The 72089-nt window shown below is 33.6% G+C and overlaps 2 protein-coding genes across 2 annotated transcripts; both read right to left on the bottom strand.

The window, feature by feature from the left end:
* Positions 1 to 26497: 26497 nt before the first annotated feature.
* Positions 26498 to 29100, bottom strand: LOC108479239 (scarecrow-like protein 6). Its single transcript, XM_017781712.2, has one exon. The coding sequence runs from the start codon at positions 28681 to 28683 to the stop codon at positions 26752 to 26754; it is 1932 nt and encodes a 643-aa protein (XP_017637201.1). The 5' UTR covers positions 28684 to 29100; the 3' UTR covers positions 26498 to 26751.
* A 9823-nt stretch (positions 29101 to 38923) lies between these two features.
* LOC108479238 (scarecrow-like protein 6) lies at positions 38924 to 41551 on the bottom strand. The gene has a single exon (XM_017781711.2). The coding sequence runs from the start codon at positions 41192 to 41194 to the stop codon at positions 39095 to 39097; it is 2100 nt and encodes a 699-aa protein (XP_017637200.1). The 5' UTR covers positions 41195 to 41551; the 3' UTR covers positions 38924 to 39094.
* Positions 41552 to 72089: the final 30538 nt, after the last annotated feature.

The following is a 72089-nucleotide window of genomic DNA, read 5'->3' as shown; positions in this document are numbered from 1 at the left end:
GGTATAGAGTGATTTTGTGCAGGTTATGTAAGTAAGGGTGGCAAAGAGGCTTGGTAAATAGCCTTATTCTGTCTACACAGGTAAGTACACGGGCGTGTGTCTAGGCCGTGTGTGACACACGGCTACCCCATGAGCGTGTTGTCCGGCCGTGTGTCCCCTGCACGTAAATTTTGTAAGACTGCGCATGATACTAAACACACGGGCAAAGACACGACCATGTGTCTCAGCCGTGTGAAGGGCACGGCCTAGCACACGGGCGTGTGCCTTGGCCGTGTGACCCTTAAAGATTGCTAACGTTAGAAACAGAATGTCCAGGTTTTTACACACGGGCTAGGACATGGGCGTGTCATGGCTGTGTACACGCCCGTGTGAAGGACACGGGCCAGGGACACGGGCGCGTGTCAAGCCGTGTGAAAACCCCTGTAAGTGCGAATTTAGAATTAATTCCACACGGGTAGAGGACAGGGGTGTGTCCCTATATTACTTACGCCGTGTGAGCCACACGGGCCAACAGCACAACCATGTTGAATTGGTCACACAGGCTTGTGCCCCTGTGGCTAGTAACATTTTTCAAGGTCTGTGGTAAGACCCGAATTATTATCGAAGGTTTAAAATGAACGTTTAGAGCCTATTAGGCCTTAATTATGGAGTTTTTGTTTTAGAATGGAAAAGTTGTAAATTTGACCAGATTTTGGTGACTCTGAAACATGTGAATGTGTGCGTTCAAGTTGGGTAACGCCTCGTATTTCGTCCTAGCATGGGATACGGGTGTGAGGTGTTACATTTTATGGTATCAGAGTTATGGTTTAATCAGTTCTAGGACTAACTTAGTATGAGTCCAAATCTAGCTATACATGCCATAATTATGTATTGATAGTGTGACGACTCCTAACAATTATAAATTGTATTTTCATATAGTAAATGGATCCTAATAGAGCTACGGTGGATGACGTAGAGAGTAACGCGCCGGCTCCCGCTGAAGGGACCGCGCCAGTTGAGAGTGAGCCCGTGACTATGGGCCAAGACGGAGGGGCTAGAGAAGCCTACCTCCGAATGATGTATGTTTGGTACACAGACTTTGTTCGTGCGAATCCGAACACTCCACCTCCCCCACCTCGTCAGATTCCTCAGTATGCTCCCGTAGTTCCGCAATGAGCGAACGTGTTTAGGAGGGGGAAACTTCAGTAAACAAGATACAGAAGCATGGGGCAGAGGAATTTTGGGCTAACATAGATGACGACCCGGAGAGAGCAGAGTTTTGGTTGGAGAATACCATCAGGGTATTTGATGAACTATCGTGCAGGCATGAAGAGTGCGTAAAGTGTGTGGTGTCACTCCTACGAGACTCGGCCTACCAATGGTAGAATAGTCCCGTGCCCGTTGTACTGAGAGAAAGAGTAACTTGGGAATTCTTCTAGGAAGAGTTTCGAAAGAAGTATATTAGCCAGAGGTTCATAGACCAAAAGAGGAAATAATTTTGTAAAGTTGAAGTAATGCTGTAAGACAGTGACGGAATATGAACATGATTTTGTAAAACTCAACAAGTATACGCGGGAGTGCGTGTCCTCAGAAGCCACCATGTGTAAGAGGTTTGAGGATGGTCTTAATGAAGATATCTCAGTATTTGTGGGCATTTTAGAGTTAAGGGAATTCATGGTACTCGTTGAGAGAGCATGTAAAGCGGAAGAGTTTGTTAAAGAAAGGAGAACGGCAGCTATTGAGTCACGCAATTCAAGGAAAAGACAGATGGGGAAATCACATCAATCATCATCTAAAAAATCTAAAAAATTCACTACCTGATCGAATGCTTCGGTGGGGTTCTCGAATAGAAACAAGAACCAGCAGAGCACGGCTTCTAGGGCCCAAACCACCTCCATCGCGAGTGTCGGTAGTGCTCGACCAAATAGACCAGAATGTTCGCAATGTGGTAAGCACTATTTTGGTGAGTGTTGAGGTAAATAAAGAGGGTGCTTCAAATGTGGGTCATTGGACCACTTCATCCCAGACTATCCCGAGTTAGATGGCAAAGAGAAAAAGCATGATGTGAGAGCAAGTAGTGCTCCTTTGAGGGGTAGACCACAAAAGAATCCTAGAAGTAGGGCTACCAGCAGAGGTGCACCAAGAGATGTTGTAATGAGGTCCGATGGTAGAGCGCCTGCAAGGACCTACGCTATTCGTGCTCGTGAAGAGGCAGAGTCTCCCAACGTAATCACGGGTACCTTCTCAATTCATGATATGTCTGTTACTGCTTTAATTGACCCAGGGTCTACCCATTCTTATATTTTCATGGAATTGATATCCCGTACGAGCATGCTAGTAGACTCCACTGGATATGTGATAAAAGTTTCCAGCCTTTTAGGCAGACATGTTCTAGTGGACCAAGTGTGTAAGAATTGTCCTTTGACAATTAGAGGTAATTGTTTTCCGGCTAACTTGATGTTATTGCCATTTAATGAATTCAATGTGATCCTTGGGATGGATTGGTTAACTTCTCACGGTATTGTAGTAGACTATGGGAGAAAAGTTATTGAGTTTAAATGTGAAGACAGGAATATTTTTCAGGTTGGGCCAGATGAGTTAAAAAACTTACCTATGATAATATCATCTTTGACTGCTAAGAAGTATTTGAGGAAATGATATTTGCCTTATCTCGCTTTCGTGCTGAATACTTAAGTGTCTAAGTTGAAGATCGAATCTGTACCAGTGTTTTGTGAGTTTATAGATGTGTTTCTGGAAGAGTTGCCCGAATTACCTCCAATTAGGGAAGTTGAATTTGGTATCGAGTTGGTCCCTGGTACAGCACCTATCTCGATCACTCTGTATAGGATGGCTCCGATGGAATTGAAAGAGTTGAAGGTACAGTTGTAAGAGTTAATGAATAAGGGCTTTGCGAGACTGAGCTATTCACCGTGGAGTGCCCCGATACTTTTTGTGAAAAAAAAAGATGGGTCAATGAGGTTATGTATCAACTATAAACAGCTCAACAAGGTAACTGTGAAGAACAAGTATGCCAAGAATCGATGATTTTTTCGATCAGTTGAAGGGAACCACCGTTTTTTTCAAGATTGATTTGAGGTCTGGCTATTATTAGCTAAGGGTTAAATAGCAAGATGTACCGAAGACTGCGTGTCGGATGAGGTACGAGCATTATGAGTTTCTCGTTATGTCCTTTGGCTTAACTAATGCCCGACGATGTTTATGGATTTGATGAACCGTATTTTTTTATCGTATTTGGATAAGTTCGTAGTGGTTTTTATTGACGATATATTGATTTACTCACGTGATGAGGGTGAATACGTGGAGCATCTGAGGATGGTTTTACAAACTTTGAGAGATAATCAGTTATATGCCAAGTTCGGCAAGAGTGAATTTTGGCTTAAAAAGGTAAGATTTTTAGGACACATTGTGTCGGGTGATGGGATCAGAGTTGACCCAAGCAAGATCTCGGCTATTGTTAAGTGGAAACTACTGAGGAATGTGTCAAAGGTTCGAAGCTTTTTGGGTTTGGCTGGATACTATAGACGGTTTGTAAACAGGTTCTCCATGATAGCTACTCCAATTACAAGGATGCTACAAAAAGATGTTAAGTTTGAATGGACAGAAAAATGCCAACAGAGTTTCGAAAAATTAAAGGTTTTGTTGACCGAAGCACCATTATTAGTGCAACGGGAGTCGGGCAAGGAATTTGTGATATATAGCGACGCCTCCTTGAATAGTTTAGGGTGTGTGCTTATGCAAGAAGGTAAGGTCATAGCTTACGCTTCGAGACAGCTGAAGCCTCGTGAGAAAAATTACCCGACGCATGATTTAGAGTTGGCCACCATCATGTTCACGTTGAAAATTTGGAGACACCATCTGTACGGCGAGAAATGCCAAGTATTTACCGATAATAAAAGTCTCAAGTATTTGATGACTCAGAAGGAGTTGAATCTACGGAAACGAAGATGGCTAGAGCTAATAAAGGATTATGAGCTGATAATTAACTATCACCCGGGAAAGGCGAATGTAGTCGTCGACGCTTTGAGTAGAAAGTCATTGTTTACCTTGAAGGTCATGATTACTCAGTTGACTGTGTCTAACGATGGTTCGATTCTAGCAGAGTTGAAAGCTAGGCCGATATTTCTATGAGAGATTCGTAAAGCTTAAAAAGGTGATAAAGAGTTGCAAGCTAAGATGGCTCAATGTGAGACGGAGAATGAATCCAAATTTTGTATTGATACCGATGGATGTATAATATTCAAAGATAGAGTTTGTGTACCCAAGGAAAATGAGCTTATACAGAAGATTCTACGAGAGGCACATAATGGTTGTTTGTCCATCCATCCGGATAGTATAAAAATATACAATGACTTAAAGAAAATATACTGGTGGTCGGGAATGAAAAGAGACATTTTCGAGTTCGTTTCCAAGTGTCTTGTGTGTCAGCAAATAAAGGCTGAACACCAAGTACCTTCGGGTCTACTTCAGCCTATCATGGTCCCCAAGTGGAAGTGGGATCAGATTACTGTGGATTTCGTAACGGGTTTGCCATTAACCCCGAAGAAAAGGATGTTGTTTGGGTTATTGTGGTTAGGCTAACAAAGTCGGCATATTTTATACTAGTGCGTGCCGACTACTCCCTTGAGAGATTGGCTGACTTGTACTTTTATGAGATTGTGAGATTATACGAGGTACCCTTATTGATTATTTCAGATAGGGACCAGAGATTTACCTCGAGGTTTTGGAAAAAGTTACAAGAGGCTTTGGCTACAAAGTTGTGTTTTAGCACGGTATTTCACCCGAAATTGACGGCCAGACGAAAAGAGTGATTTAGATTTTAGAAGACATGTTGCGGTGCTATGTCCTCGAGTTTCAAGGTAGTTGAGAAAGGTACTTACCATTGGTTGAATTCGCCTATAACAATAGTTATCAGTCAAGCTTGAAGATGGCGCCTTATGAGGCTTTATATGGGCGAAAGTGTCGAACGCCCTTATATTGGACCGAACTCAGAAAGAGTCAGATTCACGGAGTCGATTTAGTCAAGGAGACTGAAGAGAAGGTTAAAGTGATTCCCGATTGTTTGAAGGCTGCCTCGAATAGACAAAAATCCTATGCGGGTTTAAAACGTAAAGAAATCGAATTTCAAGTCGGTGATCGAGTGTTTTTGAAAGTATCCCCGTGGAGGAAAGTTCTTAGATTTGGTAGAAGAGGCAAGTTGAATCCTCGTTTCATAGGACCTTATGAGATTACCGAGAGAGTAGGGCCAGATGCCTATCGATTGGCTTTGCCACTAGAATTGGAAAAGATTCACGATGTGTTTCATGTAACACCCTATACTCGTAACCCATGCCGGGGAGGAGTACAAGGTATTACCTAACTTGATCTCATGCATACAAAAAATTTCAAGTCACTAAGACTCGATCCAAACTTTAAACTTTTTCAATAACTACTTTAAAGTTCTTATTATGAACCTACAAGCCCCAAATTAATCATTGAAAACTATTTGAAACCATTCCAGGTCCTTAAACCAACATTAAGAAATTTGCTTTTAAAACAGGGCACACGCCCGTGTGGAAGAGTAACACGCCCGTATGACCATTTCGACATGGTCGTGCTAATGGCCTGTGTGGCTCACATGACCTAAGCACCCTGGGACACGCACGTGTCCTACACCCATGTAGAATTAATTTCTAATTCACACCTATAGGGGTTTTTACAAGACCATGACACTCCCGTGTCTTAGCCCGTGTGCAAAAACATGGACATTTTGTTTCTGACGTCAGCATGCTCATGATGTCACATAGCTAAGGCACATTCCCGTGTGCTAGACCGTGTCCTCCACACGGCTGAGACACACGACCGTGTCTCTATTCGTGTGTTTATTATCATGCATACTGACTTGAAATTTTTACGTGTAGGGGACACATAGACGGACCACACACCCATGGGACTGACCATGTGTCACACACAGCCTAGACACACGCCCGTGTGCTTACCCGTGTGGACAGTTTAAGGCTATTTACCAAGCCTCATTGTCACCCTTACATATATAGTTCTATACAAATACCAACCAATATCAAGACAAGTACAATCCCTATAACTAAATTAGCCATAATAGACATTTATTCAACTATGAGAATGCATCTTTCATAAACTCAAAATGAATATTAACTATCATTCAAAGCTTAATACAAATTAAAGGGTTTCCAACCTAAGCCAACACATTTGACCAATTCTCAAAGACACAAAATAATAAAGTCTAAGTCCTATACATGCCATATTCAAAAATATAAATCCAACTATACCGAATGTTTCGGTTAATAGTGTGATCGATATCTCTGACTTTTGGAATCCTTGAGCTAGCTAGGCGGCACTGTAAGGAAATGGAAAGGAAAGGGAGTAAGCATAAAAGCTTAGTAAGTTGCATATAAGTAGGTACACAATAACAACATTTTATCAATGATCCACATGCTCATGATACCAAGGTAGGCATAGGCATAACTTAATCATTACCATCCATACTAGTCAAATATTGTTCAATGAGCTCATATCTCATATGTACCAATTAGGTACATGTACCACTCACAACACGGTTATACTTTCCTCATTAGTTTAAGAACATAACATTCACCGTTGAACCATTTAGAACACTACTGGATATTCATTAAGCCTCAAACATGGGTAAAGTGCCGATGCCATGTCCCAGACATGGTCTTACTCTGGCTCACATCTCAAGTAGATGTCATGTCCCAGACATGTCTTACACTAGCTCTCGTCTCAATGCCGATGCTATATCCCAGGCATGGTCTTACACTGGCTCTCATAATGTAGCCGATTCATGTCTCAGACATGTCTTACACTAGCTTACACACAAAAGACCCAAACGTCACAGCATGAATATCCGATTTATTTCCTAGGTTCGAACAAGAACTCTACTATCTCTATTATCATCATACCATCTCAATTCCACAATCAAGCAATTCATGCTATATTAATTCAAATACAATTCAACACATACATTAGTAATGTAGTTATATTATTTACATTCAACTTACCTTAGATTACAAAAAAGTATACGACTAGTCTATTTAGTCAATTAGCTTGGTGTTCCCCTAGTCTAAGTTTGGATTTGGAAATTCTTGATCTAAAATAGAAAAATGCACTCATTTAATCACTCAATAAAATTAAGCAATTAAAAAATTTACATCTTCTATAAAATGACCATTTTACCCCTAAACCTTACCCATATGCTCGAAAATCGATTTTTTATCAAATCTCTTTGCATCGTAAGCCTAGCTGAATTCTTTTTACTCTTATAACAACTCCAAAATCTCTATATTTCACACATTTATCAATCATTTTACAACTTGTGCAAAATAGTCCCTTTAGGTGTTTTTATGGTAACACCTTTCACAAAAGTTGGCTATTACACAACTAAGACTCATATTCCCCCATAAAATTTTAGAAAATAATATAAATGCTCTCATGGAAAAACCCTAGACCTTTAATCATTTTGCAAGATATACCCCTCATTTGAAAGCTCATGCTACAAGGGTCTCAAAAATGCAAAAATTATCAATAAAGGGTATGGAAATCACTTACTTGTGAGTGCTTCAAGTTGCTGAAAATTTTAAGCTCTCAAACCCCATTTTAATGGCCAATTTTCGGTGGATAAAAGAGATGAGAAAGGGATGATATCATCCTTCTTTTATTTATTTCTATTTTAGTCAAAATAAGTCACCTAACTCATCAAATTTTAAAATTTTGACTCCTCTTTGACTCTATGGCAGGCTATGCTGCTTAAAAAAGGTCTAATTATCCTTTAAAATCCCCCAATTTTACTTCTCTAATAAAATAACACCTTTAGCTATCAAAATAGAACATTTGCACTTTATGCGATTTAGTCCTTTTTTGCAATTGGGCTCACAAACGTCAAAATTAACTCACCAAATTTTTCATTTATTAGTATAAACATGCTATGACTCCAAAATAATAATAATAATAATAAAATAATTTCTCCGACTCTGGATTTGTGGTCCCGAGACCACTATTCTGACTAGCTCCAAAATTGGGCTGTTATATTTCATGTGTCCATGCTATGCTGATATAGATCAGACCCTTCGCATGTGATTGTACCAACAGAGGTTAAGATTCATCCAGGCATAACTTATGGCGAAGATCAGATCAAGATTTTGGCTCGAAAAGTCAAGCAGTTAAGGAATAAGAGTATAGCACTAGTGAAAGTTTTATGGCATAGACATGGAATCGAGGAAGTGACATGGGAACCCGAGGAGACTATGAGAGATCAATACCTAAACTTATTTACCGGTAAGATTTTAGGGGACGAAAATCCCTAGAGGGTGAATTGTAACAACCCGATTTTGGGCATAGTCGGAACAGTGGTTTCTGGACCATAAATTCAAAGTTGGTAAAATTATTTTATTAATTTTTTTGGGATTATAGCATGATTATGATGGTATATGAAAATCTTGGTGTAGTAATTTTAGCGTTTGAGGGCTTAATTTAGAAAAAGGACTAAATCGCATAAAGTGCAAAAGTCCTATTTTAATAGATAAAGGTGTCAAATAGCTAACCTAAATTGGAGGTCTTTGGAATAAAATTAGACCCTAAGATAGTGCACGACCGGCCATAGGAAGCAATTTGGTCAAAAAGTCCAAGTTTGGTGGGTTTAGTGGCTAAATTGACTAAAATAGAAATAAAATAAGAAAAATATGATATCACATTCTCATATTCTTCACTACCATCGATTTTTCAGCCATTTTTAAGGGTTTTGAGCTTCAAAAATTTTAGCAACTTGTTCCTCTTGCAAGTAAGTGATTTACATACTTTTGTTGATGATTTTTACATTTTGAACCCTGAAGCATAAGCTTTCTATTAAAGGGACTATTTTGCAAAATGGTGGAGAGTTTAGGGTTTTTTCATGAAATCATGTGTATTTTTCTAAAATTTATGGAAGAATATGAGTATTAGATGTGTAATGAACAACTGTTGTGAAAGGTTTCCTTATGAAAACCCTAATAGGGACTATTTGGCATAAGTTGGAAATTTGTTGATAAATGGGTGAGATAGTAGAAATTTTGGATTGCTATAAGAGTATTAGGGTTTGGCTAGGCTTTTTATAGGAGGAAACTCGATAAAAATCGATTTTCAGACCTTGGGGTAAAATGGTCATTTTGTAAAAGTTTAGGGGCAAAATAGTCATTTTGCCCAAGTATAGATTATTGAGTGCCTAGATTGGTAAAGTGATTAAATTTTTGAATTTTTTTATTATAGATCAAGAAATTCAAACTCCACACTTAAACCGGGGGAAAGCCAAGCAAATTGATTAGACCGACTTGACACCATATTTTGTAATCGAGGTAAGTTGTATGTAAATAATACAATTACATTGTTATTATATGTGTTTGAATTGATATAGCATAAATTGCTTGTTGTGGAAATGATTATGAATGGTGAATTTTGAGATAGTAGAACTCCCGTAAGAACCTTAAGAACAAATCGGATATTCACGCCATGACATTTAGGTCATTTGTACGCTAGTGTAAGACATGTTTGTGACATGCATCGGTCACATTATGAGAGCCATTGTAAGACCATGTCTGGGACATAGCATTGGCATTGAAACGAGAGCTAGTGTAAGACATGTCTAGGACATGCATTAGCCTCGTGACGTAAGCCAGCGTAAGACATGTCGAGGACATGCATCGGCTACGAGATGTGTCAGTGTAAGACCATGTCTGGGACATGGCATCCGCACGGAGAGATAAGAGCGACTGTAAGATCATGGCTGGGACATGGCGTCGGCCTCGATCTTGATAGTTAGTGTAAGACCATGTCTGGGACATGGCATCGGTATTACACCTTATGTTTGAGGCTTAATGAATATCTGATAGCATACCAAATGGTTCAACAGTGAGAGTTACAATTTCAGTTAAATGAGAAAAGTATAACTAGGTTGTGAGTGGTACAGGTACCTATTTGAAGTGTATGAGACGTGAGCTCAATATATATATGCTAAGTGAATTGCATTAGTTATTGATGAGTAAGTTGTGCTTTTGCCTACTTTAGTACTATGAGCATGATGATGAATGGTAAAGTTGTTGTTATATTTATTGCATGCAACTTACTAAGCTTTATGCTTACTCCCTCTCTTTTCCATTTTCTTACAGTGTCGCCTAAATAGCTCAATGACCATCAGACGTCAGAGGCTACGATCACGCTATCATTAAAAGCACTCGGTATAGTCAGATTATTTGTTTTTAAGTATGACATGTATAGGGCTTAGACTTTAATATTTTGTGTCATTGAGAAATTAGCTAAATGTGTTGGCTTGGGATAAATCCCTTTTATTTTGTATAAGGCCATGGAAAATAGTTAATACTCACTTTGATTTATAAATAGAAGATGATATTTTCATGGATGAGTAAATTGTACAAATGAAATGTTGTTCATTGTGACTATTTTGGCTATGTAATGTGCCTATGTCTTGGTATAGCGTGACTTTGTGCAGGTTATGTAAGTAAGGGCGGCAAAGAGGCTTGGTAAATAGCCTTATTTTGTCCACACGGCCAACCCCATGGACGTGTTGTCTGGCCGTGTGTCCCCTGCACGTAAATTTTGTAAGTCAGTATGCATGGGCAGAGACACGACCATGTGTCTCAGTCGTGTGAAGGGCACGGCCTAGCACACGGGCATGTGTCTTGACCGTGTGACCCTTAAGGATTACTGACATCAGAAACAGAATGTCCAGGTTTTTACACACAGGCTAGGACAGAGGCGTGTCATGGCCGTGTGAAGGACATGGGCTTGTGCTAAGCCGTGTGAAAACCCTTGTAGGTGCAAATTTAGAATTAATTCCACACGGGTAGAGGACACGGGCGTGTCCCTGTATTGCTTAGGTCGTGTGAGCCTTACGGGCCCAAGAGCACTACCGTGTTGAATTGGTCACACGGGTGTGTATCCCTGTGGCTAGTAACATTTTTCAGGGTTCATGGTAAGACCCGAATCATTCTCAAATGGTTTAAAATGAATGTTTAGAGCCTAGTAGGCCTTAATTATGGAGTTTTTGTTTTAGAATAGAAAAGTTTTAAATTTGACCAGACTTTGGTGACTCGGAAACATGTGAATGTGTGCGTTCAAGTTGGGTAACACCTCGTATTTCGTCCTGGCGTGGGGTACGGGTGTGGGGTGTTACAGTATTGGTTGAAAAATGGATGAACATTTGGTGTGCATTTGGTGCTTAATTGTTGCTTGTAGGGAGGACCCTTAATGGGTGGCATTTTGGGTTTGTAAATGGCCTATTTTTTCCCACACGGGCATGTGTCTTAGTCGTGTTTGTCGAAGGTCATTTCGAAATGAGCCTGAGCAGACCACACGGTCGCACACACGGGCGTGTGCTAGGCTGTGTGGCTAAGTCAATTTCGACCATAGGCTAGACACACGAGCGTGTGGTCAGCCGTGTGGCCAAGTCAGTACCCTCCCTAATTTTCACATGGCTTGGCACACGAGCTTGTCTTGTGGCTGTGTGGACAAGTTAGTATGTATGCCCTGTTTTGACACGGCCTAGACACATGGGCGTGTCTAAAGTCGTGTAAGGCACATGGCCTGTTCACACGAGCGTGTGACCTGTACAACTTTGAAAAATGTTTAAGTTTTGAAAAATTTTGTATGAGCTCGGATTAGTCCCGACCCCTTTTTAATGCATGTTTAAGGTCTTAATGACCTATTTTACGGACTCTATGGTAGTGTTTGAATATGATTGTTGATGAAGTATATGAATTGTTCGTAAAATATTCTGATTTGTCTAGTAATGCCTTTAACCCTAGTCCGACGACGGATACGGGTTTAGGGTGACACACCGGCGTGTCTAAAGTCGTGTGAGGCACACGGCCTATTTACACGGGTGTGTGACCTGTACAACTTTGAAAAGTGTTTAAGCTTTGAAAAATTTTGTATGAACATGGTTTAGTCCTAACCCATTTTTAATACATGTTTAAGGTCTTAATGACCTATTTTAGGGACTCTATGGTAATGTTTGAATATGATTGTTGATGAAGTATATGAATTGTTCGTAAAATGTTCTGATTTGTCTGGTAACACCTTTAACCCTAGTCCGCCGATGGATACTAGTTAGGGGTGTTACATCCCTCCCTTTAATAAATATACTCTTGGTCCCCAAAATTTCCCCACCAAATCTAGCGGTAAGTAAAAGAAAATTCAGTGAAGATCTACTATATTGTTGGTCAGTCATGGGGAGGTTCAATTCAATCCAATTGACTCCCAACTAATCCCATTACAAGAACCAACTTAAACAGTGCTTATGCAAACTAAGCGTACTATACTTTAGCGATGATTGGCGTGGTCTTAAAGACAATTAAATCTCCTACAACTTTCTTATACACTTGGTAGGCTCTTAGTGCTCAGCCAAAACTCTGAGGCGTACTCTCCCTTAGGCGTACTCTTTCTTGGGCATATTCTTTCTTCACTTGAATAAGCCCTGTAATTAAATCCTTAGATACAGCCATTAGGCGAATGCTTAGATGTTAGTATGTGCTAATACTCTAGTTCTTCAGAAAGTCAAGATAGAGGATTATACTACTATAGTGGGCAAAAACAGTTTACATACATACTTTACTCACCTTTTTAGATTCGTCGCTTTTGGGGTGTGACACATTTTCTTCAAAAAACAAAGGGCTTATAGCATAGAACATGCAAGGCTCACATGTCAACAACCATGCAACATTTGGTAAGGTGAGAAGCAAATAAAGTCATCTTCATGATTGATCACACACAATCTCTCTGCATGATGGTTGATCTAGCAAAGTCTTCTAGACAAGATAGAAAGAATGTAATATATAATAAGATATGATATATTAATTTAATATAAATACTATATATTTATTAAGTATAAAAATAATGTAATAAACAATGTTATATAATAAAAGTTAAGATTAAATATTTAATACATATATCAAATCCATATATGTAAGACATTAATAAAATTAGAGTTAACACACTTATCAGGAAGAAAATAAAAAGTAATAATATCATATTTAATAATTTCATGACCAAAATGAAAAGAAAAACATAAAACATTATAGGTGATAGACCCTTTACAATCACTATTATATAACATGGACTTAGCTTCAATCTTATCATAATTGATTTTGGTAGTTATGATAATGATACTTGATGCTACTCCTCATATTGTCGGTTCCACTATTTAATTACTTTTTAGATCTTTCCCATAAAAACTATTTAATATACTCACGTTAAATATTTTCCAAAATTGAATTTTATATGCGTATTAAATTTTAATTTAATTAATATTAATATTATTATTTATATAAAAGATGTAAATTTAAACGTGTTAAAATACATTTATTTTCTTATTAAAAATTAAAAATGACTATAAATAATTCCAACACTTATTAAAACAAAATCAAACTCTCTCTATAATCAAAAGAAATTAAAAGAGAAAAGGAAAATTGAATTAGAAATGGTGGTGATTCCAATTATTATTAATTAGTGGTGGCAACAAATGAAAGACAAGACCCATACACGAAGTTGCCAAATCCTTTTTAAGTGTCACATGGACTTGTCTGTTTAATATAGGTATATGTTACCTTAAATTGTTGAGGTTAGATTTTTAAAAAAAAAATTAACCTATGTTTTTCAAGCTCGCTCAAAAAGATATATATTTTTTTCACACATTTTAATTGAAATAGTTAATGATGTTAACTTGAACATAGTAAAGGGATTACGATTATAATTTGACTTAATGTATTTTTTGATACAATATTTATTTCTATCCATAATTTCTCTTCAACTTTTAAATTGGAAAAAAAATATATTTACGCACGCTTGAACCTACGTCCCTTTTTGTTGTTGCAATAACAACGATGTCAATTAAGTAATATCTCTACTAATATTAAATTATTTATTGAGTTTGGTGTTACTGGTCAACCAAGCACTAGCTCAGTTGGGCAATGACGAAAATATTTACTTTGCAAGTTAAATTGTATTATTTTTAGGTATTTTATCATTTTATATAGAAAAATAATAAATTTTAAACTCAAATCTCTATAGTTTTTAATATTTATACTTTAACCTTATTTATAATTTATATTATTTTTTATAATTGTTATATAATTTTGTTTTTCACTCGTATTGTAAATGTACATTTTATCGAAAAACAAACCTTTAATAGAATTCACTAATTTATTTGACATATAAAAGAATTTAACAACCATAAAAAAATGATAAGAATAAGAATAAAAATTATTATAAAATTATATTAATGAAAAATGAAAAGGACTTAAGCAATAAATAATTAACGTAGGGTTGACATCTTAATCAGATTTTTCTAAAGATACAAAAAGGAAAGATAAAAAGAGAAGAAGAATGGGATAAAGAGAAACCATCCATGCAAAGTACCCCGTGTGGGGCCAAAGAGGAAGAGAATACGAAGTCTAAAGTTGGAGTCTCGTGAATAGAACAAATAATATTGATAAAATTTTTATATAATGAATGGGTTTAATTAAGTTTGACTTTAAATTTAGTTAAGATTAAGAGTGTGTAAAATTTAATTTTTTATTTAATTTAATCAAATACTTACCCTAATACGAACTCGACGCGAGAGAGTCTTGAGCATGAAGGAGAGTTGTGTTGGTTGATGGAGGGCCTACCATAATTGGAATTTCACAAAGCCTCGAGTGCTTACTTTTTAAGTATAAAAAGGCAAAATTTCACAATACGAAAAATGAAAAAAGAAAAATAGAACATTGTGTGGGATGGAATGAATGCGTTGTTTCTAAGCTGACTAAAATGAAAATTGGGAAAAGAAACAAACGAGATTTTAAATGAAAACAATGAAGGAAAAGTTTACAAAAAGAAAAAAAGAAAAAGGAAATGAGTACTTGGAGAAAGATATGGTGGGCAAGCATCTATTAAAGTTGGACACTAACACCGAATTAAAGATAATTGTATGAGGAAAAAAATACGAATAATTATGTCACATTGTATTTTTAAGGAAAAGATTGAACTTTATGACATTATTTAGAATCATGTGAAATTAGTTTTATAAACCGTAAAATAGAAATGAAAGATTCAGTGAATCCAAAAAGAAGAAGATAAAATTAATAAGTGTTAGGTATAATAGTAACACACATTATATTCCTAAACAAAAATATAAGATTTAAGGTTTAGAGTTTAAGCATATTATAATTATAATTATTGACTTAGCAAAAAAAAATATAGAACATAGATTTAAACTTTAAAACGATTCGATAAGCTGTAAAATAAACATAAATAATACTAAATATATATAAAGAAAAAATCCCAACATCTATTGCATACGCACACCTTATTAGAACCTTACCTCATAATGCCTTTTTGCTTTTTTTAGGTCCATTTTGCCTTGGATGCTCCCTAGGTTTTTTTTTTTTTTTGCCTTTTAGCTTCATTTGTTTTCATGATTTCCTTCTTTTCTTTTTTGTTTATGTGTTTAACCATATCATAATTTATTAGTTGATGAGTAATAATTAGGGTAGGAAGCAGTTTTAAAAATTTTGATCGTATTTATTAATTTATTTAATTAGATTAATTTAATTAAAATCTAAAAATTAAGTTTTTCAAATTTTTATTTTGGTATGACATCTGTGTTAAAAGAGTTGCTATCATTGTGCTTTATATATGGCTCATCCAATTCTCACTTTCATATATATTATCATTATTATCTGCATGGTTTTAGCCAAAGATTGAGAAATGAAGATCATTAGCAATATTTAGTACTAATTTTCAATTACAAAATTAGTGGGGGAGATCAAATCATTGGGAAAAGTTTCTAATATTGAAGAAATCATGCAATTAATCATGTGGAATCGAATCATAGAATATGATTGTTAATTAATATAGAGCACATGATAAACATAAAAAGAGATTGCTTCATTGCTAAGGGAACATCAAATGCCTATAAGGAAGAAAAGGAAAAAGGAATATCAAATAAATAAATAAATTTATACACATCCAATATATATCATCTAAAACTTGTTATGTGTAGGAATGTGGATGTTTCCAGTGCCAACGTGAAATGTTTTGAAGTGAATCAAATTAACATTATAAGTAGCATATACCTTATTATTATATTATCATCATATCATTTTTATCAAATCACACAATGTGTGTTATGAAATTCAACAAATTTTGACTTCACATAATCTTAATATTATCTCATCAAAACACCGTGTCAGTTAATTTACATAATCTCTAAAAAGTATATGAGGAAGAACTTTTGCCAGCACTCGTCAATCTATCATATCCCTATACCTGACAATATTTTGTCCAATCATTATATCATATAATCCCCTCACATCAGCTCCTTGAGTACTCCTAGCTAGCAATCTACCATTCACACATATGGATAAGGGGGAAGCTAGAAAAAATTTCTAGAGATCAAATCAAAATTTTATATTTTTGGAGGGCTACTAACTCAAATTTTCAAAAATTTTAAAGGTTAAAATGAAAATTTTGATTTTAAGAGGAGCAACTATTGCGAACCTCCCTAGCACTACCTTTGCTTATGAGTAGAGCACTACCCCTGCATATGGCTGAGACCCACATCAAGTCAACGTCTTTCTGTAAATACCTCATCTTAGCATAAAGACAAAGGGACATACACGAGATGAACAATATAATTCTCATTCTGCTCAAACACCACTTTTAAACCTCCATCCTCGATTGCCTACAATGTAAATCATCACCGTTATCTACTCCAACATCCCGCAAAACTTAATAGCTATACAACTAAACTAATGATGATTTAAGTTTTTAAAAACTCAACAATGAACCTTCATAAATCATAACCTTTTGTTTTGGGACAAATCTAAACAAAGATTTTAGCAATTTCAACGCAACAGTAAATTAATAAGCTTAAGTCACCTCAAAAAGGGTTATTGACACTGGGCTCTTTTTTTTTCCAAAAGCTTTTCGATATTCTTTTACCCATGCGAAGGGACCCAATTTCTTTTTTCAACTTTGAAGAAGACAAAAGCCGCCCAATGTCCCAAAGTCTTTAGCATATCTTTGTCCTTAAAAACAATACATACACATATATGTATACACTCATATATATAACTGAATCCCTCACTCCAAGGAGGCTTCTTGAAGACAAAAGTGCTTACCTCAATCCCTTAATGACAGTTGTTCATCATTATTATACTTTCCAAGGAAAGGCAGTTTTATAGAGTAAATTACACTCGAAGTTATTAAATTATTAGTAAGTTTATGTTTTGGTCACCCAATTTTAAAACATTACGAAATGGTCGCTAAACTATTCAAAAAATTATATTTAAGTCACAGGGCTATTATTTTTTTTTTTAAAGTTCGGCTAGTGAGCTCTAAATAATAATTCGATGATTGATACGATAGATCAATACCCATCGACGAGTAAATGAACATATCTTAGATCCAAGTTGATGTGACGATCATTGTTGAAAATCGAAGAAGAAAGTTGTTTGGATTTTGTTTGCAAATTTGTGAAGTTCAAAGTTGTCTCATGAAAAGAAATTGAATTGTAGAAAAGAAGGAGAAAGAGAGCTTTCGATTGATGCAAAGAATGTGTACAAAGAAAGGCATACAAGAACTATTTTAACAACCCAGTAATTTAAATAAAAACTTCCAATAGTTTAGTGATTATTTTGTAACTTTTTATTGTTAAGTGACTAAAGTATAAACTTACTATAGTTTGGTCACCTTAAGTGTAAATTTTTTAAGAGCTTCAAAGTTTAAAGAAAAATTGAGCCACTTTAATGGGATTCCATATGTAGAAGATGCCTAGCAAAATCTTAAGCTCTTTTCTCTCTATTCTCAATTCCATGGAATCTGCTTTCAACTATTGAGGTGACTAGAGGAAATTACAATGGCAGGTCCAGCTTTGAATTTGGGTTTTTTTTTTTTTTTGTGAGAATTATGATAAGGGCAAGACAAAGCCACTTTCCTTTGCATTTTGCTTATGTTCTTTCACTTTCCTCTCTCAAATGGACCACGTACCTAGGAACAAAAGCAAATCGGAAAAAAATTTTTTAAAAAAACATCCATATAGTTTGTTTTTACTCAAGTCTCTATCCAAGTATATCTTTTTGCAAAAAGACAAGCTCATTTTTTGTCATTTATTATTATTACTCTCTTTCTTAGGGTTTAAATTGTATTTTCTAAACGACAATATAACTTTTGGCCCTTAAATTTGATAATTATATTCATTTTGATATTTATACTTTGTTTCGGTTCACTTTGGTGTTTAAATTTGGAAATTAGATTTAATTTAGTCTCTGAACTTCGATTCCGTCAAGATTTGATAATGTGACCAGTATTCTTGGAAAATGATTAGATTGGTTGGTCAGACTGATTGGACTGAAAATTGACAGGTATAACAAAGGGGCTGAATCGATTGAATCAGAATTTACTCGAAATCGATACAAATAGAAAACTAAGACAAAAACCAATAGTTGAATATGTTGAACCGGTTTAATAATTTTTTTATTATTTTATAAATTTTTAATTATTATTGATCCAGTAGTTGAATTGATCAAATCAATAGAATTGGGAATTAATGGTCTAATCGGTTCAACCACTTATCCAAATATTAGAACATTGTATGTGACACTTAAGTTTTTTTTTTTTTTGAAAATATGTAACACTCTAATATTGTACCATGTCATCAAACTTTTATATTTTTTCAAGTTTAAGGACTAAAATGAATCTAATGACCAAGTTCAAGTACCAAAATGAATAGAAAAAATACAAATACCAAAAGGGACATAATTACCAAATTTAAGGGTTAAAAAAATTATATTATCCCTTTTTTTAACTTTGTTTAAAACTCATTGTTGCTGTGGTCTTTGTTCCATGAAAGCTCATTGTTGGTTTGTCTGTGGTTTGTGGAGGGGCAAAGGTTTCTTAGCTAGCTACTAAGTCATGAAAATGACTATACATTGTGTGTGTGTGTTTTTAATTATCCCATTTATGGATGTATAAAGGAAAAATTATTCTTTCTGTTCCTCCACCATGAAACTTTGCCTTTCCCGATTATATGTATGCATATACATATAGCTTTTGCTCCACAAATTATCTGTCCTCGTCAAATTTATCACCTCTCTATCTGCGTTGTTTACTATAAATGGATAAATTTGAATATCGCTATGTCAGATACATTTTTTTTCAATTTAATTTTGATTAGTAATTTTTTATTTTTTATTTTTTTTGAAATAATCATTATTTTTACCTATAACCAGTTAAACTCAGATAATTTATATTTAAACGCACTCGAACTCACGTCATTTTATATAAGACTCAATCGATTATTTTCAATCTTTTAAAACAAAGCAAATATTTAGGTTTTATTTCCAATAATACATTTTACAATTTTATATTTTTAATAGTTATATATTACAAGGATATAGTAAGTGGGATAAAGTGCGGTAAGCTATTACCATATTCTTTTTATATTAATTGTTAAAAAAATCTGTCCCACCTTATCTCACATGAAGAGTCAATAGTAAAGTGTAATTTATACTTTTAACCTCAAAAATAATAAAATCATGCTTTTGTCCTTAAAAAAACAGTAAAATTGTTATTAGCTAATAAAATGATAAATTTACATTCATAGATTTCATAATTTAACTTTTTTCCTAATTTTATCCCTCATAAAATTACATTTTAGTTCATATTTTGCCGTTGGAGTGTCAATCTGCTTGATTACATAATTACCAATAAAAACATTTAAACAGAAATGTCCAAAGAAAAAGCATAATTACTTGCTTTAATCATTAAGAGACTACTATACACATTATATATTTATACTACGGGTTAATATAATATTTGATATTTGAGTTTAGTTTTAATGTTTAATTTAGTACTCAGACCAAATGTTATCATTTGCCATATGCGATCAAAGAAAAAAAAAAATTAATATACTATTTGGTACTTGATTTTGGCTTTAATGTTCAATTTGACACTTGATTTTTTTGTTCCAATTTAATACATGAGTTTGGCTTCAATATTCAAATTGGTATTTAAGTTTTCTTTTATTCCAATTAGGCACTTGAGTTTAGCTTTGATGTTCAATTTGGTATTTAAGTTTTTTCTAGTTCCAATTAAAGTACTTATATTTTTTTTTACTAGAACATATGACAAATATTCATTCGGCCACATGATCTCATTTTGTTTGGTATCAAATCGAAGATTGAAATCAAATTCAAATACCAAATTGAACATTAAAATTAAACTCATATATCAAACGTTATATTAACTTTAAAAAACATAAATACGATTAAAAAAACTCAAATACTAAATTAAATATTGAAACAAATCTCAAATTTTAATTTGAGTATCGAAACTAAATTCAAATACTAAATAGTATATTAACCTTTAGACGAAGAAGATGAAATAATTTTGGCATGGATAGATGGGGAGATGAACAATGGGATTTCCTTTAAATAAAACACAAAATCTGCCATTGATAAACACGAAAATCCTTTGAGTCAGTAAGTTTCTTCCGCCACTGGTGCAGTGTCGCTTTGTTTGAGGCAAATGATATGGTGATTTGTCCCAAAAACAGCATGAATCCGACCATAAAAAGATTGCTTAATCTTAATTGACGAAGACATTTCAATAGGACGGTCTGTAGATGATCTGAAAATAGACATGTTTCCATGTTCATTTTACTGGTCTCTCCAACAATGAAAGTACATTGGTCTCTTTGGCTCTGCAATATTGGTAGGCACCCACTTTTCTCTGCCTTGCCATTTCAGTATATCTTTGGACCGGCTTCATCAGGCTCAGTTTTCGTATGTATTGTACGTACGCATGTACCAATGTAAGATCATGACCCTTCATTCTGTTGTACCTCTCCTTGTTGGAGAGGTTTATAAAGTATCCCATCCGTTTCGAGGTAAAAATATTTAAAGGTTTTTATATTTGTAGTTGATTATATTTTATTTTTTTACTTGAAAAGGAGGTATATTAGTTTTTGTATGTAAGGTCAAAAAGTAAATTAGTTGTTTCTATTAAGAATTTTATTTATTTATACTATTAAAATTGATGTGGTGACATAATAATTAGTAAATTTTATCTCATATTACGTACATGGCCTAGTCTTTAACAATAGGAATGAATGAAATTTTAATAGAATAACTAATTTACTCTTTAATCTAAAATATATAAATTAATTTGTATATTTTTTAATAATACAGTAAAATATAATCCAAATCTCAGTATAAGAACTTTCATAATACTTTTAACTTCATTTTAATTATTTAGCATTCGAATAGTTTTAAAATTAAATAATTTTGAAATCGAGCTTGAAAACTTAATATAATGCAAATTGATAGATTTCCTCCTATGAGTGAGAATATGGCGAAGTCTATTTTTTTTCTTGGAATAAATTATTTATGATATAAATGATTTGAATATAATTTAAATGGATTCAAAATGTTAATTTGTTAATAATCAAATTAATTTGGATTTTAAAAATTAAATTAAAATGAATAAATTTGAATTAAATAAACTCATCTTAATCATTGATTAAGTAGGCTCAAAAGTTCAACATCTAAACTATCGTTCGCTTGTCCGTCATAATCTTAATCAAATTACAGTATTAGATAACAAATTAATTAAAACCAATTAATGATTCATAAATTATATATATAAATTTTGTTTGAGACGTTAGGTGTACCTAGGCCTGATTATGAGTTGGGCCATTCGACCCGACTCGAAGGCCCATCCGAAATGTGAGAGGCTTTGGATAAAAATATAGGTTCGAAAAATGGGCTTGGACAAAAATAAGGCCCGTTTAAAAAATAGGCCGGGACTCGGGTAAGATATTTTGTGCTCGGCCCGTCCCGAATTCAATAAAAGACAAAAAAATTGTTCTTTTTTTTTTAATGTTATTTTCTCCCTATTTTGCTACCATTTTACTATTATGTTGCTACTATTTTATTATTATTGTTTGGATATTGTATAAAACTTATTTTATTGTTAATTTTGTTATTATTTTCAAGGCATTTGTTAATTTTGTTATTATTTTAGATGCATTTGCTTGTTAAGTTATATTTATTTTAGTATTATTTAAGTAAGTCTACATATTTTTAAAAATTATTTTCAATTTGTTGGGAAATATTTATTTTGATTTTTAGTATTTTTGATGTATTATATATATTTAAAATTATATAAAATAATATAAAAATTAATACAGGCTGGCTAGGTCGGGCCAGGGTTTTAGCATTTTATCCGGGTCGAGCTTGGGCAAAATTTTAGGCCCATTTTTTGGGTTAGGCCGGGCCCGAGCCTAGTAAATGTACCTGAATTTTTAGTTGAGCCTAGCCCAAACCCGGCCTAGCCCGACCCATGATCACCTCTAGGTATAGTGTACCATAATCACATTTAATTCAAAGTTGAATTGTATCGGACTGTTAAATGAGAGACAAATTATTTTCATTTCTATATTCTTCATTCACCATACTCAAACCTAAGACATTAGTTAAGAGCAAAGGCGAAGTTAGAAATTCTTTTTGAGAGACTGATTATGGAACCGGAAATATAATTTCTTCATTTTATTACTTTATATCTTTATAATTTTAAAAGTTTAAATTGGATTTTATCATTTGAGGGAATAAAGTGCAAATTTTTATATATTAACTTTTAATTTTATAAATTTTAAGGAGTTAAAAGAAATTTTCATTTTAAAAAATCAGATCCTTGTCAGCTCCTTAATGTCGCACCCAATTAAGAGACTATTCAATTTAATACACTTTTAACAATTTACATATAATTATTTCTCCATAATATTTGGTAATTCCATTAAAATTAGATATAATTGTAACATATAAAATAATCAAAATACAGTTCAAAATTATAATTAATCCACCATAAATTATTAATTTACAAAAATCACAATCATAATTATAATAAAATAAAATAATACATCAATTTTAGGACATTAATTTGAGGATAACAACAAAGTCCAACTACTCAAGAGACTTGTTTATAGAATTGCCAATTAGAAAATTAAGACAGACAAAACATAAACATCAATCATTATTGAACATTTCTAACTCTATGTCCTAAGTAATATAAATATACAAATTGGAATTAATAAATTTATGATTTAATACATTATTTAGTATTAAATTTTACGTTTATATTTAGTAAATGTTATACATTTTGGTATCTAAAAGTAATAATTTTAGTTTTTTAGTGTCTAATTCGAGTTTTAGAGTTGATTTGATGAAAATTGATAGTTAATTAATAATATTAACAATTAACTTTCATTAAATTAACCTTAGAGCCTGAAAAAACCACTATCATCATATTGTGTTTAACAAATTAAATAAATTCACAATTAACATTAAATTTATTTTATGGGTAAACTATAATGGTAGTCACCCAACTATTAGTAAATTCCTTTTTTGGTCACCGAACTATTTGATTTTTAGTTCTTTTTTGGTCACCAACTATAAAATCACTAACGGAAAGATGTTTTGATAGCTTTTAAAATTGACATAATAGCAACTTTAACACTCAAAATTTATATATTGTGTCAATTTATTATTGATTCTAAAAGTTTAACACTCAACACTTACACATCATGTAATTTAGTCTTTTTTGCATTTTGATTTTCTTTGTAACATTAAGTGTTAATTTTAAAAAATGAGAAAAGATTAAAATTATTATCTTAAATTTTTAGTGTTTCTATTTTTGGTATATTTTCGATCAAATTTAGCTGATAATTTTTTTAACTTTTATATGAAAGGGTCACAAATAAAAGAGAAAATGCAAAAGACTAAATTAGACAATATGTAAACATTGAGAGTTAAATTTTTAGAATCAAGACTAAATTGATACATTGTATAAATGTTGAGGGTTAAAGTTGCCATTATGTTAATTTCAAAAGCTTCTAAGTTATCTTTTATTAATCATTTAAGGGAAAGAAAAATTGAATAATTGAGTAACTATTTTATAATGATAATTCGACCAATTAACGTCAATCAATGTCGGTGAAAATTAAAAAGTGTTTTTAAATAAACCCTAAAACGTATATCTTTTATTAAATATATGTATGACATGAGAAGTTAAATACCCAACAAAATACTAACCCTAAATTGATCTTACTAATATTTTACACTTAGGCAATGAGAGAATAAAATAATATTGCAATTTACAAGAATGATGGTAAGGTTTTAGAGTGATTGGCATTGAAGATAACACATTCAATGTCTTATTCTTTAATAGGATAAAAATATTAGTAATGGTAGTTATCATTATTATAAAAATATTTCTCTTTTGTCTTTATCATAAGTCATATGCAATATGGCCTTCATCCTTAAATAATATGATTGTGTTTTTAAGAAATTAAAAAAAAAAAAAAAAAAGAAAGAGAGTTCTAAACTAATTATGTAGGGGTCCAATGGTACAACACCCATGTGATTGCATTATGGAAAAAGTTAAACATTAAATTATCAATGATATGCACAACATGAGATTATTCATCTATTGCAACCACCCTTAATGGACATCCTCATGAAAGCAATAATTATTTAATATGTTTTGCTTAATTCATCAACATATGAGGATATTTAGGCATTTGATGCCATAAATCTATGATTATTATATACCGGAGGAAATCATTATCACACTTACCACATAATTTCTGTGATTCCATCCCACAACCTGAGTTTGAGGTGAACACTTTTAGTTGATGGGTCAAATACTAAGGTTAGGGTAATTCTATTAAATCTTATTCTAACTTGAAAATCAACAAGTAAGAAATTAATAAAAATAAATAAATTTAGTAACTTATATACAACAAATTAATAAAAATAATTGGTTTAAGTTGACATATTTACCAACTATATAAACTTTTCAATTCCTATTGCAATGGTCAAATTAGGACAAATAAAAATAGATTGATTAGTTTCTCAATTTTAAATGGATAGTATAATTTTTAGCCTTTAAACTTTACAACTAGGTTCACTTTTATATCTATACTTTTCTCTGGTCCACTTTGACACTTGAATCTGATAACTAGATCCATTTTGGTCCTTGAACTTGAGAAATATAAGAATTTGATGATGTGGCACTTTGATTATGCCACATCATCACTTGAAAATTAAATATATATAAATTTTTAAGAGATAATGTGTTACAATATCATAGTGTTATATTTAGTTTTTTAAATAATTGGACTGATAGTTGAACATTTTAGATTACTGATTTTCAATTCAATTGATTTGACCATCTGACCAACAATGATTAAATAAATATTTAATAATTCATAAAATCTAAAAATAATTTTTTTTATTAAAGTAATTTAATTGTCAATTTTGTCTTGATTTTCGATTTTTATCAATTTTAAGCAGTTTCTGAGACAATCAATTCAACCCTTTTGTTTGGATTGTTATATCAATCAATTCTCAATCCATCCTATTGATCGTGTGTCAGTAACTTTGATCACATCATCAAATTTTGACAGAATAGAATCTAAGTTCAGGGGCCAAAATTGATCTAATTGTCAAATTCAAGGACCAAAGTGGACTAAAAAAAATATATGTATCAAAGTGGACCTAGCTGTCAAGTTCAGGAGCCAAAATTTATATTACCCTTTTTCATAAAGTAAAAAGATAGAATTCATAATTAAACCAATAAATATTGACCCTCGTTAACCATGATTTTAAAAACTAGATAGGTGGTCAAATCGATCAGATTACCAATTTTTAATTCAATCCAGGTTCAATCGATTTCATTTAAATATATTCAAACCTATTATTAGAATTGATATACTAACTGATACGATCCAATTCAGACAACCATAATATTAACTCGCCCATAAACACTTTAATAGTTGTGATTTTATCTTGAGAAGACAAAAATTATTTAGAAAAGCTAACAGAAATATGTCTTAATAAGCTTTTTTTTCAGTTGAATGGTTATTATCCAACCAAAAACATGATAAAAGGGAATATGCAAAAATAATAATAGACAAATTAATGGTAAAAGTATTGTAAAAGTCTTTATATTAAAAGTTAAATTATATTTTATTCGCTTTATTAAAAATAAATAAATTAATCTATTTATGTCATATCAAAGAGAAAATTGATTCTTTCTATTAAAAGTTTTATTCATTGTGCAGTTAAAAACTAATGTAACTAACGAAATAACCAAATAATGACATGTGAAAACCATCTGTACATCATACTGATATCTAGAGACTAGTTTTTAACAGTAGAAATGAATAAAAATTTTAACAAAAGGAGCAGTTTATTCTTTGATCTAACATTTATAAACCAATTTATCAAGTTTTTTTAGTAGAAAGAGAAATTGCAATCTGATTTCTAATGTATGAATTTCCATGATAGTTTTACAACAATTTAGTGCTGCATTCAACAACAATTTCAGTGGATTTGAATGTGTAATTGTAAGAGAATTGATGACATGAACAAGCAAATTGACAAAGATTGAATTAAGTTCTCCATTACCATAACTTTGTTTCGCCTTTGTTGTTAACTGTATAACTAACAATGGCAACTTAGCCAAATGAAAAAAAAAAAGAACCAAACCAGTTATACCCACATCCGAAGTAAGCTGTACAAAAGCCATACAAATGCTAAACATGTTCGGTTTCTTGATAGAACACAGACAAGACAACAAATAATAATAATAATAACCAGTAAAATTATGAAGCACCTCCAATGGTGGTTATCAGCATCTCCAAGCTGAAGCAGCAATTAATTCTCTCCTTTGCCAACAAAGAACAAGTGCCGATTGTCTTTTTTCGACATGGAAACCTTGAATTGGTGTTCTTTGAACCAAACATTCAGCTTGTGATTCAGTGAAGTTACTGAATGTTAATGGTGAAAATCCGGATTGTATAAACAAACTCCTCCATGGAGGTCTTCTTTCGAGGGACCGATGTCGACCCAACACGATTTTTTCAATGCTTGGTTGAAGGAAGAACCTTTCAATCTTTTCCAACGCATCAAGGTTCATGTTCACCGCGTCGAGGGATTCGAGTAGGCCAGAGTATGATTGGAGTGCATGGATTATGTGATGAGGGAACGGGACATCGGTTCGGTCACAGCCACGGTCAGACGAGACAACGATTTTGGGTGATAATTGCTTTACGAAACGGAGGATCAAGGGGAGAGTTGAAGGGTAATTGGAAAAAGAACCGATCGGTAGATTAACAGCAATCGTTTCGTTTTCACCGAAATGCAGGGGCAATGAAGACCAAGAACACGAATTCAATGCCTCGAGGCTAACTATTTCGATATCGAAACCCATGTTGATTTCATTAGCATAATGCTTAAGATTCTCGATTGTGAATCCGAGTTCGAATTCATCGTAACTTGTTGGACAAGCAAACGCAGTAATTTTCATACAGGGTGCGTCGCCATTTCTTAAAACAAGTTCTTGCATCAAAGAAGCCCATTGTCCACCATATCCGATGTCGAAATCGATTATGTGAACTCGATTACACCCTTCGAAAACCTCGAGAAGCGCTTGATTACAAGTGAAATTCACGAATTGAACGGTCGGAGATATCTCAGAGAACGATTTGTAAGCACCGATCTTGAAAATCATATTGGTAGTATACAAAGTTGAAGTGTTGGTAGTGTTGAAACGGAGGAGTAATTGTAAGGCCTCCTTAAAGTAGAAAGCAGCCCTTATAAAGGGCTTACCTACAGGGGAGAGCTGGTGATTGAGCCGCGCCAATATCCCTTGCGCGAGTACCGGATCACCGGTTTCGATCAGCTCTGCGGCCTGAATTAATTGGTCTATTATTGCCTGCTGAAGCTGCTGGTTGGCCATTTCATCAGTCACTATCTTCGGCGTGGTTGGCCTTTGATGAAGCAGTTGTTGACGCCGGAGATAATGCTCCGGTCCCGAAGCCGAAAACTGAACTTTCGGCACTTGATAATTCGGTCCACTTGTGCCGGAATTGAATCTCTTCGGCGGTGGTGGTGATAAAAGATTATGTTCCTGCATTTCAGCAGCATACGAAGGGAAAAACATAAACGGGTTCTGGGTGAACTCGGCCTGGTTTTGGTCAAATACGGGATTTGAACACGAAACCATATCATTGTTCATCAAGCTAACACTACTAGTAATGGAGTCGAACCCGAAACTATGATCGGCCATACCAAAACCAGCATTAAACTCCATATTTTCCGAAGACCCACCACCGCCGCCGCTGCCACTTGGTGGTTGAAGGATCTTGTTTAACCCCAAAGAAGGGTCATCAACATCACCCATAATTAGCCTCAAAATGGATTGGTCATTCTCCCAATCCTCCAAACTTAAACCACATTTTCCCGTCCCTGTATCAAAAGACTGGCTTTTACCTTTGGAGACAGCTGCTGTTTCCGCCACGCCACTGCTGTCCGTGGAGGCACCACCGCTGCCTCCGCCGAATGAGGAAGACACTGTTGATGAAGACGTTGGTGGACTCGGGCTTCTTGTAGATGTGGGCTCAAATCCCACATAGCAACAACTTTCCTTGTTGTTTTGCCACTTTTTCTGTTGCTGGTGTTGTAATAACAGTGATGAATTGGAACAAGATGAAGTTGAAGAAGCAAAATCTAAAGCCCCCTTCCCTTGAAATTCCTCAAAGGATAGGGGCATGGCATTCATCTAAGAACAAACTCCAAAAGAAAAAAAAAGTACACTCCAAAATTTGAAGCACCCAAAATTCTAGAGGTAGAAGAAAAGGGAAGACTTGAATACGAAGAGAGAGAGAGAGAGAGAGAGGGAAATAAAAGGGGGGGGGGCAAATTAAGGTGTCGTGTTCGTTAATGGAGGTCCTACCATAAATGGCTTTTGACAAAGCAATTGAGTGCTTACTTTTTAGTTTTTGGTATAAAAAGGGGAAAAAATCAGAAATATACAAAGAAATTTGTGTGGGACGCAATGAACGCGTTGTTTTTAAGCTGACTTAAAAAAGAAATTTGCAGAAAGAAAAATGAACAAAGGAAGATGATAAATAGAAAACAATGCAGGCAAAATAATAAAGTGTTAGGAGAAGATATGGTGGCCAAGCATCTTTTAAAGTTTTCTTTTACAGACTCCAATTTTATTTGTTTTTCTATTATTTACTAAGAGAGAGTAAAAATCCGATTTTTATTTATAAAATTCCTAAATTAAAACCTTACTTGAAAGAAAGTGATGAATTAGACATTTTTAATCAACGGTGATGGCATAGGGCAAGCAGAGTCTTGAGCACTTCAAATGAAGAATTTTTGTTTTTACCCCTAGTTCAAGTATTGTTCGATAAGCTTATAAAACAATTGCCATCAGAATCAAACGTTGGATGATTAGAGGTATTGTTGAATATGTTTGGAACAGTACAATTCCCATATTGGTAAACCATTGACTAAGACCACCTTTGAAAGACAACAATATATATATTTATGGAACACCCCTAATGTTGTTTATTGCACAAGGACACCCCATGTATATCAACTTATCCCCCACCTCCAATTGCCCTTTGCTTTTTTTTGTTTGCCTTGGATGCTCACAAGGGTTTTTTTTTTTGGCTTTAGGTTCATTTGTTTTTCTACATATATATCTTTCTTTTTATAATTTCACATTAAGTTGTTATTATATATGCTCTTTATTAATACAATATTTATGATTGTCTATAATTTCTTATCAACCTTTAAATAAGAGAATAATGCACTTCAACGCACTTAAATCTGTGTCCTCTTACATAGACAATATTACTAATATTAATCAAATTAAGACTCAATTGATATTTATATTATATTTTTAATATGTTTAAGCATGCTGGTTGCTTGATTTCTATTAATTTTAGTATACCAAGTAATGGGGTCATGGCCTGCCTGTTAAAAGGCTGCAATCATTGTGTTTTATTTGTAGCTCAACCAATTGTCACTTTTCTTCCATAAATTCTCTCTCTCTCTCTCTTTTCCAAAATGTTGGAGAATTAAAACCATAAGTATTATGAAAACAAAATCATCCAACTGGATTGCGAAATTTTATATTGGTAAAAATATGTGATAAACTTAAATTTAAATTTTGTATTTTTATTTTAGAAATTTAGTTTCTTAGTTTTTATATTTAAAATTTAAGTCTAATTATTAATATTGTTAAATTTGTTAATGTGATATTTTAAAAAAATATTAATTTGGTAGTCATGTAATTAAAAACTAACATTATAATGAACCTCAATTTAATAAAATAATTTTAACAATGTTAATAGTTGGACCTGAATATTTAAATAAAAAGTAAAAGACTAAATTCCTAAAAATAAAAGTATTGGGATAAAATTTCAAATTTGTGACAAATACAATGACTTGTGACATATTTTAAACTTTTATATTTGTTTGGTAATGTAATATTATTATGTTTGCATTTCAAGCATTTCCTTGAGTTGGTATGTTACATCTCAAAAATTGGGTTAGTAGAATTTGGGTTAGTGAACCAAGAGTGGTCACGTATTGTTTTTTGAATTAACGTTGTAGGAATCGTGGTAAGTAAATTAATTTGATTCAGTGGTTAAGTATTCCAGTTGTGTGCTTGAAGTTCTGTGTTTAATTTGTTTCCTTAGAAAATTCTTTATTAATTTTGATTCCATACCTGATTTGGTTCATAAGGGTTATCTTTAATTTTTGTTAATTTGCTGGCAAGAATGAGATTACTAATTCAATAATAAGGCCTTAGCATATTTTTGCCATTCCTCACTTTAACTTCCCCATTTTCCACTTTCTCCATTTTGCTTGCACGTCTGTTTTTCTCTCTGGTTACTGGGAATTTTCTTTTTGCTTCTTCATCTCTCTCACATTTTTCTTTGCATTCTTCACATTAGTCCCTTTGATTTTTCTTTTGTCGTTCCTTTTGTCTTCTATTTTTTTACTATTCTGACTGGTGTCGTCATTTCTTCTAGATTCGTTGCTGGTCGTGCGAGATAAGAGAGTTAGTATAATCGTCGTTTTTTCTTTTCCTTTATAAAGCATTATTTGTTTAGTATGCTATTATATTTTGGTTTTTCTAAGAAGGCTGTGATAGATGGTTGAGTTCAGTTATGGAGATTTTAATCGTTTTCTTTCGTGTAATTCTGTTTAGGTGAAGGTTGTGTGACGCGTATTCCTCTAATGAGTTGAGTTCGATAATATTCTTTTCTAGGGTAAGTTTCTAACGACCAAGTTTAGGGGTTGGTTGTGAAAATTTAGTTTGCAAAGGGTCGAGTACCCTATTGCTATTGGTCGAATGCTAGGGAACCTAGGGCCAAATCTTTTTAAGTGATCATTAATTGTTTAATTGTGGATGTCATATGGGCAAATTATGGTATGTTGTTGTTCTGTCGACATCCCGAAAGTATTCAGGTGCATGGTGCTAACTCGAAATTTCGTAAAACAGTGAAAAATTGAAATTGTCGATGCTACACGATCGTGTTTCTGGTCGTATGGCAAGTTGTGTAAACCAAATGGGCGTGTACTCAGTTGTGTGGGCCACACGGGCGTGTGGGCCCATTTTGAATAAGTTTAATTAGAACCGAGTTTTGGCTTGCGTACTTGAGGTCAACGATTACATAGATTCTGACAAATGATATTTATGATAGATCGATCAATGTAATCTTTTGTTCTGTTATATGTGTATATTTTCTGAATAAATTGTATATATATGTGATCTATAAATTTGATAGTATCAGTAGCATGTTTTCGGTTTGGAAACCTTATAAATGAGCATGTTCTGAATGTATCAGTATATGTGTAATGACGTTGCATGTGACATTATGGCGAAATTGATTTGTGATTATGAATTTGATTCTTCTATTTTATAAAGTATGGAGTTTTATGTCAACTCGCTTACTGTTCTAATTCTGTATTTGCGTGCCATGTCACATTGTATGGGGTGCGAATGATATAGTAAGGAGGGAGTTCTGGCAGTTTAATGACTTGCACTATCTAGTGGTTTAACCACATATATTTGTTCTGGCAGTTTATCTACGACTTTGGTGGCATTGGCCACAACTACGACTTTGGTGGCATTGGCCACAATTATTTGTTGGTGTGCTTTGGATGGACGAGTATTGGGGAACTCTATTTGGTGTATAATGGAGTTGGGTAGGAAAATTTTGAAAAATCTGCATTATATTTTTTCTGAAAAATACTGCATTGAGATAATTATGCATTCTCAGTTTTGCTCAATCGATCATTATAAAATTCTCTGTGATATTTTGATATGGTTATTACATTATCTGTACTTATGCTTGAGTTAAGTCACACACTGAGCTTCATAGCTCACTCATTTACTTTATCTCCTCAAGTAATCCGCAGAATTAGAGATTGACAATGTCTCGGTAGCTTGGATTGGATTTTCCTCGTATAAAATGGCTTAATTTAATTATTAATTAAATTTTCTAGACTTTTGAAACTTTGAACTAATTCTGGGACTTTATTTTCAGTTTTGAGTTTTCTGTTGGATATTAGTTAAATGGTTTAAATAATTCGTCTAATTTCTGTTAATCAAAATTAAATGTTTTTTTATTTTTAAAATAAAATAAGTTGTGGATTTTTCCGCTGCAAACCAAAATAAGCTATTGAGATTTCAAAAAGATAAAATAAATAAAATTAATATGCATGCTTAAATTGGTTGTTATTGGTGATTTTTTTTTTTAAAAAAAAAACACTTACTTGGCAACAACTAAGTCTTTTAGGAATGAACTAAAACGTGTTTTCTGTAAAATTATCAACACAATAATATACAATGTTTTGGAAAGCAAATAATTTGTTGTTTTTAAGTAGTTATTGTAACCTTCAAAATCCGACCATAACATCTAAGTCGAGTTTGAAGTGTTACATGGTAATTTCATAATCTCAATAATATATAGATTCTAAAATATATGATATAATCCTTATATAATTTTACATTCTAGACGAAATTTGAAATTTTATACAATTTTGATGATTATTTTCATTATTTTAATAAATTTCATATTTTTATGTTTCTTTGCAAAAATAAAGTGTAATTCTGTTCAAATTTTATTATTTTTATTAGAGTACATTGCAAGTTTTAATATAAATTTGTATATATTTGATTTTTGTGAAAATTTTGGTTTAACTTCCGTTTTCATAATAAAAGCTACCAAATTCTCTAATTAACAGTTCATATAAATAAATTATTGTAATTGGGTTCACTTGTTGAAATAAATAAACTAAAGTTGAATAATTGAATTCAGATATTAAAATCAAGATAATTAAATTTCATAAGTTATAGTAATTCTATAAAATCAATTGTGACTAAAAATATGAAAATAATTAAACTCTTTTTATAAAAAAAAAAAAACAACAACTACATCTTTCATTCCGTTAATCATACATCGAATTATACCTCTTACCCACCCCCACCCCGGGTAAAATGGGAGGATTGTAGTTTTACCTTCTAAAATGTATAAAATTATATGTTAATAGATAGTAAAATTGTACTTTAACCCTTCTAAAAATGATAAAATTTTAATTTAATCTTTTAAAATTATAAATATATTAAGTAATACAATGATGAAATTATATTTTAGTTCTTATAAAATATATAATTTAATTTTGGCCCCTCCAAATTTTTTTTTCTTCACCATTAACAAGCAGAGTAATGTAACATACTCAATAATGTACTAAGTCATCTTCCATTCCAATAATACTATAACCGAAAATAGTATTACATTCCTTAAACCCAAAGTTACCCTTAGTGTTATTAAATTTTGGTTTCATAACTTGTGGGGGTCCTTCATTAAATACTAATTAATCATGTTAATTAATTGATCATAAACTAGAACTAACAATAAAGGTTAATTAATGTGGTACACATGATACACACATCAAGAGATTGCTTCATTGCTAAGAGAACATCAAGAAGCATCCCTAAAGGTGGCTGCCCTCTTCTTTACAGCTTATCCTATACCATATACGTTATAGTAATGTGCATGTTTCTAGCATGACAACGTAAAATACCCAAGAATTAATTTAATCAAATTATCACTTAGAATCATAAAAGTACATATATATATATATATATATATATATTTAGTTGATGATGATATATATGAGAATCATGATTAAGTTTTTTTTTTTAATTATATAAGGGATAGCATAGTATAGTATAATTCTTGTGATTAACTTTCATAAACTTTGTTTTAGCCTAATCTAAACAAGATTGTTAGCAATTTCCGATGCATGATAATCAATAATTAGCTTAGGTCATCTCAAAAAGTGTTATTGAAATTGGGTGTGTGTGTGTTTTCTTTTGAACCTTTTTTATATTCTTTACCCATGCAAATGGACCCAAGCTGGATTTCTATGGCTATACCATATATAAAAAAAAGTATAATTTTGCCGTCAATCCCTGTATTTTTTAGAATTGTGAAATTTAGTCTCTCTATTTTTAATTCAAAAGAATTTGATTTTTCTTATTTGCCTGATTAGAAAATTAGGGTTTAATTGATAACATTGTTAATGAACTTTTGTTAAAATTGAATATATGAAACAATCGCAAAGCTAGGGCTGGCAGGGGCCCTTCCCTCCTTAAAATAAAAAATTTTCTATTTAGACATTTTATAATTTATAAAATTTTAAATTAGTAATGGAAAAATTATATTTTGTCCCAAAAATAATAAAAATTTGATTTAATCCTTTAAAAACTATAAAGATATAGACTGTTAAGATGGTGGAATTGCATATTTACTATTGTAAAAATATGCAATTTAATTCCGTCCCAAAATAAAATTTCTGGCTTTGCCCCTGATGTGAAATTCTAATATCCAAAGGTTTAAATTAAAAATGAAAATTAAATTTATCACACATATTCAAATTTAAAAGAAGTCAATGAATAATATAATTTTATCATGTATTAATTTTATTATTTCATCATTTTTAAGGGATTAAATAGACTTTTTATTTTTTGAAGAGCCAAATGTAATTTTATCATATATTTATTTGTAATTTAATCATTTAAAAGGGTTGAATCACAAATTTTTTCATTTGGGGAAGGAAGGGCCAAGTCCCTACCTATTCCCTTAAATTCACCTATGCTATCAACTGAATTTTAATTTTTAAATCAATCAAATGATGCTAAATTTCAAAAGTTCAAAGAATACAAGGACGGATAGCAAAATTAGACCTATAAAAACTGGAAGTTATACAAGGATCCGACCCCAACAAAGATGTTTTTGAAGAGGAAAAGCTGGCAAATATGTCTAGCCTTTAGCATATATCATTGTTGTTAAAAACTATATAATATATATGTGTATATAACTGAATCCCTCACTCCAAGGAGGCTTCACCAACACAAAAGAGCTTACCTTCAATTCCACAATGAAAAGTTGTTTATCATTATACTTTTTCAATGGAAGGTTGATTTTATATATATATATATATATATATATATATATTACTATTATTAGAGCTTCAAAGAAACCAAAAAAAAAAAAAAAAACAAATTAAAAGTGTACAACTTTTATAAATGGGCTTCCATATCAAGAAGATGCCTTAGCTAAAACCTGAGGTCTTTCTCTCTTTTTCAATTTCCATGGAATCTGCTTTCAACTGTTGAGGTGACTAAAGGAATTTACAATGGCAGGTCCATTCCATGGGGGTAAAAATTTATGATAAGGGCAAAGCCACTTTCCTTTGCATTTTACTTATGTTCTTTCCCTTTCCCCCCAATGGACCACTTACCTCTAGTCTCCATGCACCAATTGCTTGTTTTTTTAACTTGTTAAAAGCTACTTTTATATCCCCAACAAGTCATTGAGATTTTGAGCGATTAAATTTGAGTCTTATTGTGTGGAAGTCATGTGTAGATCTATTCCCATTAATAATTTATTCTGATAAAAACTACAGTTCTGTTCTACAAAAACTTATCGAAAGAATCGGGCTAAAAAGAACAAAATTGGGATTGGCTCTAGTTTATGGAGGGCAAGGGTTCCAACAATGTACTTGAGACATCCCTTAAGCCCTCAAAATTATTCCAATATATGGATAAGGAAGATAAAATATTCTTTCTGTTCCTTGAATGCTTTTTTCCCAATCGTGGTTATTAGAGCAACAACAAAACCAATTTGTTTCTTCTTCTTAACTTTTCATCAATTGAGAAAAAAAAAACGTGATTAAACATACTCAAATTTATGAACGTTTTCCTAATTATGACAATAACTAAAACTTAGTCAATCAATCTATAAGATTTTCAATGAGTTAATTAAGTTGGTATGCTATAGATTTCACAAATACTAATAATAATAAAAAGTAATTAAAAAAAACCACAAGTGTGTGCGCATTGCACTTTCAAATAAAAATGTTGGGGTGATACATTGATTTCACCCAAAAAAAAACAAAACTTAGATTAAAATCATAAATCATAAAAATTTATTGAATCGAGTGATAATAAATTTAATATCATTTAAGAAAGGTCTCAATTTTAAATTTTATAAACAAAGAAAACAACAGTAAAAATACCCAATTTAAAAACACCACCATTGAAAATAAAACCTAGATTTCTTTTAATTTGAGAGTTTTCTCAAATTTCAAAAATGGAAATACCGACAATAAAAACCCAATTTCAATGTAGTTGAAATCAATATGTATACGTATATGATTATATAAGCAATGTTTGGGACGCAAAGCACAATTTCCCATGAATGACAAATTATTTCTATGGTGGGAAAATTTTCTTTTAAGACCATCCTAATAGATAATTTCTACCATAAGAATCCAACTTTAAAATAAACTGTGGGACTAATAATCAAAAATAAATCTCAAAAAAAAAAAAATTGTACATACGGGACTTTACTAAAAATATAAAAATATTATACAATCACTTAATGATTAATTAAATTATAAATTAATATATAATTAAATTATATTTTAACCTTTCAAAATAATAAAATTATATTTTAATATCTCAAAATTTATAATTCAATTCTATCCTTCCTAAATGCCTTTTGGATTACCACATTTTGTTTGTCATTAACCTATGGCCTCATACATGCATATCATGAGCTGACATCATCAAGCTAGGTCTTGTTATACATTTTCGGTACACGTGTCCGAAAGCAAGATCATGGCCTTTCATTCTTTTAGGCCTCCTCCATTGGTTTAATTCCCTTATGGGTCCTTTTACTATAAGCCCGAAGCAAATTAGTTATTACACAATAAAAATAATCTTTTTTATTTTTCTATATTTAATTTTTTAAAATAGATAATTTTGTAAACATTGACAAATTAATTTTCTATATTAAGTTAGGGAGAGAGACTCAATTGGAGAAAACTTAAGCAAAAAAAAAAAAAAAAGAGTACAGGAGGAGAAAATGAAGATCAATTAGAAGGACTAATTTAGTATTCAATAAATAATACAAGGACCTTCCAAAGAATTTAACCTTCTCACTATCCCCCATATTTTAGCACCATTAGACAATCAGTCACCTCCGTTTGATTGAGCTTCTATGAATTTTGATGATTCGATGATTTCAAAAGTTGATTGGGGCCCTTTTCAGTTATCCAATAACAGCAGTTCACGTGTAATTCGTACACTTTAATAAAGTTTCCTTATATAATAATTTTTAAAATTAATAATTATTTTGTAATTTTTTAAGTTTAAGTGGCTAAAATATAAATTTATTAATATTTTAATAATTTTAGTTGTAATTAACGTCTTTTTACATTATAGAATAATGATTAAATTCCTAATTTAATCTCTCTATAATGTAACCAAAAAATAATTAATCCAACATAAAGCATGGGTTGAGAACTATACTAATATAATATAATAGTAAATATAAGTTAAAAGTCAATTGAGGGATGAAATTAATTCGGTATCATGTCAATTTAAATCAAATTAATTTAGAATTTTGAAATTTTCGAGCTCAATCGATTGAGTTTGAATGTCCAATCTAATTAAATTATTAAATTTTTCTTTAAATATATATAAATCAAAATATTAGATTTGAGTAAAATTGAATAATTAATGTATTGATACATTGATTAATCATCACAATACATTCTAGTTACATGCAAAAGAGTTGGACAAAATTTCACATAAAATTACATTTTAATCCTCCCATGTCTTAATCATTGCTTAAGATCAGACTCACTAACTAAACTATCGCCTGACTGTCTGTCGGCTTGTCACCATCTTCAACATTGACCCCAAACTCCAATTAACTCTTTAAATAAATAAATTATCTCAAAATTTCCCCCATGTATTAATAATTCTACAAATAGGACTTAATTAATAATATACTTATCTGTGACACAGTAATAAATTATTATGGTTTAATCACCAATTTTTTTCTGTGTTTTTTTTCCTAATGCTCACATGCAACATGGCTTTTATCATTAATTTATATCGTTGTGTTTTTTTTTTTTTTTTTTATAATAAAGCAATGAGTTTTATAAACTAATCATGTAGGGGTTCAATGGTACAACACCCATGTGATCATATTAACAGAGGAATTAAAATATTTTCATTTATGTTTAAGAAAAATCATCACATATCAGAACCAACTTTTTAAGACCAATTTATTTTTTATCTAACATAAAAAAAATTAATTCATTTATTTTAAAAATAGAAGCAACTTCTAGTATAAAAACCTGTATAATATTTTTTTTTATCGAGTGATATAAATCTAAAATTAAGCCCCAAGAACCAAAGCTTTAAATAATGATATGGCGCCATAAAATCCATATAAATAACATAAATAATCAAATTTGTAGCAACAATTCATTCAATTTGAAAGGTTCTTTACCCATAATCTTGTTTTTTTGCCTTGGTTGTTTAAGTGTACAACAAAGGACAATTTAGAGAGTAAAACGAACCCAAAACAGTTAATTCACACATCGGAAGTAAGCTGTACATAGCCATACAGTTTTTAGCTAAAATGTTTTTGGTTTTTGATTTCAAACAATAGGGACCTAATGGTACATAATAGACAATTAGCTTTTTAAGAGAATCACAGGCAAAACAAAAATTTCAAGGAAAACAAAGATATCAGAAACTAAAAATGCATTAAGTTACGGGCTAAAACCGGGTATCATTATCAGCACCTCCAAGCTGAAGCCGCGATTAGTTCACGTCTCTGCCAACAAAGAACGAGAGATGACTGCCTCTTCTCGACGTGGAAACCTCTAATCGGAGTTCGTTGAATCAAACACTCGGCTTGAGACTCGGTGAAGTTACTGAAAGTTAATGGAGAGAATCCGGATTGTATAAACAAACTCCTCCATGGAGGTCTTCTTTCAAGAGACCGATGTCGACCCAACACAATTTTTTCAATGCTTGGTTGAAGGAAGAACCTTTCAATCTTTTCCAAGGCATCAAGGTTCATGTTCACCGCATCAAGGGACTCAAGGAGGCCGGAATACGATTGGAGTGCATGGATTATATGGTGAGGGAACGGGACATCAGTTCTGTCACAACCTCGGTCTAACGAGACAACAATCTTGGGCGATAACTGCTTGACAAAACGAAGGACCAAGGGCAAGATTGAAGGGTAATTGGAAAATGAACCGATCGGGAGATTAACAGCAATCGCTTCGTTTTCGCCCAAGTGCAAAGGCAACGGCCAAGAACCCGAATTCAAGGCCTCAAGGCTCATGATTTCGATATCAAAATCCATGTTGATTTCACTAGCATAATGCTTAAGGTTTTCGATTGTGAAACCGAGTTCGATATCATCATGACTTGAAGGTGAAGCAAAGGCAGTAATTTTCATAGAAGGTGCACCACCATTTCTTAAAACAAGTTCTTGCATCAAAGAAGCCCATTGTCCACCATAACCAACATCGAAATCGATTATATGAACCCTATTACACCCTTCGAAAACCTCGAGTAACGCTTGATTACAAGTAAAATTCGCGAACTGAACGATCGGAGATATCTCGGAGAACGATTTGTAAGCACCAATCTTGAATATCATGTTATAATTGGACATAACTGATGTATTGCTAGTGTTCAAAGGAAATAATAATTGTAAGGCCTCCTTGAAGTAGAAAGCAGCTCTTATAAAGGGCTTACCTACAGGGGAGAGCTGGTGATTGAGCCGCGCCAATATCCCTTGCGCGAGTACCGGATCACCGGTTTCGATCAGCTCTGCGGCCTGAATTAATTGATCAATTATCGCCTGCTGAAGCTGCTGGTTCGCCAGATCATCCGTAACGATTTTCGGTTTCCCTGTAATTGGCCTTTGCTGAAGCATTTGGATCTGTTGTTGCTGTTGACGCCTTAGATAAAGCTCCGGTCCCGAACCCGAAAAAGGTCCACCGGAGTTGAATCGCTTCGGCGGCGGAGGCGATAAAAGGCTATGCTCTTGCAATTGAGCATACGAAAGAGGTAAGAACATGGTCGGGTTTTGTGTAAACCGAGCTTGATTCTGGTTTATTATCATCTGCGGATTGAAAATCTGTGGCTTTTCATCCATAACCTGAAGCTGTGATTGCTGTTGTGGAAATACACACGGCGAAGGAGGCGGCAAAAGACTCGGCGGATTTGATGTCACCGGAAAATCAGAGCAGCTTATAGGAGGGTCGACGTTGTTGATCAAGCTAACGCTACTAGTAATGGAATCGAAGCCGAAACCATGATCCACCACACCAAAACCAGCATTGAACTCCATATTTTCCGACCCACCGCCGCCGCCGCCGCCACTTGGTGGTTGAAGAATCTTGTTTAACCCCATAGAAGGGTCATCAATATCACCCATAATTAACCTCAAAATGGACTGGTCTTGATTAGGAGAACCAGACAAAACACTCTCCCAATCTTCCATACCTAAACCACATTTTCCTACATCCAAGGACTGGCTTGTATTGGTGGTGGCAGAGACAACAGTGGTGGTGGCTGCCACACCGGTTGTATCCGTGGAGGCACCACCACCGCTGCCTCCACCGCCGAGAGAAGAAGACAGTGTTGAAGAAGGACTTGGGCTTCTTTTTCTTCTGGTCTTAATATTATTATCAATGGGCTCACTGCCCACATAGCAACAATCTCCTCCCTTGTTCTGCCACTTCCCTTCTTTTTCGTGTTGTTGATGCTGGTGTTGTAATAACAGTGATGAATCTGAACAAGATGATGTTGAAGAAGAAAAATCTAAAGCCCCCTTCCCTTGAAATTCCTCAAAGGATAGGGGCATGGCCTTCATCTAAAACAACCAAAAAATAAAAAACACCCAAAACCCAAAACTTCCCTATTGATAAACTTTCTAAAAAAGAAAAAAAAAAACAGTCCTACCATGAAAGACTTAGCTTCTTCTTCATCTTGTACCTCAAAGACTCCAATTTTTTTTTTAGTACCACAAACACACCATTTTCTTTCTTTCTTTCTTTTTTTTTTTTTTTTTTGCTTGTTGTTTGAGACTTTGTTAAGTAGTAGTACTATGGGGTTTCCTTCTGTATTCTGCTATGGATGCGTGCAACATATAAAAGTGGTAAAGTGCCCTTCATCTTCTTTCTCTCTCTACTTTATTTTTTCTGTATTATTATTTTTATTTTTTTATGTGGCTTTTGTCTGTAGACGTAGTTATCTCCCTGGTAGGGTTTTCTGTCGTTCATTTAAGCCCTACTCTCACATCCACCGCGCGTGTATACCAGATGTTTCCTTAATAACTCCATTTTATTAAGGAAAATATTATTAATGGTTATCGAAAAGGAAAAAAGGAAATTATTATTAATGTCCCCTCAGTGAGGGCTTGGTTGTAAATCATATTCTACTTTTTTTTTTCCATTTATTTTCAATTTCACTTCCTTTTAATTTCTTTTTTTCCCCTAAGTTTCATTATTAATTTCTTTAATATAAATATTGATTAAAATATTAAGGTAGTGTTTAATACTTTTCCATGTCATGATTTTAATGGAATATGATGCCTTAAAATATAATTGATTGTTAGGAATCTGAATGTCGGAAAGCTACTTTATAATAATTGGTATAACATTGAAAAATATTAATTAAAATCTAGAAAATTACAATATTACGTTTGGTTCATTGAATATTTTCTTAGGAATATAATGATAATTTATAAATTTATCATTATTAAATAATAAATAATATTCATTTATTTAATATTTACAATAACTTTATTCTTAACAAATATTTGGATTAAATATTTAATAATGAAAATTAATTGATAATTTTAAATTATTTTTAATTTATAATTTTAATTGAAAGTAAAATTATTTCAATTTTGTCTTATATATATTTTTAAATAAAATAATGCACATATAAAATTATAAATATATAAAATTTAATTTGAAATAAATTTAAAAAAACACTGAAATCATGTTTTGTTTTAGCTAAATGCTAGCCATAGAAAAATAAATTGATTTCAAGTTTTGCTCAAAAAACTACAAATAATTAAATTATAGAAATATAAAATCATAAATGTTCTAACTCAAAATTCTTACACAGTTTAAATATAACAATTCTACCCATAATTTACAAAAAAAAAACAAACAAACAAGTATTTCATTCAAAAAAGTGCTAAATCAAATTTGTAACTAGGAAAAAATTACTTGCAAAGATTTCGTTGAAGTAATAGAGAACATCATGTGGTAGGAAGGAGGCAATAACTTTTTTTTTCCCTTTATTTATAAATTAATACCCTAAACCAATATAAAATAGGATTAAATTTATCTTAATTTTTTAACTTTTAAATTTAAATATGTATGATGTAATTAACCTTTAATTATATAAAAAATCTAATTGCATAAATAAAATTAAAAAACATATATTTTATTTTTTAAAACAATCAATCGAGCTTTCAATAATAAAAATATTGTAGAGGTCTTTGTACTAGTAGTTAGATTGTATTTTATATTTTCATTCAAAATATTAGTTTTTATTAAAAATTTCATCTATTTTACGATTAAAAACAAGTCCATATACATTAATATGAGATAGTCATGACACGCTATGTATCACTATATTATAAAATCATCAACAATATCAGTTTTGAACAATATAAATAGATGAAATTTTAACAAAAAATTATTTTATTCGTAATGATTAATTTATCTATTTTTTTAATAAAAAATCAAAATAAGTGTACAATATTTTTACAGCTTCCAACGTTGTGACGCGCTTCTTATAGGCACGTCGAGATTTTTTCTTTTCTGTTTTTTTATCGTTTTATTATAAATATTTTATTTTACATAGACCAAAGGTGAATTGGCTTAGAAGTTATGTTTGGTTATTTAATCAAATTCCCTGAAATACCCTTGTCTTGTCGTAAGAAATTGGGTCTACATTTACTTGGGCGATGACAGGGATCGCGGGAAGGACAATTTAGGAATTTTGGTTGAACATATCCTGTTTTTGGTTTCATTTTTCGAAATTGAATCTGACGAAACGAGATGATAAGAGAGTGGCTTTTTTAAGGAGTTTTTCTGAAAATATCGAGAAAGTTTTTAACGGTTGAGATATTTTGCTTTAATTTTATTTAGGTTAAACTACATTCAAAGTTATAAACTATTAGTAGGGTTACGTGTTGGTCACTTAATTTTAAAAAATTATAAAATGATCATTAAATTATTCAAAAAATTTCATTCAAGTCATTGGATTGTTAAAATCTTTGTTACATGACTTTCTTTATTTGCACTGTCTGAATAAATCGAAAGTTGTCATTTCCTTTTCTTATACAGTTCAATTCTTTTTTTATTATCATGAAACAATTTTAAATGTCATGAATTTGTGATTCAAAATCTAAATAGCTTTCTTCTCTAATATTTGACATTAATTGTAGGATCAATTTGAATCTAAGTTATATTATTATACTCATCAATAGGTACTGTACACTGTATCAATTGTTGAATTATTGCTTGAAGCTCACTAGCTAGACTTTAAAAAAAAAAACTTAACAATCCAATAACTTAAATAAAATCTTTTAAATAGTTCAATGGCTTAAATGAGAACTTTCAAATAGTTTTATGACCATTTTGTAACTTTCTGAAGTTGAGTGACTAAAGCATAAACTTACTACTAGTTTAGTGACATTGAGTATAATTTACTCTTAAATTTATTTAATGACTATTTTTAAACTTTTATAATATTTTAATAATTGGATTGGTGATTGAATCGATGAGAATATTAATTTTTATTTTGACTGGTTACAAGCACTAAAAAAAATAATTATAAAATCGATTCTAACTACTAATTTTTGTCTTTGTTTCTGATTTTTTCCGATGTTTGGATTAGTATATTAGCTTGCTCTTTTTTTTTTTTTTTTATCCAATTGGTCTGAATGATTGGCGTAATTTAGTTCAAATAACAATCCCTTTTAACTTATAATCACGTTGAATTTCGATGAACTTAAGAGTGGAATCAAGTTAAACAGATTTAATAGAGGCAAAGCTCTGTAGCACTATCTTCTCCATTCACAAAATTTAAGAGGGCATTGAACGCTTTACTATTTGAATTAATCGGCATTAATAAAATGATAAAATGATATTTTATTTATAATTAAATTTCGGATCTAGAATATTCTAGAATAGTATAAATTAAAGAAGAAATATTAGTAGAATTTCAATGGCACTCTCTATTTTCTTTTAGTAAGTAAATGCAATTTTAAAATTTGATTTTTATATATTATAATAAGATACATGCCATAAATGGTGTATATGTGTTTTTATTTTGATATATATTATAATTTTGATAGTTAAAATTTAATTTAAAATCTTCTTTACTTATTTAAAAATATACTATAAAAATCAAAAATATTTTTATAACATCAAACCCAAAAAAATATTTAACTTAAAAATTATAAATATTAAAAATTAAAATAGTTAATTGAGATTCTTTAAATAATATTATTAAAAATAAAATATATTTAATATTTTAAAACATATTTAAAAGCTTAATATATTGTTAATAAATTTAAAATGTTTAATTTTATTTTTACTTAATTAGAATTTTTACACTAATATAATTTTTTTCAAAATTATGAAACCCCAAAAAAATATTTAATTTGAATATGTCTAGTATAACTTTTTTTTTTCTTTTGAAAACTTTCATCCAAAATTAAAAGAAATTGAACTTGTTATTTCTCTTGAAACACAATATTTGGAAAAAGGAATCCAAATGTTTAGTTTTGAAAAGAAGGTTAAAAGATATGTGTGACTGCCTATAAAATTAAAAAATTATATAAGTAAAGATAATTTTGTGTGTGCAATTAAATATGTATAGAAAATTGAGGGATCTAAGGAGTATGTAAGAAGAATTAATTCCTTCTGAATTAAGATAATTAAATGTTTTTCGGTGGATAACTAAAGTTGTGTGAACTAATAAAATTATTTGTCCCTTTTCTTCAATCATCATAATAATAATACAAAAATATTACTTGAATGGAGGCTAACAATGCTAATCAAGCTAATTAATCAATTATTTTGAGCAAACAGTCACATGACTATGAAACTAAAACAATAATACTTTTGACTAAATGATTAAAGTGAAAGCATATATTGTTGATACAATACTCAACAAGGAGAGCATAGAAGAGAGTAGAATAGTTGTTGAGGAGATCGGTTCATTCAGTCAGGACGGAGAGCTGGAGGTTATGAAGAATGGAGGTGGAGAGAGTTTGAATGATGAGTAGAGATAGTGTAGGCTAAGTATCTTTATAGAGTTGGTCCTCTTTTCATCATTATTGGGGACATTTATAGGCAAGGGTCCTGTATAATATGGTGCTAACATGTTCAACTTGCTATCTAGCCATCATTACGGGGTGCGTGGTAGAGATGTCTTCAACTGGACGAGGCTGTTTGTGGCAGGACAAATCCTACCGTTCATTCTAACTCCTATGGGATAACATAATTGAGCTCACGTGATGTTTGGTGACCAAACGACTTCATGTTCCCAATGAAGACTAGCCCATCTATTGTCTGTCTAGTAATCTTCTGGGCAGGATGATTTCGTAGGTGGCCTTTTATCGCTCCTTGACGTCCGTGCACCGGGGTTAAGAATCAACAAAATAATAATAATAATAATAGGGCAGTATACAACAAGTGTGGCAGGTCAAGTTGTAATATTTTTAATGTTACAATGGAACACTCGAGTATTCCAAGGATCAAACCCAAGAAAGTTCAAGGACAAAGTAATTCATAAGTGACAAGTATGCAAAAAAGAAGTCTAGCTAACTACTTATCAAGTTCCATATTATGACAATTCATGATTAGGGTTAATTAGGCTAAGTAACTACTTAACACTAACGAGGACCAAATTGTAAAACAAGCAAATTACACAATTAATAATTAACAACTCAAGAAACACAAGTCGTTGGTTGACTTCCATTTTGCTTATTAGTCTTTGGATTAGGATCTAAAAGGCTTAAACTTCTAATTGACTTAATTTTACCTCCCGGTCACCATTTTATCAAATTAGATATTTAGTCCAATTTATCTCTTGACCTCACCCAACTAACTAAGGATAAATGAATTGATGCTCAATAGGATCTCCTCTCAGTCTCACTTATCTATATGTTCCCTTAGAGGCGTCAATTCTAAGTTTTGAAGTTTATTAAATTTAGTCCAATTTTTACAATTTAGTCCTTGTACCAAAAACTAACCAAACAACATTTCCATCAACCAACCACCATAAACTTAGTTACCTAACATCATTTCCATAAAAACAACAACCAATAAACAATCAATTTATACATTAGATTAAGCACAAAAGTAAGGTTTAAGAAAGCTTAGTGATTTTTTTATGGTTGCTTGGTGGAGAGAATGTTGGCAATAATGGAGGCCACAAATACTAACAAAGGTCAAATTTTTATGCTTTAAAAGAAAATTAAGCTAAGACATATTAAGAACTTGGGATGAAAATGAAAACACAAGGTAAAGTTTGAGTACTAAAGTGCATATAACACCTAGCTACAATAACAAATAACTAACTAATAGCTAACACCACGAAAGCTCTAAAAATAAAACCCTAAAAAATGAAGAATACAACAACTACTTAGCTAAAAATTTGATAAGAAAAAACAACCCTTAAGTTCTCAACCAAATTTGGCTTTTAACTTCTGATTATGACTCAAAATTTTAGACCAAAATGCTCTTGGGCATTGTATTTTGATTGGTGTTGGTGTTGGAAAAAACTACCCCTATAGTCAATTTTCTCCTCGTCATGCAATGGTATCGCGATACTTAGGCTCTGGTATCGTGATACCCAAAACTATATTGAAATTTGGAGTCTTGGGGTCTTAATGTCGTGATACCCAAAACTTTAGTTGACCTCAATTTTCTTCACTTTAACACTGTCAGGGGTAACTCGACCTCCATGGCCACAGCCTTACGATACCCTCCTCTGAATGATAATTTATTTGAGTTTGGGTCATTATCGACTTCCTACACTACTCAATCATATCATTAGGTCCCCCATCGCGCCATTTGGCCAATTTGGGTCTCAAAAGGGAATCAAACTAATAAAAACCAATTATTAATGACCAAAGTTTAAAAAATCATTAAAAATAAATAAAAGACACCTAAATTGCTTGAGAATAAGCTCCTCTAGTGTATTGGAAAGCCTAATTTGACATATCAAATTACGATAGATCAAATTCCCCCACACTTAAATTTTTGCTTGTCCTTAAGCAAACACCTAAGACACATGTATAAAATACAATCTTTGGAATATATTGAACAATAACAAGCATGACATTCGAATATTGAATTTGTACTAAACATATCTCACATGCAACTTAAGACTAATGCTTAGATAGCTTAAGTACTCTTAAAGCAAATATACCTAATTCACTAAGTTAAAAAACTAACAAACCTAGAGGCTATTCAAATGAATACATATTTGATTATGTTATCCATTAACATAAACTATATAGATACGTAGTAGACACAAAATGCAAATCAAAAGCATTCCTCAAGCTAAATATAAACAAATAAAAAAGATTACGTAAAGGAAATGTTTAGATCACATAGGTTTTCTAGGCTTGTAACGTTTAGAGGCTTAGGAAGGTTTAGATTTCAAATAAAAAGATAGCTCAAAATGGTTTCAAGCACTAGAAATAATAAACCACATGACATTGTTCTCTATTCATCCCCAAAGTAGTCATTAAGCTCACCTCCTTATTTCTCCTTCTCTCACTTTCCTTTTCTCTCAAAAGAATGAGAAGATATTGATTAATAATGGGGCATACAAAAAGCTAGATAATACTTATGAAATTAAAATTTTCTTTTAAGCTCGAAATTGATTTTTGTTTGAGTGATTTCTAAAAATTTTCACTCTTTTAGTCACAATGCTTTTAATCTCACCTTGCTTTTGTTCACTCAAATGATATATATCATTTTTATGACACTTAGCAAAAGTCTATATACATCATATCAAACAATCTCTTCTCTTTTCTCTCAAGAACAATTTGAAACCACAAAAATGTCTCTACTTAACCCTCAATATCCATGGCCCAACGTCTATTTCGTAGTGCATTTTAAGATCAAAGATAGAGAAGGGTTGAGTTTTTAACTCAATTTAGGCTCAAAATTTCAAAAATATAAGTCCACCAAGAAAAGATAATTAGAGGCTCAAATCATGGGAATAGGGATAACATAGTATAAAGGTTAGCCATTTAAGCACTTGGCTAATCAAACAATGCTCGAAAGTCAACAATACATTATTCAATATCAACAACCAATAACCAATTGCCAAAATAGTCCAAGCATCATGCAATAGTAATAAAAAAAACGAAAAAAAAAGGGTAAAAGTTTTGAATCTTTTTGAAAATTATGCAAAAATAGAAAATATGCAAACAAAACACACAAAGGTAAAATCTATGTACACCCCTAAACTTAAATTACACATTATCCTCAATGTTTATTCCTTAGACAAAAGTAGAAAGGTTACCGGACTTTCCTGAATATCGTGAGCACTCATCAATGCAAGCTAGGGTTGTCTACCTCGTTGAAGCTTGAATTTGTAGTGCAATTCTTGAATCAGTAGCCTACACGGAAAAACATAAAAAAAAACACATGCAAATAACAAAAAAAAAAATTCCAAATCCAAGTTCCATTCAAATTAATTTATCATTAAATAGTTACATTCCATATAAAAGTAAAGACTGCAAAGAAATGTAACTAATCTTCATCATCGGAGTCCGATTCCGATTTTATTATATGCTTTCCTTTTCCTTTGACTACATCTCACTTGTAGAATAGATAAGGTGGTTGGCTATGTGGCTCATCCTCCCCATGGCTGCATAAGACTACCCCCTTGGTTGATGGACACTCAGGAGCAAACGTCGCCTCCATTGCATCAGCATAGGGCTCGGGGTCATCATCCTCTATCTGATCGTCCTCATTATCCTCTTTGTCTTTTCCATCATTACCTCCACCTTCTTCTTTTCCTTGGAAGGATGCAACTCGTGGCTTCATCAGCTAATATGGATCGTCTAACCTATGTCTTGCTGCGTAATGATCAACATATGGCTTCATCATTTCCATTATTAAAGTGTTGTATCACACCGTCCCTAACAATTCGTCGAGTTGTGTTTGTGTGCCTTCGAAAGCCTTCTTTGAAACGACTTTCTTCGAAAGGGTAGGAGGTATTTTAGTCTTTTGTTTACGGTGTTAGTTTCACTCTTGAATCTGTTTTCTTTGCAACTCTCTGAATTGATGGAGCATGGAGTCACCTATGATGCTGTGAATGGGGCGATGGAATTGCTCAGTTTGTTCCATAACCACCCCTGCTTTACAACATAAATCTGTAGTCAAGTGTGGAATACCAACCTTACCTCCAGCCACACATCACAACATCTTTGCGATAGGGAACACAATGGCTTGATTGAATGTGTAAACAGACTAATTTGCCCGGGCCCAAAGAAGAGAAAAAGTACAAAATAAATAAAAAATAAAAAACAAATAAATAGTAAAAACCCACATAATTAACAGTCCAATGTCCAAGTACATGACCCAATACAAACAGCCCAATATCGAAAATCAACCCAAATTATAAGCCCAATAGGCCCATTTCCCAACAGTTTCAGAAACCCTAGGTTACCCCCCTTTCCTCTTGTGCCTCACCTATGTTCAGCCTCAGCTCCTCCGTACGACAGCCACGCGCGCCTTCGTATACCTCACGCTAAGCGCCAGCGCATCCCGTACCTGTAAAAGAAAGGACGAACACACAGCAAGAAAGAAACAAAAACACAGAATATCGCATTTTTCATTTTTATTTTCTATCATTTTATTTCTCTGGCTATAAAGCCAAAGGATCGGTTCATTGTAATTTTTTACGCGATACTACGCACGTTGAAATACAAATACGAAGCAAAAAAAACAGAGATTAAAAAAGGTGTTCTTGGTTCTTTCTATTTTTTTCTTTTTGTTTACTGTATTTTTTTTTTTTTCTTTCTCTTTGTAAATCCGTCTAAACAAAAAAACTAACTAAAAAGGAAGAAAAAAATCGCTCACCTGAATCCCTTTTGATCTCACCGTCGGAATGATTTCTCCGTCTTTGTAATCAGGTTCGACAAAGGGACAGAGAACTCCCTTTCTCCTCACTCTTTGGTTGCTGAAGGTTTAGCCTTCGAGAGGGTCTTCGAAGATGGAGCTTAAAAGCTCGTTCTCCGCAGCGCCAGCCATTGGCCACGGTGGCGATTGAGTGAGCAGACGATGGCCTTTTCGGCTGAAGAGAAAAGGAAGAGATGGGGGGTTTTGGAGCATTAGGTTTTTCTTTAATTTGTTTTTAGGTGGCTGATGGTTTTTTTTTAGGGATTTTAGGTTGGTTTTTGTTCAGCTAATAAAACGGTGACGTTCCAAGGGAAGGGATCCGCGAGTCAAACCGCTTCCAGACTCGAACCCGTGCCTTTGCTCGTCAAATGGGTTAATTGCGTGATAAACCCTTCCCCTTTTGTGCCGCATTTTAATCAGCCCATATTTGTATTCCTTTTTTTTTTAATTATCCCTGCAATTTGTGTATGGTTGCATTTTAGCCTGCGCTTGTGTGCAGCGTTTTAGGGTCTAGATTATTTCCAGTTTGAGCCTTTACGCATTTGTGCGTTTCGCACTTTAGTCCTCTTTTTGATTATTTTATTTATAAATTAGCTCTTTCATTTTAATTGTATTTTAATTAGATCCCACTTTTATTTTAATAGTTCATTTCCCTTTATAATTTGTCCCCTCTTTTTTAATTCTATTTTAATTAAGTCCCTTTTATTTTTATTTTTCATTTTATGATTCATTTTTGTTTTAAAGGCACATTCGACATTTTTATCTTTGTTTTACATTTTATATTTTAGGTTATTTTAATGCTTTTATTTTGTTTCTCTTTTCTTAAATCACTATTGTATTGTTTGCTCTTTTTATGCCATATTATTACAACATTTTGCATAATGCTTCGTAAATATCCTTGTATATATTATTATTACATATATATATATGCTTTATAATAAAGTTCAAGTTCATTTTATACACATAATTTCTTTTAAATTTATTCTTGTATTTTATTATGTAACCCTATGTAATATTTTTTAGCTATTATCATTATATGTATATACATTTGTGGACACCGCATTTAATCTATACATTACAAAACCCATATATTTTATAACAAAGTTATTTTATTTCATGCATATTATTAATTTTATATTATTTTATATACATATAATTTCCTTTAAACATATTCTTATATTATATTACATAATTCTTATAATATATCTTTTAAATCATCGCTATGCAAGCGTATATACATTTATCGATACCTACCTTTGATCTATATATTATTAAATCCATGTATTTTAATATATTTTTGCTATTCAAATATACTTTGTATATATGTTTTACATAAAATTTAAGTTATTTTATATTCATTTACGTTAGTACATGTCTTTGATTTACATACATTATTGAACCTACATTGTATATACATAGGCTTCTTTATACATAAGTATGCTTTTAAGTCCATCATAATTTATAATAAAAATAATTCAATCTTGAGTACGTTTCTATGGTACTTTTTACAAGCAATTATTTCTAGTTTATTTATATACATATATATATAATTTATGATAAAATCAATCTTTTTATATAATTCATATTTTAAGTCTATGTTATTTTTGTATATAATTGCTTCAAAATTCACTCATATGTATATATATATTCTTAATTTTTCTTTTATAAATTATTTCAAACTCCAGCATATATTATTTGAATGTTAGTCCATCATTTTAGTCCATTATTCTTGTGTCGTGTTGATCCTATACCGTTTGGTATCCCATGTGTTAATTATCTTCACGATATTTCTTGTATATTTGCTACATCGTGCTTGCTCATTTTTATGTGTTATCACATCAATTATTCTCCATGCGTGATTGTAATCGGATTATGTTCCTTAGGTTAGTTATATTTAATTTCTTTTTAGGTTCATTAATCGATTGTATCTCATACACATATTGCCCCATATCATCGTTTTTCACTTGATTTTTGAAAGGTGGTTCTCTAAAACCCAAATTTTATGATTAATTTCGTCTTATTTCAAATCGAATTAATACGTTTTAAGCTAGTTTTATAATCATTCATTCAAAAATTCTTTAAAACGAATGCGAGATTTGATATTTGGCAATTCGCGGAATCGTGCCCTAACGTGTTGGGTTGCAATTTCGCGTTTGCTCAAAATAATCGAATATCACTTCAAAATTTCACTTATGTCTTTTAAAATCCCTTAAACGAAGGTGATGTGCGATATTTGGCAATTCGTGGAATCGTGCCCTAACGTGTTGGGTTGCAATTTCTCGATTGCTTAAAATAATCAAATATCCCTTCAAAATTTCACTCAGGTCTTCTAAAAATCCTTTAAAATGAAAGTAATACTCGGTGTTTAATAATTCAGGAATCATGCCCTATAATGCTGGGTTGTGATTTCTCGTTTGTTCAAAATAATCGAATATTCCTTTAGGTTTTCATTCATGTTTATTAAAAACCTTTCAAAACGAAGGTGATGTTCGATGTTTGACGATTTGAGAATCGAGCCCTATCGTGCTGGGTTGTGCTTTTTCATTTGTTCAAAACAATCGAAGATCCCTTCGGAGTTTCACTCGTATTTCCTAAGACGAGGTAATGTTCAATGTTTGGAAATTCGAGGAATCGTGCCCTACTGTACTGGGTTTCGGTTTTTCGTTGGACAAATAGTTGAGTATCCTTTTGTGATTTTCGAATTATAAACTTTCGGACGTTGAAACGAGAAGATTTTTGGCAATCAACTCGGGTTATTCAAATGTTATCGAAAAGGAACCACATTTCAAAAACGTTTTACAAAAGGACAGCATTTAATCGATTTGGTACCAATTTTGGGCGTAGTGAGGGTGCTAATCCTTCCTCATGCGTAACCGACTCCCGAACCCGTTTTTTCAAAAATTTGTAGACCAAAATCGTTGTTTTAGTAAACCAAAAATGTTTTATTAAAATAACCAAATTCTTAGGTGATCCGATCACACCAAAACAAAAGATCGGTGGCGACTCCATATTTCTATTTTTTTCAAAAGTCGATTCCCTCATTTTTTATTAAAATTAAAAATTTTAAATAAAAAGAGTGGTTTCGACAGCTTGGCGACTCCACTGGGGATGAGAGAGTCAAGCCATAAAATCGATTTATTTGTTGTCTTTCTGTCAAAAATCGAAAACTTGTTTTGAAAATCATAATTGCATTCGTTTGTATGATTGTTATGGTTCAAATCTCGTAGAATAGTACTGCATTTCATTGTCTGACCGCTGTGGTCACACCTTCTAAGTGGGAGTAAGAAACTACGCTTTCGTGAGGTTTTCACCTCCGTATGGGCTAGTGGATTACTTCTAGGGTACATCCATACCTATGATTTCGTGAGATTTTCATCTCCGCATGGTCATAGGGAAATGTATCCCCCCGAACCGAATTCGATCTATATGAGCCTATAATGGGTGAGGATTGAGGAATCTGCTGGTTCGGGTACCTTATCTCTAGAACCGAACCACATATAATGAACCTTAGGAGCTATCCTTGGGTGGAGCCGCGTCGAGCCTTAGTACTTACCCGTATATGCGTTGTAATTATCGTTTATGTGCTTGCATTTTATCATTATTATGTGGTACTAACCTGTGTTTTGTTTTGATTGTTTTTTTTTTTTGCATGACATTGCATACTAAAGGAGGTGTTAATCCGTATTCAATTACTAAGTTAGAAAGTTTGACATGGAGAATGAATTTCCTAGTAAAGTCGAGGATAATGTAGCCGTTCGTGCATGGTCGGAGAGGCTAAAATCCGAGAGAGGGGATAACTTGGCAAAAGGGTATATATCAGAGTTGCAGGATTTCACTCGCGTCAATGTAGTACAGAATGAACTGCAAGAGTTGAGAGACATTTGGGCTAGTTGGGATGAAGGGATCAAGCAGTTGTTTTATCAAAGCTATGGTAATATATCCTACTTACTAGACATTAGAGTGGACAAGCATCTATTTCGAGTCATGGTGCAGTTTTGGAATTCAGCTTACAAGTGTTTCACTTTTGGAGAAGTGGATTTAGTACCTACTATAGAGGAATACACTACTCTACTCAGGTGTCCAAAAATTCAGGTCCGGAAGACTTATGCCCGGGTTTTTAGTAGCCAGACTTTCGTGAAGAAATTGATGAGCATTTCTGGGATGAGCGAGCCTTGGGTCACTGCTCGAATTCAGCAAAAAGGAGATAATAAATGTATCCCTTGGGAGAATTTGCGAGACTTGATTTTGACGCATCTGGATGAAAGAAAGAGGGTCGATATCTTCGCCTTAAGCATTTACGGATTGGTAATTTTCCCTAAGGCGTTGAGGCACATGGATGAGGCAGTCATTGACTTATTCGAACTCCTTGAGAAGGAAATTACACCGATACCGATGATATTGGCAGAAACGTTCAGATCTTTGAGCTCGTGTCGGAAGACATGCGAGGGGCGGTTTATTGGATGTGCATAATTACTGATAGTATGGTTTCATTGGCACTTTTGGAAGGTAGACAAAGTTTCTTATCGGGTCTTTTCTGAAGGTTACTCCCTGCTGAAAGAGGAGGCAGCTATACAAAGGTGAGAGGATATCTAGGAGAAGAAGTGGATGAAAATTCTTCAAAACCTCAAGGAGGGGGATATCGAGTGGAGAGCTTATTGGATGGTTCCTGATGAGATCATGTACCGATGTGGTAACTTTTATTGGGTGCCGTTGTTAGGAATTTGGGGAGCTATCGAGTATACTCCATTACTTGCGTTGAGGCAATATAAGTCGAGGCAGTTTGTACCCACGACCTATAGACTTGCTCAGAGTGAATTCTCGTTTAAAGGTGCTCACTATAAGAAAAAAGTTCGGGAGCTATCGGATGCTTGGAAGCAAACTTGTTGGATGAAGAGATTGGCCGTCGGTTCCATGGTAACGCCCGAGTATGAGGGATGGTTTAAAAAGAGGGTTAATGATAACATTCCTAGGCCAAGCTCGGAGAATGCTCGACCTATGGGAGAACAATTACAAGTCGCCCCGTCAGAATTTGAAATTATAAGGCAAGACTTCGAGAAGAAAAGTTCGAAGCTCGGGAAAAATATCGAACAATTGGAGGAAGAGAAGATGCACCTAAGATTAGATGCTGATGTCCAGAGGTCAGGGGCTGAAAAGTGGAGAAAAGGGAAAACTAAGGCCGAAGATGATCTAGACAGCTTGAAGACTGACTATAAGAAGCTGCACTTATCTATGAGGACTGCGGGGTTAGGTAAGACTTCCAAACAATGGCGCCATGAAATTCGAGAAGAAAAGGCCAATACCGACTGGTGGGAAAGGAAATTCCGAGAAGCTCAGGCACGAAACAAAGATTTAGAGAAGAGTCTGTCAGAAAGCAAAAATGAGCAAGGTGAATTAAGGGCTAGAGTGGAAGAACTCGAGAAGTCTCTGTATCAGTACCGAAACCACAACACCACAATGGAATTGAGGGTAAGCTTGAGCAAGATAGAAGAAATGAAAGGAAGAATAGAAGAATTATAGGTGTCACTGCAAAACTGCAAGATGCAGATCTAGTTTTTCAAGGCAAATGAGGACCGTTGGAAAGAGCAGCTTCACCATAACCCAGATTCGGGAGGTAGCTGACTACTTGTAGGCTTTAGCGGTACAGGCAGACACACTGAGCGTGAAGTATGAGTTGAAGTCGGATCGCGGACAAGAGCTGGCCTCGTTGCTTAGAAAAATTAAGACTTTGAGTGTTAGAGCGAAATTTTATCTGTAACTCAGCTTTATGTAAAAGGTTTTTTTTTCAAGTGAAATTTTCTAAAAGCAATTGAATCAAAATTGATGCCTCCTTTGCATTCATGCATTTGCATTACATCATATCATTATGCATTAAAGAATATAAAAGGTTTCTAATTAATTAATTAAAAATCATTTCAGTAACTTGGAAACCAACGAAAACCAACCAACCACGCACCCCTACGGTACAAGAAAAAATTTAATGGATAAGAGACTCGAGAAATTGGAGGAAATGCAAAAGGACATGCAGGAACAAATGTAGTCTCAGATGCAAGAGCAGCTAGCTAAGATTCAGCGAGAAATGAAAGAGCAAATGATGGAGTCCCAGAGAGAAATGATGACCCAGTTATCTCAATTGCTGTTAGGAAGAAAGGATAAGGGAAATGGCCCCATGGACAAAGTCGAGGAAACTAATGAAGATCTTCAATACCCCTTGGCTTCACTCCAACACATGTACCGATGAAGCCAGAGATCAACCTACTAAAACCATCTGTCACGATCTTGCCCCAGCAGGTTCAGGTTGCAGCTTCAATACCAATGAACTTCCAAGCCAGCTCAGGCTCTAACTTTGTTAACAACCTAAACTATCCACCCGTTCCCGATTTGGATGAAGTGCCTGAAGAAGAAAAGGCGACGATAGATTCGTAAAAATAATTGGAAGAATGGTGTAGATGGCTTGAGGAGAAATTCAAAGCCATGGAAAGCGCGGATCATCATCAAGGGATTGATGCCAAGGACCTGAGGTTGGTCCCAGATTTAGTCATTCCCCCTAAATTCAAAATGCCCGAATTCGAGAAATACAATGGAACAAGCTGTCCTGAAGCCCACATCACTATGTTATGCAGGCGAATGACGGGATACGTTAACAATGACCAGCTATTAATCCACTGCTTTCAAGATAGTCTAGTCGGGGCGGCATCTAAGTGGTATAACCAATTAATCCGCTCTAAAATTAACTCATGGAAGGACCTGGCTCAGGCTTTTATGAAACTATACAATCATGCGATGGACATAACCCCCAACAGAATCACTCTTTAGAACATGGAGAAGAAATCAAATGAAAGCTTCAGACATTATGTGCAAAGATGGAGAGAAGTGGCCATACAAGTTCAGCCGCCGCTTCTGGAAAAAGAAACCAAGATGCTTTTTATCAACATGCTGAAGGCCCATTTTATCACTCATATGTTGGGAAGCACCACTAAGAGCTTCTCTGACATAGTGATGATGGGGGAAATAATCGAAAATGCTGTGAGAAGCGGAAAGATAGAATCAGGAGAGAGTTCCAGGAAGTCGGCCTTGAGAAAAAGAGATAATGAAGTAAACAACACGAGCACATTCAACAAGGGTCAATCCAAGTCATTCACCGTAAATCAACCTAAGACGATAACCACCAATCAACAAAGCTCTGTAAGACAAGAATCCAACGCAAGGGAGAACACTGAAAGGCCACAATTCACCTCTATACCCATGACGTATAGGGAACTCTACCAGAACCTGTTCAACGGTCACGTAGTATCCCTTTTCTACCTGAAGCCACTGCAGCCCCCGTATCCCAAATGGTATGACACAAACACCCAATGTGAATACCACGCGGGAATTACTAGGCACTCAATCGAAAATTGCACTGCATTTAAGAAGGTAGTCGAAAGACTCATTAAAATGGAGATCGTGAGGTTTGACGACCCAACCGTACCCAACGTAGCAGGAAACCCACTCCCCAATCATATCGACCAGGGAGTGAATGGGATAAGCGAAGGTAAAAACAAGAAGATCAAGTGTGAGGTTGCGGAAGTCAGGACTCCGTTGAGATGAGTGTGGAGGGAGATGGTCAAGAGAGATTTGATCGCGTTAGATTTAAGAAGAGAATCCAAAGGAGAGAGGAACTGCTGCGAGTTCCACAATGAGGTAGGGCATGAAATCCAAGAGTGTGGAATTTAGGGCCCTAGTACAGAACATGATGGATAGTAAGGAAATGGAATTCTATGAAGAGACCGAAGACCCCGTAAAGGGAGATGTATGTGCGTCAGAGGGAGAATCGATGGCACAGAATCAAACAGCAAACTATCCCGTGGTTATCATATCGAGACCTAAAAATAATGAAGCTGGAGTACAAATGCCACCGAGGGTCATAATCCAAAGACCTGCAGTCTTCCCCTACAAAGACAGTAAAAAGGTCCCATAGAATTATGATTGTAACGTGACGATTCCGGGAAAGGAAAGCCTGGTTGTTGCTTCAAAAGGGGACCAATATGGGAGCTCCTATACACATAGCGGGAGACGATACGATACAGTAAATAAGGAGACACAACCCGTAAAAGGAAAAGCCCCAATAGCCGAAGAAATGAAGGAAAAAGTGACCAAATCTGTTAATGAGCCAGTTAACGAATAGGAGGCTAAGGAATTTTTAAAATTCCTAAAGCATAGTGAATACAGTGTGGTGGAACAACTACGTAAACAATCGGCTCGTATCTCGGTGCTGGCCTTACTTCTAAGCTCGGAAGTCTATCGCAGCGCGCTAATGAAGGTCTTGAATGAAACATATGTTGTCAATGATATCTCTGTTAACAAGTTAAAGCGTTTGGTTACCAACATCATTGCCGAAAACTATATTTTCTTCAATGACGATGAGATACCACCCGAGGGCATGGGGTCGACTGAAGCTTTGCATATCACCACACGCTGTAAAGGGTATACGCTGCCAGGCGTACTGATTGACAATAGATCGGCTTTGAACGTCCTGCCATTGACCACGCTAAACAGGTTACCTATAGGCAGCTCTCACATGAAAGAGTGCCAGAACATCGTGAAGGCATTTGATGGCACGGAGAGGAAGGTGATGGGCAGAATCGAGGTACCTCTTCAGATCGGGCCAAACACATATGAGGTGGATTTCCTCGTAATGGATATCAAACCCTCATATAATTGCTTATTGGGGAGGCCCTGGATACATTCAGCTGGGGCAGTGCCTTCCTCGTTGCATCAAAAATTAAAGCTGGTATCGGAGGGGAGGTTGATAACGATTAAGGCTGAAGAGGATATTATTGCAACTGTGAGCAATAATGCGCCCTATTTGGAGATAGATGACGAGGCAATCGAATGTTTATTTCGATCTTTGGAATTTGTTAATGCAACCTTCATCGCCGAGGGAAGCAAGATTCTGGTGCCAAAATTGTCCAAAACCACGAGGATGAGCCTCCAATTGACGATTGGAAAATGGGCCCTACCCGGAAGAGGACTTGGCAGACATTTACAAAGAAGGATTGAAACACCAATGCTGAAGGACAAGAGAGACCGTTTCGGCTTAGGATTTAAGTCAGATGCGAAACAAATGAGGAAGGAGCTGGAAAAGAAACAAGAGAGAATGAGAGCACGGTTAATGGGGGAGGAAGTCAAGTGGGAACCAATGATATTCCTCCATATATCGAAAACGTTTGTGTCTGGGGGAATCATTTATCCGAGAGAAACACGCCAATAACGGGAGCTATAGAAGGAAGGCTGAAAAGCTTAAATACGAGGAGGAGACTGAAAGAGGAAACTTGTCAGGCATTTGCCCCTACCTACCTGAAAGTGTTCTGGATAACTGGACTGCGGAAGAGATTCCGATAGTTTTTAGAACTGATTCAGAGTAATGTCCAAAACACACTTATTGCTCTAGGCCTAGGAGTAATAAGAATCTTTTGTGAAATAGGCTGATGTTTAAAAGCGTTATTTCAATAAAATGCACGGTTATTATCATTTTTGAGCAAATGTTCTCTCATCCTCTCAATTTCATTCATAACCATACAAATGGTTACTTTCGGATTCTTTTATTCTTGAAACATTCTTCTAAATATTCTTTCATTCGCCATTCATAATCATATCACAAATAAATGTCTGGAATTCTTTTGATTCTTTGTATCTACCTTCATCCTCATAACAGGTCCCCAGATATCAATGATACGAGTAACACTGCTAACGACTCAGAATTCCCTTTTGAGCGAGATGTGTGTATGGAGGATTCTCAGGATTTTGAAGATGACCAAGGCTGTAACCTATCTCCTGATTTGTTAAGAATGGTAGAACAAGACGAGAAACAAATCCTACCTCACAAATAATCAGTTGAAATTGTGAGCTTAGGAGAAGGACAAGAGGTGAAGATCGGAACATGTATCACTACGGAGATGAAGCGAGACCTCATTGAATTACTTCAAGAATTCAAAGATGTCTTCGCATGGTCATACCAAGATATGCCCGGGTTGGACACTAACATCATGGTACACCGACTCCCCATAAAGGAAGAATGTAAGCCAGTTCAGCAAAAACTCCGAAGAATAAGGCCCGTTGTCTTGCTAAAAATAAAAGAAGAGGTTCGAAAGTAGTTCGACGCCGGATTCCTGAAGGTGGTAAAATACTCAGATTGGGTAGCCAACATCGTCCAAGAAAGATGGAAAAGTGCGAATATGTGTAGACTACAGAGATTTGAATAAAGCCAGCCCGAAAGATAATTTCCCACTGCCTCATATCGACATCCTAATGGACAACACGGCAAGACACTCACTGTTTTCATTCATGGACGGTTTTTCCGAATATAACCAGATCAAAATACATCCTGAAGATATGGAGAAGACCACATTTGTAACCATGTGGGGTACGTTCTGTTACAAGGTGATGCCGTTTGGACTGAAGAATGCGGGGGCAACTTATCACAGAGCCATGGTAACCCTTTTTCAAGACATGATGCATAAAGAAATCAAGGTTTATGTCGATGATATGATCGCTAAGTCTCGAACAGAGAAGGAGCACATACAAGTCCTGAGGAAATTGTTCTTGAGGTTGAGAAAGTTTCAGCTAAAACTCAACCCAGTTAAATCTACCTTCGGAGCCAAATCTGGAAAGTTTCTCGGATTCGTGGTTAGTGAAAAAGGGATTAAGATCGATCCAGACAAAGTCAAAGCCATACAAGAGCTATCTCCACCGCGTACCCAAAAGGAGGTCCGAGGTTTTCTAGGAAGATTAAATTACATTGCCTAGTTCATTTCACAACTAACCGAGAAATGTGACCCTGTCTTCCGCCTCTTCAAGAAACACAACCCAGGCGAATGGGATGAAGAATGCCAAAAGGCTTTCGACAAGGTCAAACAGTGCTTATCCAACGCTCCGGTGCTGATGCCACCTAACCCCGATAAGCCATTGATACTGTATCTGGCAGTATTTGAGAATTCTATGGGATGTGTACTGGGTCAGCATGATGATTCAGGAAGGAAGGAAAAAGCTATTTACTATCTCAATAAAAAGTTCACGGAATGTGAAACAAGGTACCCGCCGATAGAGAAGTTGTGTTTGCCCTAATTTGGACAACCCGAAGACTGAGGCAGTATATGTTGTATCACACCACTTGGCTCATATCAAAATTAGACCCTTTAAAATACATGCTGGAGTCAACCGCTTTGAATGGAAGGATAGCCCGATAGCAGATTCTGCTCTCTGAATTCGACATAGTTGTGAACCAGAAAGCGATAAAAGGGAGTGCAATAACAGATTTTCTGGCCAGTAGAGCTTTGGAAGACTACGAGCCTTTAAACTTCGACTTTCCAAACGAAGACCTGATGTGTGTCACTACCACTAAAGAAGGTGCTCCGAAAGAACTTCCTTGGAAACTGAACTTTGATGGGGTGTCAAATGCTGTGGGTAATGGAATTGGGGCCGTCTTGGTATCTCCAAATGGAGATCATTATCCATTCACTAGTAAATTGGATTTTGATTGTACGAATAACATGGAAAAATACGAAGCGTGCATCATGGGTATCCGTGCAGCCATAGAATGCAAGATTACAGTGCTAAAGGTGTATGGGGATTCTGCTTTAGTGATTTATCAACTCAAGGGAGAATGGAAGACCAGAGACCCCAAGTTGATCAACTATCGAAAACTGATCCTTGAATTGGTTAAAGAGTTCGATGACATTACTTTTTGCTACTTTTCACGGGACGAAAATCAAATGGTCGACGCTTTGGCTACCTTAGCTTCCATGATCAAGGTAAATAAACAAGAAGATATCAAATCCATCCGGATGAACATTTATGAAATTTCGGCCCACTGTTACAATGTTGAAGAAGATGAAAAGAAAGATGATCACCCTTGGTATCACGATATATTGCAATACGTGAAAAATCGTGAATACCCGGACCAGGCAAGCGAGAATGACAAAAGGACGCTGAGAAGATTGGCCATTGACTATGTCTTAGATGGGGAGATCCTATACAAAAGAAGAAAGGATCAAGTGCTACTAAGATGTGTAGACGTTGTGGAGGCTAAGAAAATCTTGGAAGAAGTCCATGAAGGCATCTGTGGGACACACGCTAATGGCTTTACAATGGCCAGGCAAATTATGAGATTCGGGTACTATTGGTCCACTATGGAAGGAGACTGTATCAATTACGCCAAGAGATGCCATAAGTGTCAAATCTACGGAGACAAAATTCATGTGCCTCTTTCACCACTACATGTCATGGTTTCCCCATGGTCATTCTCTATGTGGGGCATGGATATGATTGGACCAATATCGCCGAAAGCTTCCAATGGGCATCGATTCATCTTTGTGGTTATCGACTACTTCACCAAATGGGTAGAAGCCACTTCGTATGCTAGTGTTACAAAGTCAACAGTGAGCAGGTTCCTGAAAAAAGAGATCATATGTCGATATGGAATGCCGGAGAGGATTATATCTGACAATGCATTAAACCTGAACAATAGTACGATTGCGGAAGTCTGCAGTCAATTCAAGATCAGACACCACAGCTCGTCACCATATCGCCTGAAGATGAATGGGGCGGTGGAAGCAGCCAATAAAAATATTAAGAAGATCGTGGGGAAGATGACCGAGACCTACAAAGACTGGTATGAGAAATTACCATTTTCCCTCTTTGCCTATCGAACATCGGTCAGAACCTCAACTAGGGCAGCGCCTTTCTCCTTGGCCTACGGAATGGAAGCAGTTTTGCCTATCGAAGTCGAAATCCCATCCCTCCGAGTATTGTCAGAACTAAAATTGGATGAAGCAGAGTGGGTCCAGTCTCGATATGACCAATTGAACTTGATCGAGGAAAAGAGGCTAAAAGCTATTCGTCATGGTCAGATGTACCAAAAACGAATGATGCGGGCTTATGACAAAAAGGTTTGCCCTAGAGAATTCCATAAGGGAAACCTAGTTTTGAAAAAGATCCTTCCCATACAGAAGGATTTTCGAGGGAAATGGATGCCTAATTGGGAAGGGCCTTACGTGGTGAAGAAAGCTTTCTTTGGAGAAGCATTGATTCTAGCCGAGATGGACGGTAGAAACTTACCCAATCCTGTAAACTCGGATTCAGTCAAGAAATATTTTACCTGAAGAAAGAGAGGCCAGAGTGAAAACACACAAAGGGCGCTCTGAAATCTGAAAAAAAAAATGGAGAGGCCAAGGTGAAAACCCGCAAATGGCACTTTGAGACCAAAGGGGCTTTTGAGTTGAAAACCTAAAAACGGGCAGCTCAAATTTTGAAATATGGGGCATATGGAAGTCTTGTCCTCCCAAAATTAACAAGAGGGAATAACAGTACATCTTGGAGCATCAACAAAGTACGCGGGATCTCCTGAACGCACGTTTCGTTCGAAAGAGTCTTCGAGAAGTTGGAATAGTGAAGCTCGTGCTGCGATATCTGGGGGCACCTTTTTCTCATTCTATTTTGCACCTTATCAAGATTCGTTATCCTATGTATTCACATCAAATTTTGCTTAATAAAATTCCATTTGTCCATTATGATAATCTCTTTCGAGCATTTTTGTTGAAATCATGATTTTTGGACTTATAATATTCACATAAAAGAAGTTATGCATATTACTCTACAAAGTCTCTAAATAGTACAAGGACTTGAAATAGGGCCACTATTCAGAACTAACCAGACTCAAAAGTGGAAAACATTGAAAAAAGAGTAGTCCAAATTGTGACTATTTCTTCAAATTTTCTATCGAAAATAACAGTTAAGCAAGAGGGCGTGATAGTGCATCAATGATAGAACCCGGATGAACAATGAGCAACGATACCTTAAGCGTTTAAAAAGGAACCACTCTCATGGCATTTCTACATTCATAATCATTCATTTAGTTAGGAGCACTTGACTCATTTCGATCATAGCATTCTAATTATTTGACATAAACACCACGTCTAGTTAGGGACATTCGGTTCATCTCGATCATAGCACCCTAATTATTTGACATACACAGATATAGGAAACCAATTTTACAAATCATGTCTTTAGAAGACATGTAGTGACATTGGCGAATCCTACAGATCCTGTTTCCCTGAAGTTGCAATGAAGCAGATCGAAGACGACGAATCTTGGCTTCCTGAAGTTGCAGTGAAGCAGATTTAAGCCACCAACCTAGCTCCCTAAAGTTGTAGTGGAGTAGGCTAAAATTTTAGATCCTGTTTCCCTGAAGTTGCAGTGAAGCAGATCCAAGACGGTGAATCTTGGCTTCCTGAAGTTGCAGTAAAGCAGATTTAAGCCATCAACCTAGCTCTCTAAAGTTGTAATGGAGTAGGCTGAAATTTTAGATCCTGTTTCCCTAAAGTGGCAGTAAAGCAGATCGAAGACGGCGGATCTTGGCTTCTTGAAGTTGCAGTGAAGCAGATTTAAGCCACCAACCTAGCTCCCTAAAGTTGTAGAGGAGTAGGCTGAAATTTTAGATCCTATTTTCCTAAAGTCGCAGTGAAGCAGATTTAAGCCACCATTCTATCTCCCTAAAGTTGTAGTAAAGTAGGTTGAAGATTGCAAGATCTCGTCTCCCTGAAGTTGCAGTGGAGCAGATCGAAGTCACAATTCTTATCTCTATGAAGTTGCAGTAGGGCAGGATAAAAATACGCAAACCATGTTCCCTTGAAGTTGCAGTGGAGCATATTGAAGCTACCTGAAGAAAAGAAGCACCAAAGAAGTCATGATTCTGTGAAACCGGGCAAATTTGGCCCTCTTTGAAGTCTTTGCTCTATTCTCGTTACACGACAATGAGCAAAGAGGGGCAGCTGTAAGCAGGCCAATTTGCCCGGGCCCAAAGAAGAGCAAAAGTACAAAATAAATAAAAAATAAAAAAACAAATAAATAATAAAAACCCACATAATTAACGGTCCAATGTCCAAGTACATGACCCAAGTCCTAGACCCAATACAAACAGGCCAATATCGAAAATCAACCCAAATTATAAGCCCAATAGGCCCATTTCCCCAACAGTTTCAGAAACCCTAGGTTACCCCCCTTTCCTCTTGCGCCGCACCCATGTTCAACCTCAGCGCCTCAGTACGATAGCCACGCACGCCTCCGTACGCCTCACGCCAAGCGCCAGCGCATCTCGTACCTACAAAAGAAAGGACAAACACACAGCAAGAAAGAAACAAAAACAAAGGATATCGCATTTTTCATTTTTATTTTCTATCATTTTATTTCTCTGGCTATAAAGCCAAAGGATCAGTTCATTGTAATTTTTTACGCGATACTACGCACGTTGAAATACAAATACGAAGCAAAAAAATAGAGATTAAAAAAGGTGTTCTTGGTTCTTTCCATTTTTTTCTTTTTGTATACTGTATTTCTTTTTTTTTCTTTCTCTTTGTAAATCTGTCTAAACAAAAAACTAACTAAAAAGGAAGAAAAAAATCGCTCACCTGAATCCCTTTCGATCTCGCCATCAGAGTGATTTCTCTGTCGTTGTAATCGGGTTCGACAAAGGGACAGAGAACTCTCTTTCTCCTCACTCTTTGGTTGCTGAAGGTTTAGCCTTCGAGAAGGTCTTTGAAGATGGAGCTTAAAAGCTCATTCTCCGCAGTGTCGGCCACTGGCCACGGCGGCGATTGAGTGAGCAGACGATGGCCTTTTCGGCTGAAGAGAAAAGGAAGAGATAGGGGGTTAGGAGCATTAGGTTTTTCTTTAATTGGTTTTTAGGTGGCTGAGGGTTTTTTTTTTAGGGATTTTTTGTTCAACTAATGAAACAGTGACGTTCCAGGGGAAGGGATCCGCGCGTCAAACCGCTTCCAGACCCGAACCCGTGCCTTTGCCCGTCAAATGGGTTAATTGCGTGATAAACCCTTCCCCTTTTATGCCGCACTTTAATCAGCCCATATTTGTATTCCTTTTTTTTTTTAAATTATCCCTGCAATTTGTGTGTGGTTGCATTTTAGCCTGCGCTTGTGCCCAGCGTTTTAGGGCCTGGATTATTTCCAGTTTGAGCCCTTATGCATTTGTACGTTTCGCACTTTAGACCTCTTTTTGATTATTTTATTTATAAATTAGCTCATTCATTTTAATTGTATTTTAATTAGATCCTTTTTATTTTAATAGTTCATTTCCTTTATAATTTGTCCCTCTTTTTAATTCTATTTTAATTAAGTCCCTTTTATTTTTATTTTTCATTTTATGATTTATTTTTGTTTTAAAGGCACATTCGACATTTTTATCTTTGTTTTACATTTTATATTTTAGGTTATTTTAATGCTTTTATTTTGTTTCTCTTTTCTTAAATCACTATTGTATTGTTTGCTCTTTTTATGCCATATTATTACAACATTTTGCATAATGCTTCAGTAAATATCCTTGTATATATTATTATTACATATATATATATGCTTTATAATAAAGTTCAAGTTCATTTTATACACATAATTTCTTTTAAATTTATTCTTGTATTTTATTATGTAACCCTATGTAATATTTTTTAGCTATTATCATTATATGTATATACATTTGTGGACACCGCATTTAATCTATACATTACTAAACCCATATATTTTATAACAAAGTTATTTTTATTTCATGCATATTATTAATTTTATATTATTTTATATACATATAATTTCCTTTAAACATATTCTTATATTATATTACATAATTCTTATAATATATCTTTTAAATCATCGCTATGCAAGCGTATATACATTTATCGATATACATTTATCGATACCTACCTTTGATCTATATATTATTAAATCCATATATTTTAATATATTTTTCTATTCAAATATGCTTTGTATATATGTTTTACATAAAATTTAAGTTATTTTATATTCATTTACGTTAGTACATGTTTTTGATTTACATACATTATTGAACCTACATTGTATATACATAGGCTTCTTTATACATAAGTATGCTTTTAAGTCCATCATAATTTATAATAAAAATAATTCAATCTTGAGTACGTTTCTATGGTATTTTTACAAGCAATTATTTCTAGTTTATTTATATACATATATATATAATTTATGATAAAATCAATCTTTTTATATAATTCATATTTTAATTCTATGTTATTTTGTATATAATTGCTTCAAAATTCACTCATACGTATATATATATTCTTAATTTTTCTTTTATAAATTATTTCAAACTCTAGCATATATTATTTGATTGTTAGTCCATCATTTTTAGTCCATTATTCTTGTGTCGAGTTGATCCTATACCGTTTGGTATCCCATGTGTTAATTATCTTCACGATATTTCTTGTATATTTGCTACATCGTGCTTGCTCATTTTTATGTGTTATCACATCAATTATTCTCCATGCGTGATTGTAATCAGATTATGTTCCTTAGGTTAGTTATATTTAATTTCTTTTTAGGTTCATTAATCAATTGTATCTCATACACATATTGCCCCATATCATCGTTTTTCACTTGATTTTTAAAAGGTGGTTCTCTAAAACCCAAATTTTATGATTAATTTCGTCTTATTTCAAATCGAATTAATACGTTTTAAGCTAGTTTTATAATTATTCATTCAAAAATTCTTTAAAACAAATGCGAGATTTGATATTTGGCAATTCGCGGAATCGTGCCCTAACGTGTTGGGTTGCAATTTCGCGTTTGCTCAAAATAATCAAATATCACTTCAAAATTTCACTTATGTCTTTTAAAATCCCTTAAACGAAGGTGATGTGTGATATTTGGCAATTTGTGGAATCGTGCCCTAACGTGTTGGGTTGCAATTTCTCGATTGCTTAAAATAATCAAATATCCCTTCAAAATTTCACTAAGGTCATCTAAAAATCCTTTAAAACGAAGGTAATACTCGGTGTTTAATAATTCGGGAATCATGCCCTATCGTGCTGGGTTGTGATTTCTCGTTTGTTCAAAACAATCGAATATTCCTTTAGGTTTTCATTCATGTTTATTAAAAACCTTTCAAAACGAAGGCGATGTTTGATGTTTGGCGATTTGAGAATCGAGCCCTATCGTGCTGGGTTGCACTTTTTCATTTGTTCAAAACAATCGAAGATCCCTTCGAAATTTCACTCGTATTTCCTAAGACGAGGCAATGTTCAATGTTTGGAAATTCGAGGAATCGTGCCCTACTGTGCTGGGTTTCAGTTTTTCGTTAGACAAATAGTTGAGTATCCTTTTGTGATTTTCGAATTATAAACTTTCGGACGTCGAAACGAGAAGATTTTTGGCAATCAACTCGGGTTATTCAAATGTTATCGAAAAGGAACCACATTTAAAAAACGTTTTACAAAGGGACAGCATTTAATCGATTTGGTACCAATTTTGGGCGTAGTGAGGGTGCTAATCCTTCCTCATGCATAACCAACTCCCGAGCCCGTTTTCTCAAAAATTTGTAGACCAAAATCGTTGTTTTAGTAAACCAAAAATGTTTTATTAAAATAACCAAATTCTTAGGTGATCCGATCACACCAAAACAAAAGATCGGTGGCGACTCCATATTTATGTTTTTTTCGAAAGTCGATTCCCCCGTTTTTCATTAAAATTAAAAATCTTAAATAAAAAGGGGGTTTCGACAGAATGCAAGAGGAAATTCTTTGTATGGTTCTCGCTTCCACTATTGGATCTAGTGCCTTGAGTATAACTTAATATAATGTGCTCCAATTCATTTGGTGGCTGCTCTAGTATGTGCAACCTAGGTTCTTTATTGATGGACATTTTAGCAAGGAAATCAACTCCTTTATTCACTTCTCTATTGATGTGATCAATGTGTACTTTCCATTTCTTGCAACCAAGTTCTGATATGTTTTTCATCGGCTCAAGTTTATTGTTTTTTGCGTCACTCGTACACACTATTCACACTACTACTAAATTATCGCATTTGAATGAAACTTTCCAAAAAGCCTAGATCCATGCTAGCTTCAATCCAACATATATGGTCCAAAGTTCAACTTGTGTGATTGTATAAATGCCTAGGTTCCTATTGAATATTTCCATCCAAGTCCCATGGTTATCTCAAAAAATCCCTCTGCAACCATCTTGTAAAATTATAAGCTAATACAATGATAAAATTACATTCCAAATTTCATAAAAAATTATAATTCAACTTTGTTCTCAAAAATTCTAACTCCACCCCTAATGCACTACAAATAAATCTAATAATAACAGTAAAAGTACCATGAAGGCCCTTGTATTAGGAGCTAAATTGCATTTTACCCCTTTTACTTTAAAAATGGGCAAATTAGTCACTATGCATTAGATCAAAGAGTAAATTAGTCTTTCTATTAAAAATTGCATTCACTTCTACTATTAAAAACTAGTCCATATACGTAAGTATGAGGTAAATGCGGCATGCCATGTGCCACATTGTTTGATTATTCCGTTAGTCATGCCAATTTTTAACATTATAAATAGATAAAAAAAATTTAACAAAAAGGATCAATTTGCTCTTTGATTCAATGTATAAGGACTAATTTATTTATTTTTTAAACAAAAGAAACAAAATGTAATATGACACCTAGTATAACAACCTCCTTAATATTTTTACCAATAATAACTTATCATTAAAGGAAGTTTTGAAATTAGATTTTATGGCATTCCATAAAATCTAAAAAGTAAAAACCTATGAAAGAAAAACTATATCTAATCCAATAAGTAGGTTTTGATATGATTTTCCACCAAACCTAAAAGATAATTGAATAAAAACGAAAGAAAATGACCTTCATAAAGGAAAAAAAAAACAAATCCCTACAGGGTGGGGCATAATAAGTTTACTTCAATGCACATTAAAATTTATATATATATATATATATATATATATTTCAACGTTTTTCATTCTTCTTTAATATTTTAACCTTAAAAGAGTCAAAATTTAAAATTAATAAATTTAACCTTCAACATTTATAAAATTGTCAATTTAATTTTAATTTTAAAATTTTCAAAAGAAAATTAACAAATTTTATAATTGAGGGCTAAGTTTATTAAATTTTTAGAATTCAAATTAAAATGATAAACTTTATAAACATTAAGGGCTAAATTTGTTGAATTTTTTATTTAAGATAAAATTAATAAAATGCGCAAACATTGGAAGCTAAATTTATAATTAGGCCAAGAAAAAAATAGAGTTCCCGTTAGCTTTTCATCACTCATTTAATGAGAAATTGACTGAAATATTTAATTTCAAAAAGTTAAATGACTAAATTGAAAAAAAAAAGTTGGATGATTAATGTTATAACCTTAAAAGAGTCAAAGTTAGTATATTACATGTGTTAGGGACCAGGATGAGTTTTGTATGAAGTTACAATCAGCAATGTCCTTGTCTCTTTACTATATACACTTATTTCCCTATGAACCTATACAATCATAGAAATGAAAATAAAAAGGGTATTAATATTTAATTGTTGAATTCAAGTGGGGGAAATTGATTAATGTTAATAGATAATAATGGGAAAATGTAGGGGAGGCATTACAGGGACTTTATGGAAATTGGTCTTTTTTGGCTTGTCTATTTGTCTGAAAATAAATAAATAAAATAAATTGAAAATTTGGGTATTAATGTGGGGAGGTGAGACATGCTTAGGTTTGCCATGAATTGTTTAGGAAATCCATGATTTGGACATGTCAGGGAAATGGCTTAATTTATAACCTTATCCCATGTGATTGTTAACAACTCCTCCCTCATATGAAGTGTAAAGTGACACAAAACAAAACTTTTTTTTCCTATTTTATAATTATTAGTAATAAAATTAGGGTTAATTGTACCCAATTGTCTAAATTTTATATTCATCTTATAAATTCAAAATGTTTTAATTAAATTATTAATATTATATCAATTAAGTCTTTTAATCAACATTAAATGTTGATTTAAATATAGCGTGTAGTATATTTAAAAACATATGGAGTAAAATTTTAAATATGTGTATTTATAGCATTAATTACTTAAATTTGACATGTTAAAAAAATCTTCCTAAATTTCAATAACTCGCTGTTTTTTTTTTTAAGCACGTAACATTCAAGTTGCCTATTAAATAGATAAACATGTAATTTAACAATGCTTTATGTCTAATCTAAACTTCTATTTAACTACTAATATGATGACTAAGTTGATAAAATGATTTTATTGATACAATATTAATAAATTGATGACTCTTATAATGTTTTGAAGTTTGGAGACGTTTGATGTAATTAACCCTTTTGAAAATATTAGTAATACCAATGAGTATTGGGTTCATAGAGAACTCAAGTTCGAATATTGAAAATGACAAGCATAAATTTTTATAAGGAAAGGGTCAAGATTGAGCTATATATTTTATGAGAGCTAAAATATTCTTTTATCATTATATTGACATATATCTTTATAATTTTAGAAGACTAAATTAAAATATTATCATTTTTAAAGTGACAAACTATAATTTTACTATTTATTTACTAAAAGTTTATAAATTTTCAAAGACTAAAAACACATTTTTTTTATTTTAAAGGGACCAAGTCCCTTGCCTACGCTTCCTTCGTCCTAAGTGACCTTATTAAAAAAAAAATAGAGAAAGAACCATAAATAAGATATTAATATGAAGAAAAAAAATACACTTTTGTTATCCTT

The sequence above is a fragment of the Gossypium arboreum genome, chromosome 12 (assembly GCF_025698485.1).
Source record: "Gossypium arboreum isolate Shixiya-1 chromosome 12, ASM2569848v2, whole genome shotgun sequence".
NCBI lineage: Eukaryota > Viridiplantae > Streptophyta > Magnoliopsida > Malvales > Malvaceae > Gossypium > Gossypium arboreum.
This window is presented reverse-complemented; position numbering and strand designations above follow the sequence as displayed.

What these genes read in the sequence shown, in the direction of transcription:
- LOC108479239 (XM_017781712.2), bottom strand. Translation starts at nt 28,683, where the DNA reads ATGAATGCCATGCCCCTATCCTTTGAGGAATTTCAAGGGAAGGGGGCT.
- LOC108479238 (XM_017781711.2), bottom strand. Translation starts at nt 41,194, where the DNA reads ATGAAGGCCATGCCCCTATCCTTTGAGGAATTTCAAGGGAAGGGGGCT.